Source organism: Perognathus longimembris, chromosome 6, assembly GCF_023159225.1.
Source record: "Perognathus longimembris pacificus isolate PPM17 chromosome 6, ASM2315922v1, whole genome shotgun sequence".
Taxonomy (NCBI): Eukaryota; Metazoa; Chordata; class Mammalia; order Rodentia; family Heteromyidae; genus Perognathus; species Perognathus longimembris.
In genome coordinates, this window is record NC_063166.1 from 65187711 (window position 1) to 65259354 (window position 71644).

Consider the following 71644-nt stretch of genomic DNA (forward strand, 5'->3'; position numbering starts at 1 on the left):
TTTGATCAATGCTGTTTCATAAAATGTCTTGAAATCACACAGTGTTATTTAGTCCTCTAACTCTGGTCTTTTTCAGAGCTGTTTGGCTTTAGGGTTATTTTTAAAAATTTTTATTTTTGTGCAAATACTGGGATTTGAACTCAGGGTCTTGAGCTCTCGCTTATCTTTTATGCTCAAGGCTAGCACTCTACCACTTGAGCCACAACTCCACTTCTGGCTTCTTGTTGGTTAACTGGAGACAAGAGTCTCATGGATTTTCCTGTCTAGGCTGGCTTCAAGCTGTGATCCTCAGATCTTAACCTTCTGAGTACTTAGGATTATAAGCAGGAGCCACCAGAGCCCAGCTTACTACTATTTTTCTACTGTTTAAAATTCCAATCAGTCATTTCTTGCATACACACGTACTGTTGATTATGTATCTAGCAACCTTGCTTAACTCAATTCTGGCAGCCTTATCTTTTTCCAGTCCTAGGCCTCTATGTTGTCCGAGCTCCTTTTGCTCATAGCATTCTACCACTTGAGCCACAGCTCAACCTCCCATTTTTTTCAGTGATTAATTGGAGGTAAGAGTCTCACGGACTTCCATTCCTAGGATGGCTTCAAAGGATGATCCTCAGATCTCAGCCTCCTGAGTAGCTAAGATTATGGGTGTGAGTCACTGGCACCTGGCTAGTAGTTTATTTAGTAGGAAAAAATTCTATGAGATTTCCTACATAGATTATCATATTACGTGCATACAAAAGTCATTTTTCTTATCTCTAATCTCATGCTTTTCATTTCTTTGGTTTTATTTCTTGCCTGATTGCATTGGCTATAGAGACTCCTGCATGGTGTTAAATGGTAAGAATGGACATTCTGTCTTACTCCTAACAGGAAAATATCCATCTTTTCTCATTGAATATGATGTGAACTATAGTCTCCTCCTGCTCTTCTTCCTCTTCTTCCTCCTCCTCCTCTTCCCCCTCTCCCTCTTCTTTCTTCACAAATGCTCAAGGAAGAACAATTTGGAGGGGGTTCAGATCTTATTGGCAAAGGTATCGTTCAGCCACTGGAGAACAGAGAAGGTGGATCTTTAGTCTGGAGTTCGTCTAGAGCTACCGGTAAGCACAAGGCAGTCCTCGTATGAAGCCTTCCTTCAGCAGCAGGGCTCCCGGGCATATCATGCAAGTATAGGCAACAGTGGGGACAGAGGGCCTCAAAGGGCTCAGGCCGCACATGGGCTCGCAGAGAGAAGCTTGGCCAGCAGGACACTCAGTCCACAGACAACTGCAGGCCTTCCAGAGACTGGCTTCAAGCGGGCTGTGGGAAGGATACTCATTGGGCTGGACCTGTAAGACTGTGGGCAGACCACTCTGAGTCCGTGGCTGGGCAGTGTCTTTGCAGCATCTTCGAGTAAGAGCTCCAAAGGAGAATATTTAAAGACATTCTGTTACTTACTACTGAGCATGTATTGAAGAAATACTTGGAACTGAGATGAAAAAAAAATAAACAACAAACTAACTCAGATGGGCAGGCTTCCTTCCAAAATGCTAGCCAAAGCTCGAGGGAGAGTTAGGGTATGAGAACTTCAAAGCAGAGTCCTGGGAAGCAAGTTGGGGGCCCTGAGAGAAGAGAGCTAGGGGGGTTCCAGGAGTGTAGGCAGATAGCTCTCTACTTCTTCCAAGCATCCCTTGTTTTCTCAGATTATGGCCATCTGACGACCCAAGAACACAGAACTCCTTTTCTGTGCTAGAGTTGGGGCTTGGTTGCCTGTTCACAATTCTGATAGTTACCTATAGGCTGCCTCTACCCACAGAGCTAGGGCCAGACCACACATCTGGAGATTCACCTTCCCAGAAACCAGTTTCTACACTTGATTTCCCAGATTGACCCCTGTCTTCTGGTGTGGCAGAGCGTGGTGCATACTAGGTGCTCAGGAGACATCTGCACAAATAGGGGAGGCGGACCTATGTGTATTGTATCTTGAATCCCAGTGTTCAGCAGAGGAAGTGCTTAGTAAATGCTCAAGGTAGGCAGGGAGAAAGAAAAGTACACATCTTGAGGGTCCCTGGGGTCCCCTGAAGGGCTTACCCCAGGATCACTGATCCAGGGATGATGTCTTTACCATCTTCTCCATCTCAGAGAAGACAAAGAAACCCAGAGACATGGGGTAAACTGCCCAGCATCGCACAGGAAGTGGCAGGCCTGAGATGTTAACCTAGGCAATATGAGCCAACCAAAGCCCCACACCAGTGGCTCACAGCTGGAGCTACTTAGGAGGCTGAGATCTAGGGATTGAAGTTTGAAGCCAGCCTAGGCAGACAAGTCCAAAAGACTCTTATGTTCAATTAACCAGAAATAAGCTGGAAGTGGAGGTGTGGTTCAAGTGATAGGGCACCCGCCTTGAGTAAAATAGCCAAGTGAGAGCACAGGGCCCTGCGTTCAAGCCTCAGTACCCCTCCCCCTGTCCCCACACGATACAGTGGATCTTCTCTGGTGGTGAAGATCTAATTTAGTTATTTTTATTTCATACTTCTAAAACCAGATCTGCAGGGCCATCATCTTTTGTAAGAAGAAGCCAGAAGCAAATCTGATGGATCCAGCAAGCTGTCAATCCCAACACCCAGTCTCCCCTCAGCCTTAATGGGAGACACTGCCCCCTTTGCCTCCAGGTCTCCAGATGTGGTCATATGACTAACCTTTTAGCCAGTTTAGCCCATGAGATGTACGTGAAAGTAGAGTGTATGTCCTCAGAGAAAGTTCCTTTAAAAGAGGGGGCAGACTTTCTCCTCCCCCCCCATCCCTGTCTGCCTTTTGGATGAAGATGAAATGCCTGATGCTCCAGCAGCCACCCTGGTCTGCGAGGAGACCTTGAAGATGGAAGCTTCCCACTTGAAGATTTAACCTTGTTTTGCAGGAGAGGAGAGGAGCCAAGTTCTGTCTTGTTTTAGCTGCTGCTCTTTGGGACTTCCTGTTTGCCCAGCAGTACCTAATCTTCAGACTCTGGCAAAGTGATTATCCTCATGTTACATAAGTGGAAACTGAGTCTTCAGGCAGCAGAACAACTTGAAGTGAATGCAGGTAGAGCCTGGATACAAAACCACTAGCTACAGGTGTCTCTTCAGCATTGGGCCGGGAGTCCACACTGGTAGGAGGGCAGCGAGGCCCTGCCACTGTGGGAGCCAGGAATGTGTGGCGTTGGCATTGTTTTTGGCCTGCTGGCTTGGGGTAACTGTTTTCTGTGTTCTGACTACATCTGAGTCTGTGCCTGGGCCCTGCAGCATGTTGGCCAGGGCCCCGGAATGTGGTTATTAAATTCCTTAGACTCTGGTCTGCCCTCAAGGAACCAGTAGTCCAGGCAGAGGCAATTATTGGAGCTTTTGCAATAGGGAAGCAGTTATCATATTGTGCAGAACAGGATGAGGTGGCCGCCTCCCCTGGGAGGGGCTTAGGCCTGCAGAGCAGCAGCAGAGGCCTGAAGTGGGCTAGGAAGGCACTGTGCCCACGGCCCAGCCTCAGGAGACAGCAGCAGGCAGTGTTCCACGGGAAGGCATCTGGGAGCGGAGGTTCGTGTCAGATCCTTGAGCACACACAGGGGCATGGAAGAGAAGTGTGAAATACGTGATATGATTGTCTGAACTCGGAACCCATTGATTCCAGGAGCAGGTCACAGGGTGTCTTTCTGCTAGAACAATATTACAAGTAGATGTTATGGAGGGAAAATGTACTGCCTCCTGGGTGTTGTGATGAGAATTATATATGCACTGTCTCATGAATGTTCAGAAAAGAGTATGAAATCCATCCTGGTGTGTGTGTGTGTGTGTGTGTGTGTGTGTGTGTGTGTGTGTGTGTGTGTGTGTGTGTGTGTGTGTGTGTGTGTGTGCGCGCGCGCCCTTAGGCTTGAACTCAGGGCCTAGGCACTGTCCCTGAGCTTTTGTGCACATGTCCCGTGCTCTACCACCTGAACCATAACTCTACTTGCAGCTTCTTTATGGTTCGCTGGAGATGAGCATGTCATATAGACTTTCCTGCTAGGGAGAGTCCATTGCTTCAATCTGCCATCCTCAGATCTTAGTCTCCTGAGTAGCTAGGATTACAGGCCTGAGCCACTGGCACCTGGCTTTTTGTCATTTTATAGATCATGAAACAGAAGCTCAAAGTTAAAATGTCCCAGGCCCTGGGCTGGGGATATGGCCTAGTGGCAAGAGTGCTTGCCTCGTATACATGAGGCCTTGGGTTCGATTCCCCAGCACCACATATACAGAAAACGGCCAGAAGTGGTGCTGTGGCTCAAGTGGCAGAGTGCTAGCCTTGAGCAAAAAGAAGCCAGGGACAGTGCTCAGGCCCTGAGTCCAAGCCCCAGGACTGGCCAAAAAAAAAAAAAAGTCCCAGGCCCAGCGGCTGTAGGAAGCAAAATCCTTCTGCTCCCTGAACCTACTATAGTGCTAAGCCCCCAGAGAACAACTTGCTCGCAGACGGCCATGGCTCTGGAGTCAGGAATCCATTGCTTTCCTACTCTGCACTGTCCTCTCTCCCCCCTGGAGCTACAGCCAAGGGATCAGCTGGGGAGGAGGGAGAACTAACCTCTAGGCCTGGTTCCCGCCCACAGGCTCCATTCCCACAAGCCAGCCCCAGGCCATGCTGTGTGTGTAGTTGTGTAGTTCCAAGTGGTTGATGAAAAAGAAAAATAGATTTCCAGGCACTTGGCACTCATGCCAGTAATCCTAACTACTCAGGAGGCTGAGATTTGGGGATCCTAGTTCAAAGCCAGCCCAGGCAGACGAATGCAAGTGACTTATTACCTCCAATTAACCAGCAAAAATTCAGAAGTGGAGGTGTGGCTCAAGTGGTACAGGGCCCACCTTGAACAAAAAAGTTAAGTTTGAGGCTGAGTTCAAGTCCCAGTACCAGCGCACGCACGCACACACACACACACACACACACAATTTTGTGATAATTCTGATAAAAATTATATGAAATCCAAATTTTAATGCCCATAAATAAAGCCTTATTGACACATAGCCATGCTATTTGTTTGCATATTCCCTATGGCTGGCTGTGCATTACAGCAGTAGGGCTGATGGCTGTAGCTGGTCCAATGGCCTCAAAAGCCTGGTTTATCTTTTTGCTCTTGACAGAACAAGTTGGCTGATCCTTGGTCTATATGAAAGAAATCAAACCTCAATAATATAATTATTCCCATCTGGCAACTTCCTTCTCAAGTAGCTCAGGAGTTTGCTGGGATGAAGTGGGCTATGACTAAGCCTTCGGAATGGAGCAGCCAGGCAGGGGTGGGCCAGGCCTCAGGGGCTCCCATCCTGCTGCTGCCCTCTGCCCTTCATGACCCCCAAGCAAGTTCCACTGGGATAATATGTCCTCACAGAACAGGTCTTCAGCCAGCTTGAATGTGGGCTGTGGCCATGTCAGGTTCTGCCTAAGGACAAACACATGTATATGCATATACATATTTATATGAACATGATGTATAAAACAGTGCTAGTGATCAAGGAAGTGCCTCAGGAAATATATAGCACATTAGAGACACAGTGATGGTGGGGATGTACTTCTTTAAATAAAAGGGTCAGGAAGTATCTCTCAGGTGATAAGCACAGGTGACCTGAAGAAGCCATTAAGGACCAATGTGTTCCAGGTAGAGAAGGGCATGTGCAAAGGCCCTGGGATGGAAATGTCCCATGTGCTTAGAGGCAGCAAGGCGACCAACAGCGACAGAGGTGTGGTGTGTGTGTGTGTGTGTGTGTGTGTGTGTGTGTGTGTGTGACTGAGGTCTTGAGTGGCAAGCGGGCCTGAGAAATAAGCAGGAAGATGGGGAGACAGCTACAGGCCAAGGGGTCTATGGCACGTCTGTTGCCCTGGGAATCTGTAGTGTCCCAGTCCAAAGCATGAACTGTTCTGATCTTGAAGGACATCTCTGTGTAGAGACTGGATTGAGGTGGTCTCAATGCCACAGGACCTCCTTTGGAGCCTCGGTCACCTGGGAGGTTGAAGCTGCAATGTTTTATGTTAGAAAGCCAGAGTGGCTGAGGGAACCTCAGAATCCCCAGGCATTGAGCAAGCTTTTAAGGGGTTGCAGTTGAACATGCTTAAGGCAGGGCAAGACTCAGATCAGGCTCCTCAGTCCTCACCCCCTCCAGGAAGTCTTCCTGATGTTTCCCTAGTTGTCCTGGGACTGTCACTGGTGGCACATCACAGGAGCTTGCTTCTTCTCATGCCTGGGCCACCATGCTGATGTACCTGTCTGCTTCAAGTCCCTCCTCTGGAACACATCCTGGTTGGTGGCAAGATGTCTGAGTACAGGTACTTATCAAGGCATTAAACCAAGGACTGGACAGCTGGGAAGAGGGTTATTTGGGAGTAATCAGTGAGATCCCAGATGGTTAACTTTTCCCACTGGTCTAGTTCAGTATTTTCTAGATCATTTTCTCCCAAGTCTGAGTGACATCTTTCTCATCTTTAGAGCCTGGTGCTTAACACACCATATTACAGAGATAAACTCCAAAGTCTACATCAGTCACTCCCAAACACACCACATTGAGCCCCTCCCACCCCCCTTCACTTTTGAATCTTGCACAAATTCCATGGTGCAGGTTTCGGGGAGATGCTCACTGAAGTGGTGCCCACCATGTATCTCCCACGAGAAAGCTTAGGTTCTCTTACCTAGCCTACCAAGCAGGTATTTGCTACTTTGTGGATGAGGAAATGAAGTCAGAAGGGTGACCTGCCTCGAAGTCACGGAGTGAACTAGTAGAGCCACTGTAGGTGACACCCCTTCTTGCTGGGCCAATCCGCATCTGAGTAAGAATCTAAATGTTTTAGAGGCTATTCTCATTATTGTTCACTATCAATAGTCCAGTGGGCAGACCCTCTATAACCATGACCACTCAACACCCATTAGAAAAGAGGATGCGGCAAAAAAAAAATGCAACTGTGAGAACGTACAGTGGTGCAGTCTCTGGAAACTGTGACAATAGGCAGGTGTTGCGACACATCCCTATAATTCCACTCAGGAGGCTGAAATCTGAGGATCACACTTTAAAGCCATTCTGGGCAGCAAAGTCCATAAGATTCTAACTCCGATTAACCAGCAAAAGTGATAAGACTGGAGGATTGGCTCATGTGATAGAGCACATGGCTAAAAAATGCCAGGTGAGAGGCATGGGGCCCTCAGTTCATGCCCCAGTACTGGCACAAAACAAAGCAAAAACTTCAATATTACTACAAATCCAAGGAAACAGGACACTGAATTCTACATAAAATCTTATTTGTAGCAACATCATTCATAATAGCCAAAAAGTAAAAACCACCCAAATGCTCAAATGTTGTGGATAAGCTAGAAGGTATATCCAGAGGAAAACTAGGTAACAGAAAAGAATGAAATATTGACACAGGTTACAATGTAGACAAATCTTCCAGCCACAAAAAGGCTGCATGTTACATGATTCTGTCTATATATTTCACTAACTGGCAAATCCTGGGACACAAAGTAGACTGACAGTGGTCAGGTGCTGCAAGAGGGTGGACAGTACTTGGGAAGTGACTGAGAACGGGTAAAATGATGGTGGTCATGGATACAAACTCTGCTATTAGAAATTCACTGTATTGTACACTTGGGAAGGGTGATTTACCTCAATAAAGCTATTAACCCAAACTAAACTTGGTTGCCTTTGACTAGCCAAGCACACAAAAATCCTTTGCAGGAAATTTTGTCCCCAGCAGCCACCGTACCCCCAGCCCTGGGTCGGGAATGTAGCTTGTTCACTCCCAGATTGGGCAAGAAGCCTGTTGCATCTTTTCCTGTCACACACATTCCAATGTCCTGACTGACTTAGGTCTTCCTTTTTCCCGGGCTCCCACGTTTCCTTGGGAAAGGCTTGGAATGATGCACTTCACCAGTTCAGCACAATTCCAGAAGAGTCTCTTTGGAAAACAAGACACTAGGAACCTTTGCTGAAAGCTTGCAGGGTGCAGGGTGCAGGGTGCAGGGTGCTGGGCCCACTAGGTCCAGGCTTCGGCTCTTTGAAGGTAACATTACCTCCTCTACAGTACACCCGGGGATGGAGGGCCAATGAGGCTGTCCTCCACATTCCAGATGGCAAAAGCAGATGTTCCTGTCCACTGTGTACCTCCTCAGCTGTCCTGGTGTCTCCAGGCCTTCGTATTCTCATCAGCAGGGCACACATCACAGCCACCAAGCAGTATGGTGGAACAACCAGAAGTGCCTGGCTTTGAACAAATTCCAGCAGAACCTGGCTTAGGCAGGAGATGGGCTGTGCGCTCTCTCTTATTCCCAATCCAGCCACCATGGTCTGGGCAGAGCATAGGACTTTCTCTTCTGAGCATGGGCACTGTCCTCTTGGACTAGTTGTTCTGCCCTTCTCTCATACTGCCAAGCTTCTCGTATTACCTGATCCTGCTGCTGTGGTGGGCATGTCTCATTTCTAGTGTGGACTATCCCCAGGGGTAACCTAGTGGACCTGCAAGGCTGGAGTTGAGGGAGGCTTTGACATGTTTGGGAGGGGCCACCACTGTTTGTTCAGGTTCCACATCCTGAGAGGAGCACAGCAGGTCCCCAGGCTCCCCCCAAGTGCAGTGCTGTAAATTCTGGCCCCTCAGGAATGGGAAAAGCAGCATGGGAACAGAGGCAGGGAGGGGGCCTTTCTCTCAGGTGACTAAATGGAACTGTGATGCTGTGGCATGGGCTGGCTTCTCCCCCTCCCAAGTAGGCGCCAACAAAACCACAAAACACAGGTTTCCAATCACGTATGGCTTCTTTGACCCCATCAAATAACTTTATTCACACAAACGTCCCTTAATTTACAAAGCCTCAGTCATTCATACATTAGGGGATCCACAGTGTTCAAGGAACTTAAATATAATGTATATCAACCCAAGTAAACCAAGTACAAAAAATATTCATATAAAGTTGTTCACACGTAGGTCCTAGATTACCAGCTTCTGTGCAAAAAAGAAAATAAAGAGAAAAATAGATTAACTAGTATTTGAAACTAACCTGTGCCTAGCTTAAAACCTCCCTCACAACCAAACCTGCCCCACACAAGTCAGGAGGCCACTGGAATGCCCTCCCCGGCTGATGGCAAGAAGCTCCCGGGCACAAGATTTCTTTAAAATGCCCCCAAATCAGCTTCTTTCCTCCTATGGTCTTGCCTGTGTATGTGCAACTTCAGGTACCCTGTGCAGCCCTGGGAAGAGAGGCCTCAGGCAACTGAGGGCAGTGGGTTCATCCCTAAGTGGTGGCTGTGGATCATGCCCCCCACCCCCAGGCTTCTGGCCAAGAGCATTCTCCAGACAGGAGTCCCTGACCTCAAAGCTGGGGTGAGGCAGGTGAGGGTCGGAGGCAGTATCTCTGGGCCTCATCCTCCCAAATGTGCTGGCCTAGGCAGCTGAATAACCAAGCTTCACTGTTCTGAGGTTGCTAGACCTCGGACTCCCAGTGGCTAAAAGTCTGGGGCTAACCAGACAATTTGGGGGTGGCAAGTGGAAGAGCTAGTCAAAGGGAGGAATAACCAAGAGATCCACCTAGAACAAGAGCCAGCAGTACCAGGGAGGGAAGGACAGGCTGGAAGTACTCTTGGGGGAAGAGGGCTGGAACCGTGGTAGGGAACAAGGCAAGGGTAGTTAGGGTTCCCTCCTTAGCAAGGAGAGCCTGATTCTTGTGTTTCCAAGTTCCCAAGATACCCAGAGGCTAAAACCCAGATACCTATCCTTTTACTTTCTCCTCTAAAACAGTAAACAGTAACAACAGATAAGGATCCCACACCACCAGCTTTTTCTTTTCTTAGAAATTCAAGCAAAAATAAGAATCTTATTGCTCCTAACACTGGTTTTCTAGGATAGAGACAAGTGATATGTTGAGTAGCTGAGACTCCTGGAAGGGAATGATGGAGGTGGGGAGAGGTCCTAGCACCACAGGGCCAGGGAGCAGAGGGAATGAAGGGCCCCCACCATCTCTGCCTACATTCACTCTGTGGCTACCACTGGCAGTGCCGTAAAGGAGGCCAGGCCCAGTCCACAGTGAAATCCCCACCCTAGAGTGGGCACACTTCTCCTCCAGCTGTAAACAGGGTTATTTCTTAAGTAAACATTTAACACACTCCCTCTGAAAGGCAGCCATGGGAGCAAACCCCCAGCAGGGTGGGAAGATTCGAGTGTCCATTACCTGTCCCAATGCCTCTGGCTGGTGTGAGATGAGGCTAAGGCCAGAAGGAACCTTAGTCCCCTTACCCAGAATGGGGTGAGATGGAGCCAGTCTGGAAGAAGCAGCTGGAGACGAGTGGGCAGCAGCTCTCCTGTCCTGGGCTAAGCTACCTGGAGTGCTCTGGAGGCAGGTGGGCATTGCTTGGGTATAAGGAGATGAGGGTGAAAACCTTTCCCCTCTGGCAATCCGCAGGTGCGAAAGTGTGAGTGCCAATAACAGGTAGACACAGGAGGAAAAGAGGCCATGTGCTTCTGGTTGAGCCAGGAGTCTAGCCAAGAGGACAAAGGAATAAGGCACTAAGATCTGTCCTGCTGACTCCTTTCCCGGGAGACTGAGGCCAGGGCAGTCCCCCAACAGTCTACCCTTTTCACACATTCAGGAAGAGAACTACAGTTGTAAGGTGTCTAACAAACTTTGGGTGCTGAGATGATGTCCCATGGCTTCTGGCAGGCCAGAGACCCAGGTAGAGGCAGGAAGAGGGAATCAGTAGGTGGTGGCTGATGGCTGAGACTGACAGGAGCGCAGTTCTGAGAAGACTGCAGGAGCCACGGGGGTGGGGGTGGGGGTGGGGGCACCCACTAACCATGACAGAGCAGGACAGGGAGGGGAAGAGGCAGGGACAGGCACTTGGGACTCAGGAGCTGGCCCTCATTTGAGCTAGGGAAGTCCCACTGAGCCAGCGCTGGCTGTAGTCCTGGAAGATAAGGTGCAGGAAAGTGGGCTCCCCATGCCAGGCTGCCCACCTGTGACCGCCAGTGACTACTGACATTTAAAGCCAAGAGCCTGGGCTGAGCAGAACAAAAAGACAAGCAGGTCACCTGCTAGGCCTGTGCCTGCTCCAAGTTTGGGGACTGTTTTTCCCATCTGCTCATAGATGGAGAGATGACAGTCTCCAGGGAAGGTGAAGTCGAGGAGGAGCATGCTCTGTAATCAGAGGAGGCTGCTCTGTCTCACCCCTGCTCCCCCTACCCCCTCCCCCCCCCCAGCTCCCTAGCTGCCACTCAATATACTCAGGAGCCTGCCCGAGAAGTCAGAGGAGAGGAAACAGGGCCAGGCAGTCACAACAGGTTTCAGCCCATGAAGGGAAGGAAAGAGCCTTGTTGCCACCTGTAGCCCCATGGAATCCCAGAAATAGCAGCCAGCCTTCTGCCAAGAGGAAGAAGAAATCTCATGATGCAGCTGAGGGGCTTAGATAAGGCTAGAAGAATTCTAATGATGTGGCCAAGTGGGGCTGGATGTGCTGGTCACAGGATGTGCAGGACCACAGGACTGCTGCTTATAGGGAAGTCTCTCTTGATCACACACCAACTAGAATACCTTCAATCACCTTCCCATCAGTCCTATGCTATTTTTTTTTGGGGGGGGGGACATGGGGGACAAAAATGAACACAAATGAGCCCTTTCCCCTTCCTCAGAAACCCTATCCCATTTGGCCATAAATATAATATAGGTGAAAACCCTGGAAAGGCTTGGGGGCTCCCAGCAGCAGCCTGGAACGGGGTGGGTGGGAGGCTACCATGAGGATGGGCACCCACTGAGTCAGTCCAAGGGGTCAGGGAGATGGCGCTTGACATGTCACTGGATATAACATGGTGGACTCTGGCAACGGGGCACACCTTTACAGAGACGGCCAAGGTGGCAGCCAGTTCAGGACACTGCTATCATGGCAATCAGTGGGCACAAGACCTGAGGGCCCAGGCAGAGTCTGTGGCACACCCGGAAGACGACGATCCTAGAGGCAGCAGGTAAGGGGTGCTGAGCTAACAATGATGATGGTGTCCAAGGAAGACTCGGTGTGCTCCAAAGAGGTTTGGCACGACAGTCCTAACCAGACAGTAGGCTTGCGGAACTAGCTGCTCACTGCAGCAGTGGGCATGAGGTGGCCCTTGGCCTTCTCCCCCTGGGGCTCCCAGTTATAAGGGGTAGAAGAGGAAACCAAGTCCTACCACCGAGTCCTGATGGGGCCTGGAGTCCCAACAGCTTAAAGAGAACCAAACCTGCAGGTGAGGCTCCTTTCTAGAGTCCTCCTGGCCAAGCCCTGGCCTTCCTCAGCCAGGCAGCTCTTCACCTCTGCTCCTGTGTGAGGTCCGAGGGCTGGCCAGTACCAGCCCACCCAGGAGTCCAGCAGTCCTGTGTCTGGGAGGAAGGTGGCCCAGAAGCCTCCTATGTCTTCATGTCCTATTCCAAGAGAATCCCCCAACACTCTCTGGGGAGATGGACCTTCTCCAGGGAGTGAGATGCTACAAGCAGAACTGAGACGCACAGAGAAATCAGAAGGAAAATGACACAACTCAAATCGCTCCCTAACCTTTTACAGAAATGAACAGTAAAATGTACACGTTTTGTCCACATTGACTTTCTTTAAATGACGCTTGTCCACAGCATAACCTCCTGCTGTTCTCAAGTCTTGATGACTTAAATTAAAAGAAAAAGGACAGGAAAAAAAATAACAACAACAAAACCAAAATGCAACTAAAAGGAGGGGAATCCCAAACAAAAGCTTCACACTGCCGGAGGTCCAAGCTGTTAGGAGATCACCAGCAGCCAAGCCGCCACCTGTACCCTCTGCTGTCCTGTCCAAGGCATGATGAGACTGTGGGTCCCGAGGGATCGACCTGGAAGACAGAAGGCAGGCAAAGAGTTGACATTTGATCAGAGCCTGGGACACCAGCACCCTACCTAGAGTGGCTCTGAAGCTGGTGGCTGAGTCCTCTAAATACTTGGAGTAACCTGAGTATCACAATTACTCTGGCAATCACAGACATGTTCTTATTTCTCAAGTCACAACAAAGGCAGACACTAGAAGTAAGTACAGATGCTGGCTGCAGCTACCACTCAGCTTCTTAGAACCAACCATCAGGAAAAGAGATCCCATAGGACCATTGTGGGTGGGCAGACACTGCCAGTCCTCATTTTGTTTAGACTTTCCACCCCACCCTCATGGCTGTGCTGTGTGAGCCTTCCAATAATGCTCTGAAGCATTTGCTGCCCCATTTTATATATGAGAAACTAAACTGAAGGCGCAGAGGTTGATCAGAGCCAGGTTTCTCAGAGAGTCCATTGCTTGGTCTAACTCTGCCATGCTGCTGGGGTTAAGGCTGAGAGCTCTGGAGCCAGATCAGAGTCTTGCAGGCTCTGATACTTGAACAAGAGCTAATTAAAATCCTACATTAAACTGTTCCTGCATTAAACATTTTTATAAAGATTGCTTAACATAGTCCCATGTGGCCTAATGGCAGAGAGGGATCGTGAAAAATGCATCATGGTTTAAACAAGCCAAGATGGCTTTGATGTCAGCACGTGGCCCATCACTGACCGGAGCATCATTATATGGTATTCCATGACTGGGTATCTACAACTTGGGAAGAACACTTAGCCCTATTAATTTTGGCTGTTATTTACAAATTGCCTTTGTGCCAGGCCTCAGGAATAAGACAAGAAGCTGTCCTGCAGGGACTTGGGCAAGTGGAAACCTAAAACATAAAAGCCTGTAGAGATTAGAGGTGAGCCATCCCCATACTCTGAGCCACCTAATCAGAGCTAAGTATAGCCTTGTCCTAGCAGGGCAGGCCATCTAGGAGGTAATTCCTATCGTCCTTGCACTTGGAATTACCTAAATTTTTCCAATGCCTGGCTGCACTCAGATTACTGAGTTAGATGAGTCTTCTGACTGTGGGCATCATGAGAAGGACCCTGCCCACAGTGTTGGAGGAGTTTGACAGCCTCTGGAAGGCAGACTGGCCATGTGCCTTCACAATTTTCAATGTACTTAGACCTGGAGCCTCATAACTCCACTCCCCGGAACCCAGCATCTCTGAAAGCCCTAAAATATGGAAAGGACTTTGCTAATAAGGATGACTATTGTCCTAAATTATGAGGCAATAATTCACAAAGCCAAAATAAAGGATGACTGAGAAAATGATCCATCAACTCAATGATATATTGCAGAGGAAATGAGAGATGTGTGGCATCTGAATACTGACAGAGCCATGTCTGGGTCAAGCAGTAGGAAGTTATAAAGCTATGTCACAAAGCAGGAACATGGTTTGCCTCTTGGCTCTGGCTGTAGTTTAACCCCATTATGAAGAATTTAGGGAGTGAAATCAATCAGACCAGTCTGTGGATGGGTGGGTCGCTTGGGAGGTGATGAGGATTAGACACAGACTTCAGGGTGGAGCCCCACAAATGAATCCTGGTGACTTTATCAGGAGACAACAGTCTTGCCATGTGATACCCTGTGCCATCATAAAACTCCACCAGCAAGAAGAGCCATCACCAGATCTGACTTGGGGCCAGAACCATGAGCCAACATAAATCTCTTTTCTTTTTAATTTACCGAGTCTGTGGCAATACGTTATTAGCCACAGAAAAAGGACAAATAAACTTTGACTGTATAACACCCTCCCATAGGGAAATCTGGCAAGAAACAAGAGCAAAACTTCCTTTTCTTCCACCTGACTTAGTACTGAATACATATCACACTAATAGTGCATTTTAATAAACAACACAGCTCCAACAGAAAAGCCCAGACCGGGCTGTCATCCAGGCGCTTCTACAAAGTAGGCAGTGAATCCTCTAAATCTATCAAACAAGGCCAAAATGGCTCCTGGTCTCCTGCCTGCTAACTCCAAAAAAACAAACAAACAAATAACTTCATTGAGGGTCTTGATTCTACAGTTTTTGACTTGGGAAAAAAATCATTGTAAATATAAACTCCCTGATGATTTGGCAGTCACCTCCAGTCCTTGGCTTGCAGCTTGCTTTCCGGGAGATCGGGATGAATATTTGGGGGCGGGGTACCCTAACCATCCTTACGAAGTACCACAGAAGCCAGGGAGATCACACATTCAGCATGGTCTGCATAGACAATCTCTGGGATGCCTGGCAGGTCCAAGCTGAGGAGAGCCTTCTCAGAAGGATATCTATCAGCAGAAAGGGGCCCATGGCTGGTGACACACAGTGAGGGGAGGAGGCAGGGGGATGCACAACAGACCAGAAGTGATCACCAGGCCCCCTGTAGGAAGCAAAGCTGACATCTCTGGAGCTGGCTGTGCCCTCTTGGTAGGATGGTATTGGCCTAGCTTTTCCTGGGGAGGGAGAGGAAGAGGTATGATGGCTGTGTGCAGGAGTGAACCTTGGCTTCCTGCTCCTCTTTCATCCTAGCAGAGTATACACCATCCCCTGAGAGCCCATCACACAGTAGGCTAATTCCAAGTTTAGGGTCTGGGGAGGGAGAGTTAGGAACCTGGGCAAAGGTTATCAAAATCCTGTCTTAAACATGAAATAGAAACCAAACAATCAAAATTAGCTTTGCCTGTATACCCATGTTTAATTGAGGTACTGTAGACAATAGCCAAACTGTGGAATCAGCCTAGAGGCCTATTAATGGATACGTGTCATATATACATGACAGAATAGAGCTTTACTCAACCATTAAGAATTAAATTTTGTCATTTCCTAGAAAATAGATAGAAACTAAGAGCAGTAAGTTCAATAAAATTATCCAATCCCAGAAAAGACAAAAATTACATGTTTTCTCTAATTTGTGAAGTTACAGGAAAACAAACAAAACCAAGAGGGAGACCACCAGGGAGGTGGAAATGAGAGCAACAAGACAAAGTAAAAACAATAGAGGGATATATATGGTCAAAGCACACAGGTATGGATAGATGTCATCAATAAACCTCCATCTACAAATGAGTGTGATAGCACTTCAATAGCCCCCTGGACTCAGTCCCAAGCGCAGCAAAACAAAACAAGACAAAGGGGCTGGGGATATGGCCTAGTGGCAAGAGAGCTTGCCTCCCATACATGAAGTCCTAGGTTCGATTCCCCAGCACCACATATACAGAAAACGGCCAGAAGGGGCGCTGTGGCTCAAGTGGCAGAGTGCTAGCCTTGAGCAAAAAGAAGCCAGGGACAGTGCTCAGGCCCTGAGTCCAAGGCCCAGGACTGGCAAAAAAAAATAAAAAATAAAATAAATAAATAAAAATAAAAAACAAAACAAGACAAAACAAAAACAAAATCCCATGAAGAGTTCCTTTCTATAGCCAGAACCACATGAGTCTGGTTAAAGTAGCCAATTCTCTGACATTTGTTGGTGCCATAAATGGTGTTGGTCTTAGCCTTGGTGGGACCTCCCAGGCCTCTCCATCCTAGCAAGAAGCCATTATCAGGGCTCCTGGCTGTCTGGGCTGTGGCCTGAGTCCCTGATTTCCAGCCTCAGCCAAGGCTTGCTTGTCCCTCTCAGTAGACTCTCACCCCTACCCCCAACTGACCACAGAGCCTTCCTGGAAGGCAAAGGCACAATTGCCCAACATGCTGGTAGACGCTGCTACTGTGCAGTAAGCCTCAGGACACTGGGAGGATGGGTTTGGCCCTACTCTTACAGATGAGAAAACAAGTTCAGGGTAAGGCTGCCCAGGCAGTAAGTGGTAGAGTACTTTGAGCCCAGGCCAAGTCTCCCTCCAAATCACTGCTCATACTTAACTTCCTAGAGACAAAGAGATAAGAAGAGCATGAGTGGAGCTAAACCTCATTTAATACATTTATAAATAGAATAACTCAGAAAAGGTATCTTCAAACAGGTTTGATGCCCAAGACACAAGGCAGGATGCAGTACCAACTAGACGGTGAGCAGCCTTCCAGCGAGTTCACTGGCCAGCTGAGCAGCTGTCTGGTCTGCCCAGGCAGGGGAACCAAATTATTCCCATTAAGCCATAAACAGCTTGGCACACAAAGCCAGAAAGAGCTGAGAAGCAGGCGACATGAGGATGGTGCCAGGGATAGCACAGGCTCCAGCCCATCTCCTGCCCAAACTCAACCTGCACACATGGAACATCTTAGCAAATAAACGATCGATCATCCTTACTCTCAAAGTGTGACCTACCTCCCTTAATACCAAAGTATCATTTCTTTAGGCAGGGATTATTTCAAAAATTGCCCCATCTCTGACCTCTGGTACTGTTTTACAAAATGTATGAAGTCTCTGGGAGTCACAACTAGTTTTGAAATGCAGTGTCCTCTTTCTGGCCTTCTGCTTATAGGTAGGCAGAGGTTCAAATCCAAGTTCCACTACTTACCAGCTACTTTAATGATTTGAGCCTCCTCTTTCTAGAAAATGCAGATAGTGCCCTTTGATACTGAGTAAATTGCGTATTTCAGAATCTGGCACAGAAGGGCAGTCAATCAGAGCTCACTCACTCTAATGTCAGTGGTCATTCCGGCTCTTAGGGTGTTACAGACTGGACTGTCTTCAATTTATGTAGGGTCAAGGTTTAATTCAAAAATCATCCTACATCTTCCACATGGTGGGGGCATAAAGGCAGGGTTGGTTGGTGGAGGGCAGCCTTCTCTATGTGTGACAAGGATGTAAATGTCTGCAATCCATTGCTTCAATGGCCTCAGGGCAGCCAGCAGAGGCAGAAGTATACTCAGAGCCTTCTGACTGCTCATACCTGAGGACAGATTTTTGAAGCCAACAGGAAGGAGCCCAGGATCTACAAGTCTGAAATGCAAGCTGGCAATCTACTATGTTGTTTGCTGTGGGACTATATAGAAGCGTTCCAGATACCCACAAGGGGGTGACCAGCACACCAGGCAACTGCTGGTACTTGCCTGAAGGTGGCTCACAGCCTAGTCTGCAAGCTTCAGAGTGGCACAGCAGTCCTGCCTGCTCATAAGACACACAGGAACAACAAGCACCTTGACACAGGTGTAGGCCCTAGCATATGTCCCTGTTCTACATGCACATGTATCTGTGAAAGAAAATTCTCTTCACTGATGAGGAATGCCAGTCATGAAGAGTGGTTAGCAGCTTGCAAAAGGCTGGCAAGTACATGAAGAGCCGAGTACATAGCTAGTAAATGGTTGCCTGGGGTTTGAACCTGAAGTCTGATTTCCTCCATTCTACTCTGCCTCTCATTGATTTTAATCAGAAAAGTCATTCGGTTGGCACATTCACGGACTAGGCACCCCACGAACACACTGTGTGGTATTACTAGGTGGGCAGCCAAAAATACATCCTTATCTAAACACTCCCCAATCCTCAGCAGTATGTAAAGCTTCCTCTGTCCATTTAGGAATTACCTGTTCACAGATGAGCAAACTGAGGCTGGGTTATTAAGTCAAAGCCTATCATGCTACAGAGTAAGCAGGCAGAGGAGGTATATGGAAGCAAGGTCATCTGTCAAGACAGATGACACTATCTCCTCCTAATAGGCTATATAGTTGTTTGTCACTAGTGTAATACACAAATACACCTAGCTGCTTGTACTCAGACACCACACACTGGCACACGGGGCTTCGGCTAGGGGCTGAGGCCAGGGAGCCCAGTTCTCTGAAGCTCCACTCTTCAGGCCAAGCTAGCTGCCATGGATCTTCCAGCAGGGCAAAGCCATGGATTACCATGCAAGAAGCAGCCCACAGCACAACCCATGGGTCTCCTGTGGTCAGAGTGAAAGAACAGAGACAATGCCTGGGAGATGCTGTCTTCAGGACAAGAGAAATAGTGTTAGGAAAAGAAGGGAAGGAGAAATCAGCAATTATAAACACTCACAGTAGAAAGTCCATAGCAGTTTACAACAATCTGAAAGACCTGACCAGGATGCCAGATCAAGGTAGCTAGATCACAGCTGACTGGGCCTTACAGGCAAGTCCTGGATGTAACGGGACGGTTATTAAGAATTGCAAAAAAGGGTTATCTGTCAAGGGCATTGGCAAAATTTATATCACAGCTCTCCCACTTACTAGCTCTGACCTTTCCAAGAATCCCTTGAGCGTCCATCTTCTCAACTTGTACAAAGAAATGCCTATTCTTCCAGGTATGAAGGCCACTGGCAGCATATATAACAGGTGCCATGTAGCAAGAAGGACTAAAGAGTGATGGCAGCTTTAAATCAAATTCATAAAGCATACTAGACCCAAAGACACCTCCCAGTAAGTCATTTACTTGGCTAAGGCATGAATTCCAACCCTCTCCAGATAACAGCCTTCCTTCTGCTTTGGGCCTCACTGCCTGCTGGTCTGGTTACTACCAGGGCTCTGGTCCCCAGAGCTGTCTCTCAGCCTTCCTGGCCCCTACCCATCTCTCTGGCCATGAAACAAGTACAGAGAAGTCACGTGATGGCAGAGGCTGTTCTCCAGTGAGCAGCCTCAGTAGTCATGTCCTATAACCCAATCACACCACCTCTTAAGACTAGAGCTCTCCTTAAGGACAGTGACCAAACAGCGATGGGTATTTAGGAGCTCAAATACCGAGGGATTGGTAGAAACTTGTGAGTACCTGTCAAAAATTAATTTGTGAAATTCTCAGAATCACTTACTCAACATGACAGCATTTTAATGTAAATATGCTATAAAGCTGTCTTGGGTTGAGTTCCCCCTTCATTGCTAAGTGCTCTGCTCGCATTCCATCCCCCCACCCCCCCACCCCCCGGAAGATCTCAGCAGCCACAGTTGTGGAGGGACACCCGGCCCCCTCAGAGGGCTGGGCTACTTCTCCAGGCTCTCAGCTGGAAGGGACGGCTGGGCCAGGGTCCAATCCTGAGGCTATGCTACACTCCGCCATGCCTCCCTCACACCTTCAGGGCTGGGTGGGAGCAATGAGGCATGGAGGACCACAGATTTTCTCTGACAGTAGACAGCCAATCTGTTACAGAACCACAAGGCACCTTGGCTTGATATCGGCTCTTTCCACTGTTTTTTCCCCTGCTTTTCAGGAGGCCTTCTCTCTCAAAAGAGAAGGTCCTACTGTGTGAAAATACATTCTGTTTATGTGGACAGGGCCCCTGGAATCCAGTTGTGGCTAATTGCAACTGGTTTAGCTTCAGACCATAGCTCTTGAGTCTAAGTCAGCCACAGCAGGAGGGTTAGGGTTCACATGAAGAGCAGTTAGGATGGGAAACTTGGCTTTGGCCTAAAATTTTGTGGACTCCTGAAATCTCTGTGGTCAGGGGTTTTCCTCTTACACCTGGCACTTCCAGATCCTGTTCACTTACTTGTGTGTCTAGTGGGAACTGGCCCTAGGAGTCTCTGAAAGGCAGACTGCCACCTGGGCTGCAGAGGCATGAACACAACCTCGGGCAAAGGCTCCCGGGGGGGGGGGGGGGGGGGGAGTAGAGCTGGAGACACAGTTAGCTCCAGGTCCCAGGGCTCCTTCCCTGCTCCTCTGTGGATATTTCATTTCCTCATGTGCCAGAGAAGAACTTCGGATAGCAGAGGGGTTCTTAAGTGGAGGCCCTACCTAACTCCAGGAACGTGGCTCCTGGGGTCACAGCTTCAGCAACCGCCCAAAAGGCTGTGAAATGTCACAACAGTAAGTCCCATGCATTTTCTGGACAAATATCCTAACATTCAGTCTGAAAAGGGTCTATAACACAAAGAAGACAAAGATCAAGAGAGCCTCTGCATGCTCTCAACCACAGAAGTGGCAAGAAGGGCTTCCCATGGCTCTTAAGTCCAGAACAACAGTGCAACCTACGTGACCACGGCAGGAGGAATCAGGTCAGTGAGTATTTAGGGCCAACTTAAGCTCAACATCCTAGAGTCTACTCTAACAAGGACAGTGAGGCCCCTCTCCCTGAAGGCTTCAAGCAGAGCCTCCCTAAGTAAAGGAGACCAACACTATCAAGAGGGATGGGCTCTGTGCTTCGCACTCAATCTGCACATCACTTACTACACCCAGGACACAGCCGACAGGCCCTAAGGACAGCAGGGTATGCCACAATAAAAGGGCTCAAGTGGAATGAAAGCAAAGACAGGATGCCACCCAAACAGATGTCAGCTTTCTCTCAAGGCAGAGCCCGAAGGTTTGGTCTGGGCAGTAAGTCCAAGCTCTCACACATGCAAGACCCGTTTCTGTTACAGCAGTGCTCCTGTTGTCTACACTGCTGACTTATTTTAAACCTCCCGATTCCTCACTGCATGCTGCCCCAAATCCTAGTACTAAAAAGCTTGCCACTGAAAATGAAAAGCCACTGGGCGGGACCCAAGATACTAGATTTGGAGGGCTCCGTGGTGGCCAGCAGTAAGCTGGGCTGTTGGCAGAGTCATCTTGTCTGAGTCTGCAATCTAGGATGCATCAAAACCTTTCTGGCCTTGAAAAGTCAGGAGTCTTTGGGGCCCTGGGGCTGGTGGCTTCCCTTAAGCACCTTAGCTAGTAAACAGGTCCTGGGTGGAATTCAAGACCAACTGAAGTGAACTTTTTGTCTCTAGAAACAGCTTTGGTAATTGGCAGTTAGCTATGTGGATACCCTAACGAATTCTCTTCCTCAACTTATTAAATGTTGGGTTGAAATAAAAGCTGTCAACTGCCTCAATTGGTCCCCACAGAGCCAGGTTCAGCTGAGCTCTCTGTGATTAGCAGAGAAAAGGCTCAGGGGAAAGGCTGGGATGGCCAAGTTCCCCGAAGGACCCTTTGCCAGGAGGAAGACGTCTAAATCCCAATTTCTAAAGAAGAGGTCACTCTTCCATATGGTGAAGGACAATTAGTGGTTACAGAGGGAAAGATTCAAGTGAGGTGGTGCCCAAGAGTGGCCTGGGCAAAAGGAAGACCATATGGCTTTCTTGTTACAGCAACCGGTCCAAAGCCCAGCAGGCCCAGGGAAATCACCCCGGCACTTGCTAAGGGGCTTGGAGCTCTCACAGGGGAAAAGAAGCTTCCACAAATTGTTAGGGAGACACAGAGAAGTGAAACACATGATTATACCCTATGAAGACTTGGAAAAAACAAAACAGTGGGATGAGGGTAATGCACTGTGCTACCCCATGAATTCCCATGAGTACATGGGACAGTGGTCCTCACAGGACAGTTAGCGCCTCACTGTACATCACACAGGAGATGGGATCCAGAGAAGGTAACTGACTTGGCCAAAGCCACATGGCCAGCAAAAAGCAGACTACAGTTTAAACCTAGGTTCAACAGTAAGTCCCAAAATGTCCTGAGACATCACTATGGAAGCACAGAACTTCTACTTGTCCTTTTCGTGTTGCCCTTGTCACACATTCTCATACCTTTTGGAAATGAGTACTGCCAGGTGTGATGCCTCAACCCCCTCTCCTGGGGGCTAACAGTTCTCCCCCTAACTATACTAACTCCCCATCCAAAAATACAGCCTGCACAGTAAGGCCCAGCCACCAGTGCCACCATGCCTGCAGGTTCCTTCTTCTTAGACCAAATGCAAGGCTCCTGACAAATCAGGCTTTCACTTTTCCAACCAGAGCCTGTGTGTGAGCCACCCTGGGCTGTGCTCTTCCTAGGAGTTCCCAGTGCTCCTTGCTTATGCCAGGGGACCTGCTCAGGAGGCCCTCCCCTGCTCTCCTTTCTTCAAGACCCACCTAGCTCCACACAGTGCTATTACTTACTCTGTTGGCCCAAAGATGGTACAGGCAGCCTCCCTCTAAACTTAACCAGGGGCCTTGGGGAGTTCTGTGCAGAAGAGCCTGGACTGGAGCTCTGGCCCCTGAGCTAGCACACACCAGTCACACAGCTAAGGGCAAATCACTTCCTTTCTCTGGAGCTGGGAGCAGTACCCAAGACACAAGTGAGGATTTAACAAGGTAAGAGTGGGGAGAAATATTAACAGATTGCTTGCAAGTTCATGTGAAGATAAAAAGTATGTTAAACCCCCACTCCCCCGACACACACACACAAAGATTCCAAGCCACCCCATGAGAAAGACTCTGGTTTGCTCCAGGCTTATTCCTATGCAAAAACAAATACACAGGGCAAAAACCTAGGGAGTGACCTTGAAGTCCTCTCTCCACAAGCTGGAGGGCTGGGGATTTAGCTCAGCAGAAGAGTGCCTGCCTGGCCAGTACAAGGCCCCAAGCTCGGTCCTCAGCACAAGGCCCCGAGTTTGGTCCTCAGCTCTGGAAAAAAAAGACTATGGTCACACCTCTGCTCTTGGTAGTACCCTCAGAAGTCTGAAAGGAGCTGAGTCCAGAGGTTTTTTCTATCTTTCTCCCTTCACTTCTTTCCTTAACCTCAAATAGAAAATATTTCCCAATTTGCAAATTTAAGTGACTTTCAAAATCAATTTTATAGCTGGCAAATGTCACAAGAGTGGGATTCAGGTGTTAGGAATCCATAAGGCTGTCCATATGTACGTGACAGGACCTCTTTCCCACAGGTTTTCAGCTTAAAAAACAACAACAAAAGAAAACACTATGTTCTCAAGTCACAATTATAGCAAAGAACATATGCAAATGAAGACTAGAGAGACCTAGACACATCAGTCACCTAATGAGAAGCTGATTACAGAGGGAAGCACAAAACCCAGAAAGATGCAGCCACCAAGAAAGTCAGGGGTGTAGCCCTGGGTCCCGTCCCATCCCTACATGAGTGAAACAAACCTGAGACCCATGAGGAGGAGTAAGAGAACAGCTTTAAGTTACGCCCAGGCCCTTACAGTCACCTCTTCCTCACCTCCAAGTGCTCACTTTGGTGGAACATATTAAAAATTAGAATGAGATAGGAGAAGACTAGCAAGCCCCTACACAAGGATGATACCAATCATGCCATCTCCAGGGCCATTTCCCTCAACTTGTGTAGCTATGGCTTCCATCCAGGGCTCCCAGCTTCCACCATGCTTGTCTCCATACACAATTCTACTGGCCACACAGCATATCCCCAATATGCACCCAATGGCTAAAGTCTTAAACTACTACCCCAGCATTCTGGGGCTCAGGAAGGATAATCACCAAGGTCAAGCCCAGCCTGGGTTAGAGAGAAACTGTCTGAAAATAACAACAACAACAAAATGCCAAAACCAACCATACAAACAAAAACAACAGAGGAGCTTAATGGTTTTTTTTGCCCAGCCCAGGGTCCTCCTTGCCTCTCACCTCTGAGCCCACCTCTCTTCTGCCAGCTCCTTCCCCACTGATGGAGAGAGGTTTTATTCAGCCTGTTTCAGTATTATCCCGGTAGAGAAACTGATATTCTTGGGAAGATCCCTTTTCTGCCATTTTCTCCATCCATATCCAACTAGAATTGCATCTGCAGTGGAGGCCATGTCTGTTTTTCCCCACAAGATCTACCATAGTGCTTAGGACACAATAAAATGTCATGGGCCCCCTCTGGGGTCTTTCTTCATGGGAAAGCCCAGGAACCTGCACATGTTCCCAGATGCAAATTCTAGATCCACTAATTTTTTTTTTTTTTTGGCCAGTCCTGGGCCTTGGACTCAGGGCCTGAGCACTGTCCCTGGCTTCTTCCCGCTCAAGGCTAGCACTCTGCCACTTGAGCCACAGCGCCGCTTCTGGCCGTTTTCTGCATATGTGGTGCTGGGGAATCGAACCCAGGGCCTCGTGTATCCGAGGCAGGCACTCTTGCCACTAGGCTATATCCCCAGCCCCCTAGATCCACTAATTTGGCCAAAAACTGGCACAAAAGGGCTACAGGCCTCAATACTTGTAATGTGCCCATGTCCAGCCTGGCAACCCCGTTTCATCCTCGTGGCAACCTCACAGTAAGTGCTCCTACCACCCAGAGATGCCAGGCAGAAGAGGACTGAGGTCAGAACTATGGTCGCCTGGCACAGCAGGTGCTCAGCATGTACCTATGGGATGAACAGATGTAACTTCCTAGTCAAAACTCACTCAGAGCCATGTTGAGGAGACAACAGTGTTTCACATTCCACATGTCCCTCTGTACCTCCTTTCCCCTTTCTCTTGAGGTGATCTCCCCCTCAACCCACAGGTCTGCAGGGATCCTATTACCACCCTGCAGGCACTCACCTGGGTCACCCCAAGACATTCATCATTAGCACGGCTTGCTAGTCTACTTCCCTAGGGCCAGGGAAGCCCAAGAAGTAAATCATTTCCTTCTCCTCTTCCTAGAAGCAGGAGGCCAAAAGGCTTCACCTCATTCTAAAGAGGAATGTGAAGGGATGAAGTTGCAGTACTAGATATGCACAGAAACACGGTAAGAATTACAGAAGTCATGACTGGAACTTAGCAGTCCCCTCCCCCAATCTGTGGGCAGGGATTCCAGCATTCTCAGTATAGAGGGGGTAGAAGGTGAGAAAACAATGGGGGCATGCTTAAGATGGCAGAGTGTGCCTTCATCTAGGAGGGCACTTCTGTACAGTGGACCTCAGCACCATTGGAAGGCTGCACAGTGGCCCTCCCCAGCTTCCCACAATGGGCTTGTGGGGCAGTCACACAGGCCTTTTAGTTAAGTCCCCAATGGTGCTGAAGAACCACTGGTACAAAGCCTTCTGATGTCCACATACGCTGAGGAGTGGGACCCTTGTTAGGAGGTCCCAGGGCAGTTTACATGGTCACAATGTTTTGATGGTACCTTTTTTTTTTTTATGGTGCCATACTGGGGCTTGAAGTCAGCCTTGGTGCTATCCCTTAGCTTTTTTGCTCAAGGCTGGCACTCTACCACTTGAGCCACAGCTCAACTTCCACTTTTTTTTGCTAGTTATTGGTGATCAGTATCTCACAGACTTTTCTGCCTAAGCTGGCTTTGAACCACCACCCTAAGATCTGTGTCCTGGGGGCTGGGGATATGGCCTAGTGGCAAGAGTGCTTGCCTCATATACATGAGGCCCTGGGTTCAATTCCCCAGCACCACGTATACAGAAAACGGCCAGAGGTGGCGCTGTGGCTCAAGTGGCAGAGTGCTAGCCTTGAGCAAAAAGAAGCCAGGGACAGTGTTCAGGCCCTGAGTCCAAGCCCCAGGACTGGCAAAAAAAAAAAAAAAAAAGATCTGTCCTGAGTAGCTAGGATTATAGGCATTGCCCACTGGCACCAGCTTTCTTGGTCTGATACTATCTTAAGATAATGGGTTAGACCTGTGGCCCATTACTTAGTAGGGAACTCTTCACTCGTGTTGTGTTGATGGTAGCTTTCAGCAACCACCCTAACAGAAGCACTCCTTCCATCATAGCTACTCTGAATCAGGGTCAAGGCAAGGTCCCCAGAGCCTCTCATCTAGTCTGCCCTCAGCATCAACCCAAGCTTCCAGGGACAGGTGGGCAACCAGAGTTCCAGCAACAGGCTGATGGCACCAATGAAAATGAGCTCGGCTACCAAGATCATACCAGGGTGCCCAGGCCCTCAGATGCCCCACGCTGGGGAGGCAAGAGGACTTCTGAACTGTGTCAGCAGTGACATCTGGATTTCAGTAAAGCCACTTGGCCTGAACCCCAGAACAAGTTTATTAAAGGTAAAGGTCACCCTGCTATCTGTGTGGGGTGTGGTACATTCACACTCATTTCTGCTGCACCACGCAAACCCAGGGCTCCTTTCAAACATCTGCCAGATCCAAGCATGCAATCTGGTTACTAACAACAACCAAGCCTTACGTGTGATTTCCAGTTCTCTGTCTGTCTGGTACAAGGGGCTGGGCCATGTTGGTAATACCTGTGTACTGCCAAGATCCACAAGTACCACAACCATCCCAGGCCTTCCACTTGCCCTGTGGACCTCAGCTTTCTAAAAGGGCATGTCTTAGGCATGTCTCAAAAGAGCAGAAAGGGAAAAACAAAGGGTGTCACCAGGTTGTTACCTTTCCCCTCAGATGGGAGATATACAATAAGTATGCTAGCTTACACGGTCTTAGTAAATTTCCCACTGGAAGCATGATCAATACTGAAACCCAACATATTACACCAAAGCCAGCCTGCTTGCCAGTGCTGCTGCAGTGCTGTGTCTCGCCATCAGAAAAACAGCCACTGTTCTAAAGACTCCTTCCCCAGCCCCACACTGCCACACTGAGGACCTTTCCGCAGCATTTCCATCTTCCTCTGTATGCCTTATGGGTGCTTGGGTGGCTTTGCCCACTCCTCTCAAGGCCCAAGACAGCACTTTCTTTAACGAAGAAACAAAATTCAGATTTTTTTTTCTGGCCTATGTATGATGCAGGCTGAGTTATAGCTTTCCCTTGGTGCCTCTTACTGAAAGTGAAATTCCTTTAGAGTTGGAAAATTCATTGCAGTGTTTTTAGGTATTGATTTATTTTCAACTTGGTCGGCAGTTTTAAGACCTTCCATGTCAGAGTTCTAGAAGTGCTGGAGGAGATCTGCATTTCTTCTGATTCTCTAATACTACGGAGGACCCACTGGTGGAAACGGGGAAGGGCTGGGAGTTGTCTGCTCTGCCCTAGTTTATCAAGACAAACCTTAGGTTCTTTCCAGAGGCCTGGACCCACTTAAGACACTTGGGAATTTTACTACCAGAACAGCCCCTTCCCTAACAAAGCCTGAGTACACACCCAGAGATGTGAACACCTCCTACCTCATTTGGTGGTTACAAAGGATCCCAAACTTCAACAAGCAACCCTAAGTGGCCCTGCCTGCAATCCTAGTTATTCGAGAGGATGAGACGGGGAGGATCACGGTTCAGAGCCAGCCTAGGTAGGAAAGTATGCGAGAGTCTACCTCAACCAGCAAAAAGGCCAAACTGGAGCCATGGCTCAAGCAGTAGAGTGCCATATATGAGCAAGAAAGCCAATGAAGAGTGCTAGGCCCTGAGTTCAAGTCCCAATACATGCTTAAGAAAAAAAAAGACAGCCTTAAATACCATCTCCACTTAGCCTTCCTTTGGCTCTCCATCTCCCTACAACTAGACTAAAAAAAAAACAAACCAAAGTTCCGATGGGACAACATGGAGTCCAAATGACCCCTTGGCAAGTGCCTGCCAGATGCAAGGAAGACTATTATTCACTAAACCTTATTGGCCCCAGAATTTTCCAACACAGAGCTATAGGCAACCACACCAATCAGAGCAAGTAAGGGCAGAAGTAGGTGGAAGAATATTGGTAAGAAACCCAGCAAAGCCTGCATTTTGCTTTGGGTCTTCATCAAACAGAATATCCAGACCAAATCGCTGGGAATGAGCTTCTGCCCAGGGTACCAGGGCCCAGAAATAGGATGCTGTCTGTTCCTATCAGAACTCTCTCCCTATCACTGCCAGCGAATTTTCCTGGGCGTGCTCTGTCTCTCCCACTTTCCAACCTTTCGGCCTACTATGTGACATCAGCGTCCTTTGCTGCCAGACCCTTGGTTATGTAAACACCCTACCAACTTACCAACCGCAGCCTTGCTGGCCTGCCTGCCTGTGTTTGGGGCTGTGTCAGTGACCTCACCTGAGGAGCAGCTGGTGGCTGTTACAACGTGCCCAGCCAAGATCAGATGCCACACTGCTGAGGGCCCCATGGCAGCCCTGTATACTGAGACCCCCGAGGAACATCAGTGTAGTCCTTTTTGGAGAGGAGCTTGCCCTTCAGCTCCAAGTATAAACCTACCAAAAGTTGTAGGAGGCAGAAGCGAACAGTGGTCTCTTCTCCCATATATACCTGTCAAGTCATGACTCCCACAATCTTAGGAAAGTGAAAAGCTTCCTCCTCTGCTATGAGGGCCAGCAAGAGAAAGGTTAGGTCATGCGTGTAATTACAGTATGGATGGAACTTACTCAGGACAAAGGTGAAAAACAGCAGGGCCTTTGTGTGTAGCAAGCCAGGAGCCTCTCTAGGGCTCTAGGAGCTCCCTAGAGACTCTCTAGGGAGCTTCTCTATGTATCTCTAGGGTCAGAGGCAAGCAATGGAGTAGGAAGGCACCTATCGCCTTCAGGCAGCTTTGATCACAGGATGATCAGCAGAGCCCCTCAGATTTGCCCCAAAGGATGAAAAGATGCTGCCTTGGTTGGGGCAGCCAAGGATGCCAGGTGCAAATAGCACCTGGGCTTTGCAGCCCTCCACAGCCCCAGGGCAGACTTGTCCTTTCCCAGATGCTCAAATCTCCTGCAACATTTCAGGGACAGATGATCCCTGGAGGCCAGAAGCCCATTACATAACCGACAGCTTCCTCTGGCTGAAGTAGCAGGGACAATTGAGAGATGGCAACAGCGGGGCACCAGGGAACAGCCAGAGCCTCCTGGCTGGGGAAGAACTCCAAAACAGCAGTAGACACGAGACCTTAAGGGACATGGGTCACTGTATAGTGGTATTTGCTTAGGAGCTACTGGGTCTTTCCAGTTGAAGGCTACCTTCATTTTCCTGGAGCCAAGAGAAAACTAAACACTGAATCTTCCCCCACAGTCCCTCTTTTCTGGCACAGCCTGTGAAATACTACTAGTTAGACAGGGTAAGGCAAGGCCACAGAGACAGAAACTGTCCAGACAAGACACACAAAAGAGAAGTAAAGGCTCAGTTGTTTCAGATATGCCTGCATGCCAGTGTCTCACATTTGTCAGTTCTAGCTACTTAGGAGGCTGAGATCTGAGGATCAAAGTTAGAAGATAGCTAGGACAGAAATGTCCAAAAGACTACTTCTAATTAACCAGCATAATGCCAGACTGGATGTGTGGCTCAAGTAGCAGGGCACCAGTCATGACTTAAAAAAACAAAAAGCCAAGCAAGCATGTGCGGTTGAAAGTTCAAGTCCCCATAGCAGCAAAAACATAAAACAAACAAAAATCAGTGTTTACATAAGCCGCCCCCCACCCCCAGCATGACCTACTTTAAATTATTCCCTCCTCCTACTCTCCAGCCCAGTAATTCAAGGCTCTACCAGAGATTAAGCTGAGATCAGTTTTGGGGGCACAGAATCCTCCCTACCCTTGGCTCCTTGGCCGCTTGTCTACCTGTAAAGCTTGTTTATGTTTTCTTTGGGGCAACCTGTTTACTCTGTATATTCCACCAGTATACTCTGATTTTGCCAGAGTAGAAGAAACCACCTCCTATGAGAAGCCTACTATGTTTCTCAAGTCCCTGTCACTCATCAGATGGCCCAGAGCTAGGTGGACAGGAAATTTAACCTAGTTGAGGCTCAGTTGTTTGTTGAGTTCCATTATATAGATTATCTGAAATTCACAAATGACTTATAGATGACTCAAAGCCATGAGAGTTCAAACCTACAGTGTACTCCTTATGAACGCTAACCTATCAAGAGAAATCAGGCCTAGTTTCTTTTTGTGATATTAGGCCACTACCAAGATCTCAGACAGAACCATGACTTTCTATGACCCCTTAGGTCACATCAACATCTGATTTCCTTTGGAGGCCTTGGCTGTCCACTCCAAATGCATGTCATTCAAGGGCTTGGCTCCAAAAGGCCCTAGCAACCAAGGTTTGTGTACTGGGTGGCAGACTTGGCCATGAATATGCAGTTCTTCATCTCCCAACACCCTGCCTCCCTGGTAACGTGAGGGCGGTGGCACCTGGCACATCAGTTTGACTGGCTTCCTGTGTGGGGTAAGGCTGTGACTGGCTAGTAGGACCCATTAGAAAGGATTAAATGTCTCCCCAAAGTGACAAACGAGGGAGAGATGGGGATTGATGGTTAAAAGGAGAAACTTTTTCTGGAAGAAGCAATTTAGACAAATGGCCTTGAAAACAGCTTTGTTTTAAAAGAAAAGCTTTTTGGAAATCCTCTGAAGCCAGGCTAGAGAAGGTCACCATCTTCAGAGGGGAATAAGGCCTCCCACTCAGGCCACACCGTGCCACATAGCACTTCACTGCAGTCTCTACCACCTGTGATTCCCCCCCCCCCCTTCACAAGACAAATATGACTGAGGCCAGCCACACTACAGGTAATAAGCCTAGGGCTGGAAGTAAATAACCTGTTGGTGGTCACTCAGCCAGTAAGCCACAGAAATGCGACTCAGTCTCTGTACTGTCACCAGTCGGCAATCTTCCCAGAGGACTCAACTTCCAACCCCAAGTGTGTTTCCTTTCATTCTGGGGGATGGAAAGCTTGGCCTAAATGATACTCTGAAATTTACTATCTTAAATGACAAAGGGAATTCTTGTCAGTACTGTGGTTGGGTGTGCTCATTTACTATGTGCTGCTAGCTTGGGCCAGGACAAGGCTACCTGGAAGGCTGCTGGGTGGGGATCTAGGTTGTATAAGTTCTATCCCTTCCTGGGGCCCTCACGTAACCTCCTTCTCTAGGTTTGAGCCCCCACCTACATTTTGGTTTCTCTTTTTTTTTTTTGGCCAGTCCTGGGCCTTGGACTCAGGGCCTGAGCACGGTCCCTGGCTTCTTCCCGCTCAAGGCTAGCACTCTGCCACTTGAGCCACAGCGCCGCTTCTGGCCGTTTTCTGTATATGTGGTGCTGGGGAATCGAACCTAGGGCCTCGTGTATCCGAGGCAGGCACTCTTGCCACTAGGCTATATCCCCAGCCCCATTTTGGTTTCTCTTTAATGGCAAAATTCCTCAGGAAGAGCCCTATGTGTAAATGGCTCTCAATGTACAGTCTGGGAAGATAAATGTTCATAATGATAATAGTACATGATTGGCCTTTTTCACTTGTCTCCCTTCGTGTACAATGGTGTTTTCCAGGTTACCTTGTGAATGATGTGGCACTAGATAGTAATGCACAGCTGATAAGAAGCCAGCTGACTACTAGGATAGACATTAAACCAAAAAAAAAAAAGTGCATAAGGAAAACAAAGCTTGCTAAATGAGACATGTTATGTATGTGTATCTATAGCTATGGGTATTTACATAGTAGTGGTGCTAGGGTTTCAAGTCAGGGCCCTTGTGCTTGCTAAGAGGATCCTTCTGAGTAGATGAGATTACAGGCATCAGCCACTGCATCCAAACTAAATATAGTAGCTATAATAACATGTAATTAGTACATTCTTCAGTTGTTGGAAACATTAAACCACTTAATTTTTAATATTTGCAAATATTTCCATTTACTACAAAACAAAAGATCTCTGAAGTCTTCCACTTCAACAGCGCAAGAGGGCTTTCATACTCAAATCTTTTGAAAAACCAATAGGTCTATTCTCTGGTAGTCTTTAACCCTCTCCTCCTCATTCCTTCTCAAATCCACTAGAGTTAGTGATTCTCCATTACTCCATTGCTTGAGTATTAAGGACTCCCCCATTTGATAAATCCAGTGAATATCTGCAGCCCAGGGCTGTCCTTTCATCTTGTCTTTTGGCAATCTCTAGGTCTGTATGTCTAGACTATACAGAAACTCCAGACTCTGCCAGCTACTCATGCTTCTCTACACACTTGTACTCAGAAGATTCTCTACAGGGGTGCTAATGTTTCTCAAAGCGCGCCCACTCCTCCCAATGTCCTCCCCCAATTCTCTTGATTACTGCTCTATCCTTCCAACTAACTTTGGAGTCATCTTTAATTCCTTCTCTTACATCTCATATCCAACCCACCAGAAATCCTGGGGCTCCCACCCGAGAATGCACCCATAGTCTGGAAGTTACTTCCTTGCTCCACTATTTCAAGCCAATATCATCATCTTACCCCTTCACTTGCTCCCTTTTGGCTTACTCTGAGCACTGTGGACACATTGATCCTTTCAAAGGGTCAGATATCACACAATTCAAAACACACCAGTTGCTTTCCATTTCACCCAAAATTAAAAGCCAAAATCTTTGCAATGGCTTATAAGACTTACTCTACCAAAGAACCTTCCCACTGACCTCCCAATATTCACATCTCTTCTGCTGCTCTATCCATCCCACCCTCACTCAGCATTTAGTCCTTTCCAGAACATGCCCTGTGAACTGTGTTCTGAATACAATGTAAGCTCCACCTTGCAAAAAAGTTTTTTGTTCACTAATGTGTGAATAATCTGTGCTTATAATGGTGCCTGGTAAGTAGTCTCCCAATAAACATGCTGAATGAATATGTGAATGAATATTAACTTCTTGCCATCTTATAAACTTTGGCAGGGGAAAGAGGGCCTAGACTCAATGTTCTTACCAACTCAACACTGATCCTCTAATGGACTAGCTCTAGCTATTCTGAAAATAAAATTGAAGTTTCTAGTATAAGGTTGAGTTTCAGTCACATAGACCTAGGCCCAGGTATACAAGTAGGTGTCCACCTAGGACAACAACAACAAACTAGTACCATCAGCACAGTACTAGCTGGCAGAACCACAAAACAAAAAGACATCCTGGGACACTTACTATGAACAAAAGGCTAACCTTACTTCCCCTTTTCGGTGGCACCTATTTCTCCTAGATGAGGAATCACTCCAAGTTACCTAAAACTATGTCCAGTAAAGCAGCACAAATCTTAAGTGTGGATGTATAAATTGGAGCCCTGATCCTAATTAGTTGTGACAACTCCATAATCATAACCCAAATTCAGGTCCCTCTTCCAACGACAACTTTCCTCCTACACTGGGACAAACTTGAATTCTGGAAATCTTGTAAAAGCAGAAAGACTGAGATGGAAATAGAAAGTGACAGCATGAAATACAATTAGAACACTAGCTAGCCAACCCTTCACCCTCAAGTCGGCTTTGGGGAATGCCATTCTCTTTCTCAATGGGCAGTGGACAAATCGGTCTGGTACCTGGAGGGAGGTTCTCATGAACGGTTAAGGAATGGCAGAATTAATGCTAGTGACACACCCAGAAATACAGATGCTGAAAACAATGAAGATGTAACTTGTTCAACTTGATATGAACCAACTCCGCCCAGAAATCTGAGGGTGACAGGGGAAAGGGTGAAGGGGAAAGAAGTAACTCAGGTGTCAGAGGCTCTGTGCCTGATGGTTTCTTCCTACAACTGTTGAGACCAGCACTTCGACCTTACCTCAAGGCTTCAGCTGAATCTAAGAGTTTACTTTACCTTGCCATACTGGCATTAAAAAAAAAAAAAAAGCAAGTAGGAGGTTAAGATGTAGCTGCCCTTAATTTAATTGGATAAGTCACTTTTAGTACATGTAAAAATATGGGTATCAACGTCTGATCTATTGTGTGGTCCACACTTTAGATTCCTGTCTAGTCACCTTGTTAAAGGCATACACCTCTGGATTTTCTACCAAACCTCTGTCCACACTGCTCTCTCTGTCCTGGTACTCAATCTCATCACTAACCCAAATGTCCAGCCTAACCAATGTGTCAAGCTCCCCCAGCACCAGCTCCTTTGTAGATACTGGTATCCGCCCCACTTCCCTTAACTCCCTACTCAGGCCTGGGGTACCATCCTGAGAGGAAAACTTCCTTCAGTGTTTGTGCTTTTTCATGACTGGTGAACATTGAGAATGCTTTTCTCACTAATTAGGCTACAGAATTCACAATGACAAGGAAAAGGTTGATCTGGCTTCTCAGGTTACCCCAAAGCCGAGCAGCACACTTGACAAAAAGCCACAATAACTTTTAAACAGCAAGGTTCCTATATAAGATTATCATTAATATATTTTTTGTAGTCTCTACAATGTAGAGACGGCTTATAGTTCAGAGTGGGATGCCATTCCATCACCGAAAGCCATCCTTTCCAAGCATGATGGGTGCTCAAATCTGTGTGGAGTAAAAAGAGAAAACACTCTCCCTAGTTATAAAAAGATCTAAACCATGTAACATGTTGATGATTAGCGATACTGTTTCCTCTCTGAAAAGCTGTACCTCTTCCGCACATTTCCTACAGCAAGGACTTCTTACCTGATAGAGAGAAAAGGCATTTTCTAGGAATGTAGGAGGTTGAGCCAAAACAAACTCCTCTCAAAAACTAGACTTCCCAACTTGTACTCAAATAATCTTACCTAACCTATCTCTTCAGCAAGATTTGGGTAGAGGCTGTGGTGGTGTATGGGTATGGGGGAGGAAGGATCTTTAATTAAAAAAAAAAAAAATCCACCTTCTCATTATCACTGCCCTTTTCCCTGATTCCACAGCATACGCCGGAGGGAGGAGGACAGAGCACCCAGCACCCAGTTTAACGAGTGTGCATGCAGAACAAAAAGAGAGCACTCACCTACTTTAAAAAACACCTAAGATGGTCAGGCCTGAATTTAAGCAGCACATGTGACCTGGTCCATTCTGGTTTCAAGTTCAAAGGCATCAGGCCGGTCCTGTGGGTTAGCAGCCAACATATCTTTCAAGAGCTGCTTGATCCCCTCAGACATGGAAGTCCTACGTTTCTGGGGAATATGCAACTCCATCTTTGGGTTTTCTAGCAGCGCTTCACCAACAGGGACGATCTCAGTCCCCTGTTTAATGTAGGTCCCCAGGAGCTCCTTCTTGGTCTCAGAGTCAATGAAAGTGATTCTTTCTATCATTGCCCAGATGATAATGCCCAGAGCAAAGATGTCCGCCTTGGCTGTGTAGTGTCCTTCCCAGACTTCAGGAGCCATGTAGAAGTCTGAGCCGCAGGCTGAGGACAGCCAGTATTTGTTCACATTCACATTTTTGTTGTCTTGATTGCCCTCTTTGCCTCGAGGTGCCAACCCAGCACAGACCTTACTCAGTCCAAAGTCTGCCACCTTGAGGATGGGGGTGCCAGACCGCTCAGTGATGAGGATGTTGTCTGGCTTTAGGTCCCTGTGCACGATGTGGTTTTTGTGCAGGAAGGCAATGGCACTCGTGAGCTGTAGCATGAAACTTTTGTTGGTGGCTGGGTCTGGCCTCCGGGACAGGACATACTGATTGAGGTCTCCACCTTCACAGAACTCCATGACAAACCAGAGATAGCAGGGCTCCTCAGCATAGCCCAGGATCCTTTCTCCTAAGTCAAAGGAGGACAGGAAAGAGCTTCAGTGACATGGATATATTCAAATTACTTTCTAACCAAAGGGATAAGCTACATTAAAGAATGACAGTGGTGACAAACAACTGCTTCAAGAGGACCTGCCCAAATAGCACTATGCCAACTCTACACATGCAAGCCTATTTCGACCCACATAGGACAGGCCAAGGACATGCCATGGGGTGACAGCACCACGGATGAGTGGAACATCTGGTACTTAAAACGAATGGGCCTGAGTAGAAACTCATTATTTCACAGGCCCATTTTTGTTTCTTTAATATCTTGGATGCAGGACATTATTCCACCCAAACTCCTAGAATGGTATGCTGGGAAAAGAAGAGAGGTCCAAGTGTGTGCTTCTACTATCACTGTTGCTCCATGCCAGGCAAATGACCTTCCCTCTCTTCTTTCCTACTTATAGAAGGATTTTTATTAACACATGCAGAATGGCATTGTAAGTTTGTTGTATCCTAATACACCACCAGCTCTATATAAAGTTTAGTTCTGCAGGCAAAATTAGTTTTTGCAGGTAGCAATCACCACGAGCAGCAAGGTCAACTCCTACCACAAAGAAGGGCAAGGCTCACCAAATGCAAACAAGTCAGAAGGGGCAAGACCCAAGATATCCTTAATGGATACAGGTTAGCAGAGGAATGCAAAACAGCAACTCTGGGATAAGATGGAGCAAAAAATAACAGACCACATGGACAAATAAGCAAGCAAGGTGTAGAGTGAAGGGAACAGTGGAATCTGAAGTAGAGGCATACCTATGCAGATTTTCTTTAATTGGGCTTGAAAGTAGAAAGATAGTGACTGTTTTCTCTATGCCGATCCTGATTTGAGAGCTCTTATTTCAAAGTTTTATCTCGCTAATGAAAAGACTGAGCCCACAGAGAATGGTCTCACCCAGGGTAGACACAAAGGACAATTTTAACTGAGCCACACCCTGAAATATATCCTCTGGCTCCCAATATGGTGTAACCATACAACCAAAGACAAGGGCTGCACTTCCACAAAGAACTCCAGCTGTGATCCAGACAATTTCCACACCTCCATGTTTCAAGGCTCTGTCTTACAAAGACAAAGGTCTGGGAGGTCCAGGTTGAGTCAAGATTAACTTGACACAGACTGAAGGTTTTGACCACAATCAAACAGACTTCCCATCTACTGCAATTATATAATTTATTTGTTTATATTACCCACACTTAATACAGGTAGAACCAGTTCAGAGCAGATGGCTTTTTTTTCCCCCAGATAAGTTGTTTCCCCCTCTCATAATCCTCTTTCTAGGTCACCCAAAGCTGACTGAAGCTTTCTACCTAAAAACACTACAAAATGAAGCTGTGACCTAAAGTCTAAACCTATCTAGACTCTAGAGAGACAAAAGAAGGAGAACAAAAAATGATCCACGGTGGGTAAGCCAGAAAGAAAAAGATTAAAAAGCCATCAAATTCCTTCCTAAAAGGCCACATCAGATAACACTGAGAGTTCTGGTAGAGGAATAAAGGGTGGAGAATGATGACCATTTTATATACAAAGCTGGTAACTATAGCGACTGAGTGGAAATAAGAAAACAAAGCTGCCAAACAGGCTGTAGTGCAGGGCTAGATTATGAGTATCCAGACAAAGAAAATAAGGATTACAAGTGCCCCAAGTCAGCACCTGGGTAGATCAAATGGCTCCTGGACCAGAAAGCCTGTGCAGGGAGAGAGGCCTGCCTGGGCCTCTCTGTTACTTCTGACCAGACTGGAGAAAGAGACAGTATTTAGCACTTGGTATTTCTGTGGAGAAGCAAACCAGGCTGGAGAAACAAGACCATGTGGGGACACAGACCAGAAACAAGAGGCCTGGATGCATACTCTGATTCTAGGTACTGGCTTACTGGGCTGATTCTTAGGGTCAGAGGAAAACATGCACAAAGTAAAGTATGAAAAAAGGCAAGGAAAAATTTATAGACAAAACCCTGAACCTCTGAGCCTCAGTCTTATCAAATTTGAGAATTACCTCTTAATTACAGGAATACTGTGAAGTCACTCATATGAAATACATTTTGTAGGTTATAAGATACTTTGGAGGAAAAGCCCACCAACCATCCTCATTATCCCTGATCCCAACTAGGTCCTTGAAAGTCCTACTTCAATAGGGCTGGGAATGTGGCTTAGTGGTAGAGTGCTTGCCTAGCACACATGAAACCCTGGGTTTGAATCCTCAATACCACAAACATAAGAAGCTGCAGGTAGCACTGTGGCTCAAGTGCTAGAGTGCTAGCCTTGAGCAGAGGTAGCTCAGGGACAGTGCCCAGGCCTTGAGTTCAAGCTCCTGAAGTGGCAAAAACAAAAACAAAGTAATCCCAATACTGTAAGGCCACAATAAAAGTTGCTACACATTGGATAAAATAAAATGTTTGGATCAGAAAAATCAGAGTAGATTATATGCCATCGAGGACATCGAGTTTCTTAAATTAAAACTAGAAGCCACATTCTAGCTACATCAGGACACTCTATTACTAGGACAGTCTCTACCTTAAAAGCATCCTCCACATTTCTGCCAAAGTTGGTCACTTGGTCCTCAAGTGAACCTTCACAGACATGTCCATAATATGCAACTGAATGTGCACTGTAAGGTCAGCTTGAAGGGCAATCCACTTTATGTTAGGTTGGTTGCCCAAGTAGCTTGCCCTCTTCTGAACAGCCACGGCTCTGGTCTTAAATTTTTATCCAAGTTTTATAAGTAGTACCAGACATTCTGGTTGGCAACTCATGGCCTAGCTCCTTAGCCCTGAGTAATGCTAGCACATCTTGCAATTGTTGAGGTAGGGGTTAGATTTCTTATTTTTGATTTCCCGCCTCCCCAGAGGGTTACCAAGTATACACAGGGGAAGAAAAAACGATCAAACTATCTGGGCTAGTTTGTCACTGGAATACTGGTTCCCTAACTCCTAAGACCCTAAAAGTCACTGTGGTCCACCAGAGTAGGAGGGGCTGATGGGGTCAGGTGATTGATAATTTTAGCTCAGCCCACCACAGAGGATTCCCTACCACATCCTTGGGTATGTCCCCACTTTCAAGATATGCAATCAGAATAGATTTATGTGTGACTTTGACAATGCCTATGTGAAACTTGGTTTCTGGTGCTGATAGAAACAAGTACAATTCACTTACTTTTTCATAATTTCCTTGTTCAATATAATCCAACAGCTCTACAAGATTTACAGCAAGATAGCCAGTACCTATAACCCTCACTACTCAGGAGGATGAGATCTGGAAGATCATAGTTTAAATAGCCCGGTGAAAAAAAAGTCTGTGAGACTCCAATTAACCAACAACAAAAAAATTGGACCTGGGCTGTGGCTCAAGTTGAAGAGTGCAGGATGTGAGGCTCCAACTTCAAGCCCAGATGCATGCGCGCGTGTGCGCGCGCACACGCGCGCACACACACACACACACACACACACACACACGATTTGTAGCCAGAGTAAAAAACCTAGCTTCCAAGTTGGGCGCCAGTGGCTCACCGCTGTAATCCTAGCTACTCAGGAGGCCGAGATCTGGCCAGCCTGGGCAGGAAAGGCCGTGAGACTCTTCAAATAACCATCAGAAAACTGAAAGTGGCTCTGTGGCTCAAGTGGTAGAGTGCTAGACTTGAGCTGAAGAGAGCTCAGGGATAGTGCCCAGGCCCAGAGTTTAAGCCCCACGAACTATTTAAAAAAACAAAAACAAAAACAAACCCTAGCTTCCTTTCTAGAGAGGCACAGAGGGAGGGTATTATTTAGAAGAGGTGATAAGGATGCAAGAGCTCACTGGTTTTCAGGCACCATTGTAAAAGCTCACACATCCCATTTTATAGGTGGGAAAAGCAAGGGTGAAAGAGGCTAAGGAGGTTAAGTAACCTGCTCAGAAGGGACAGCCATAGGCCAGGAGTAGATAGCTGGGACCTGAGCTTCCACAGCCAAGTTTATCAAGCAGATCTGACTGCGTAAAGAGGCAGATTTTCCTGTGGACAGTTCTACCACCTTCCCCTCAAGTCTGACAGGTAGGTGACCATGAAATAAATTCTGCATTTCCAAGCATTTCCTATGTCGCAGTCTGTAGAGGCAGAAGATACTGAACAATACCCCAAAACTAGATGCCATAGCATTATCACTACTCATGGAAATATATAGTGACATCTTCCATTAAAATGTAGGCTACTTAAGGGTGTGGTGGTGCACGCCTCTAAGTCTATACTGGGGAGGCTGAAACTGGAGGATTACAAGCTCAATTCCACCCTAGGAAACATAGAGATTGGTCTCAAAATAAAAACGACTGGAGACATAGCTCAGTGGTAAAAGCACTTGCCCAACATGCACAAGACTTGGGGCTTAATCCCTATTACTTTAAGAACAAACAAAAAACAGCCTGCTTTATGGAAAAAGACCAGCAAGCTCCACCTGACAACAGTAAACAGTATGAGCAGCATGAGCTCTGGAAAAGTATCTTTTGACAAGACACACAAAATACCCTGGATTTTATAATAAATCTATTCCCACACCTCTTTCAGATGTTAGCTATCCAGCTTCCAGTTAATTCCAATTCCAATCAAGCCTCATGGGCTCAGAAACTAAGCAACTTGGGACCAGGTAGCCCAGTGGAATCACAGAGGAGGTATTGCCTGCAAGCAGGCAGAGTGAGCAACGGAAACAACTCAAAAGTCCTCCATCCACTTACTATACATATCTATGGAGGTATCAGATCTTAAAAACCTACCTTTACATAGCTTGACAGACTGTTGATGCCACTATGATATACCACTAATCTCAGACATGTTAACATGTGAAGTCATGAGTATGTCTTGATACTGGGTAGATCAACTTCCCTCTAGAGGCTGATGGAGATGAGCAGCTGAGAAGTTAACAGGAGTTTTGCTACCAGGAGTGATCAAAAGAGGAAGCAAACAGTGACTAAGAGAAAGGTCTGGTGGCTTGGGATCAACAGAACTTAGTAACTTTTACAAAGGAGAGTATGCTGTAAAGGAAACATTCAGAGTCAGAGTACCTGACTCAATCTTCTCCACCCAAACTCCTATCCTGATAATTACAGGTAGAGGCTCCAAAGAATGACCACAGCTGGCTGGGAGCAGGACCCAGGCTCCATGGCCTGGGTGCTGACCAGGATCAGCTTGGTGCCAGCAGCCATTTCTCCCCGGATGTTCCATTTCCCTCTCTGGCAAAAGCTTCTTATAAGTAGACTGTTATTTATGTATGCCCCAAGGAGTTTAATGTTCAAAGTCCCTTGTGTCCTGTCCAGCCACACAACAGACTTTTCTCAGTATTTTGCTTTTGACTTCAATTGCTAAGAAGACAGTAATTCAACAGTATCACAAGTCTTAAAAATGCTTAGTTCAAGCTGGGTACTGGTGGCTCATGCCTGTAATCCTAGCTACCCAGGAGATGGAGATCTGAGGTTCTAAGCCAGCTGGGGCAGGAAAAGCCTGAAAGACTCAGATTTCCAATTAACCACCAAAAGCCCAGAAATGGAGTGGCAATAGAGCACCAACTTTGAGCACAAAAGCTCAGGGACAAGTGCCCAGGCCCTGAATTCAAGCTGTAAGATCTGTTCCAAACGAAAAAGAAAGTTTAGTCCAACTGACACATCTGTTTCACTCCTGAACTTACTCTAAATGTTCCCCCCCCAAAAAAAAACCTCTACTAATGAAAGACACACTAAATACTCAAACCACCCCAAAATAGTTCTTCATACAGCACAGATAAAAGGAAAAGCCTGGGAAGAATGCACTATCTATGGATGTTAACATTTTGTTGTGGTATTACCACTTGTTTAAATGTTTTGAACAACCATGGTATATTTTAACAAAAACCTACTTAAAAAGTCAACAGAGGGCTGGGAATGTAGCTCAGTGGGAATGCTGGGAATGCTTGCCTAGCATTCATAAAGTCCTGGGTTTGATTCCTCAGTACCACATAAAGAGAAAAAGCCAGAAGTGGCACTGTGGCTCAAGTGGTAGAGTGCTAGCCTTGAGCAAAAGAAGCTCAGGAACAGTGCCCAAGTCCTGAGTTCAAGCTCCAGGACTGGCAAAAAAAAAAAAAAAAAAATCCCAAAAACCCAACAGGGAAGTTCATGCAATCTATCATAAAGTTTAATGTGAAAAAGGGAAAACTGGAGAAATCTCAATAAAATTATGCTTAAAAGGATTAGAGACAATTAAAATAAAGTGTGAATAAGACTACTCCTGCTTTTGTTTAGCACTTAAAGAACTGTCTAGAAGATCAGTCCTGACAGATTGAAGACAAGGACCCACACACAGCAGTATGCCTTCCTAAGAAAAAGGAGTATACACACTAACCCATCATCCCAGTCTCAAAGATTTAGGGTTGTGTCTTTACATTAAAGAATCTAGCTAACATGTCCACACCACAAGGTGTGTCCAAAGTGCTTCTTAAAGTTAGTCAAACAGACCTGTTATGATGACTGCCTGTAAGATACAGTGTCCTCCAGAGGCCAAGAATAAGCAGAGGCCCAGAAGAAAGGACACGAGCTTGGTATCAACATTCTCCTTCTATACCCACCACTTACACAGCTATGACCTAAGACCCTAAGAACCTGTTTCACTCTGCATAAGCAGAGAAGAAACATCTACATCACTGGATTTGACTATGTCAGCCAGGATATTTATATGTGCAGTGCCTGGACACCAGAGCAAACAACACTGAGCATTAGTCCTGCTCACGTCTCAGCACACACAAGCAGCCATCCATTATGACCAATGGTCTCAAGACTGAGTGCCAAGAATACAGAAGCTGGAGAGAGCATCTCAAGTCTAGAGCGCCATCCTTCACTAGTGTTAACTAGACAAAATGGTTGACCTGGATTTTTCTCTTTTGTAACATCAAGTTACAAAACCACTGGCTTCTCAGCGGAAAGGATTGAATGAGAAAATGAACATGAAAACACTGAGATCCTAACTGCTATTACTTCTTCTTGGAACATTCCCCACAGTTGTCCAGTTATAACATGGGTTTTACTAGCCAGGTAGGAAGCAAAGGAACCCATGGCACACTGGGTCAAGTATCTGCCCATGTGCAATGGGCCTGGTCCAACACCTCAGCTTTGGCCACAGTCATTCCTGACTCATCAAGCCATCCTTCCTTTACCACAAGTCCACATTCCTGGTAGCTGGTTCCCTACAGCATCTCTCAGAGGCTGAACTCAATCTCCTTACCATAACCATCCTCTCCATTAGCCTAGGCACTTGTGGTAAAACAGAATTAAGTCTCAGGGTTCAGGGTTCCCCACAGTATACAACATGAGCACAGGTGTTCAATAATGGACAAAATAAGCTACAAATCATGAGCAAGACTTGGGGGAGTGGGGAAGAAAATGGTAAAGTTTGATCAATGCGATCAGATCTCTGCCTGACGCCCTCGTTAACCTCACCTGACCCTGGTGTTCCACAATAATTAAGTACGAAGATTTCTTTCATTACCTAGAGTCTAGAGATCTGCAAGAGAGGCTGGGGCAGCTACCCCTTTAGTCTGTCCATTATGCAATATGACCTACACTTGGGCAAACTAATTAGTGACAGGAATAGTCAGAGGAAATAATGATCTTAATTCCAGGGCTTTGCAGAACTGAAAAATGCCTAAGAATGAGATCAAGCCCAGATAAGCATCATCTGGCCACAAACCACCACCTGAGAGAAAGTACCCACCAGCCTGTGACCATTACGTCTCCTCTACACAGGGCATCTAAGTCAGCTTCCTGGGGAGATGGTTACAATGCTGGTCTTCCACCTTCTGATCACTAATACAGTTTCTGTAAGAAAAGCTTTCTCTGCTGCTGCCTTGCCTCAAATAATTGGCTTTAGTTTTATCGTACAGAAGAAGCCTATATGTACTAACAAAAGGGCATGCATAATATGTAAGTTAAAGACAACTAGATCAGGATCTAGAAGGGTGGCGGGGAGCTTTTAGCCCTAAAGATACTACAAGATACTACCAAAGGCCAAATTCAAGGTGAACTGAAATTCTACTAGAAAGCTAAGCACTCCCTTGGAGCTCACACTATTAAAAAGCCTTACCCAATGCAACCCCAATTAACCAACACTCTGAATTAAGTCAGTGTTGTTTGTATCTCCTGGGGTTGGTACCTTAAAAACCCTAATGCACAAAGAAGGAAATCAGTCAGCAAGAAAGAATCAGAACAGTTGCCCCAAGACATTCAAGAGCAGACTAAAAAGCAGGTACAGAGACCCTACAGCTGGGATTCAAGGATAACACCAAAAGAAATTAATCTCTGCCACAATAGAGATTAATACATAATTAAACACTAACAGTAGTCATTAGTTTCTGAGTAAAGCACTAAGAAAAAAACAACCCAGAGCCAAAGCGACCTCTCTCAAATATGCCCATAGTGGTTAAGCTGTGAGATTTGAGTTAGGATGACTATGCTTGAATCCTGGTTACTTGCTCACATATTTTACCCTAAGCAATTTCATTAACCTCTGCAGCCTTATTTATAAAGGTAATTGTAGGACTGACTTCAAAAGATAGTTGCAAGGGCTCAGTTACAGGTACAAAATCTTTCAAGTAGCATCCTGAACATAATACTCAGCAAGTTTTAGTTCTTGACTGGGTAAAACTGATACTATCACCTTCCAATTCCAAATCCTGTCTTGTACTGTATAGCCCATTAGCTTACAGCTCCCCATTCCCCAACCCAGCCCCTCTTCTATCACTGATGCCAAAAGATCACCATCCAACTATCTACCTGAGGGTGTCTCTAAACTCTGCCTCCCCTCATTGCAGTAGAGAATTCAGGGTTGTGTTCTAGGAGCTTGGGTAAGGGGTGGCAGGCCTGCAATGAGCCCTGAGCAGCCTAGGAAAGGTTGCAGGCTGGCAACCAGCCAGGACTCTGATCTACCCCATGCTACTTTAGACCTCTGCTACTTTTCTCCTTTCCACTAACTAAATTCTAAGTAAAACCTATTTCCAAGGATATCCCAATTCCTGATCCTGTATTATGTTCACGACTTCCCAAACCAAGTCCCTTCTACTACTACAGCAGTGTGGCTCACTACAGTCACTCAGCAATGGTGCACAGGCAAGGACCTAAGTTCTAAGTCATAGAGGCACTCTGAGCACAGACAAACTGGTAAAGCAGAAGCAGTCTTACTAAGTAGAGGACAAGGTTTTCCAAATCTAGTTTTATGAACCTTGAGTAGTCAGATTTTTTTTTTTGGGGGGGGGTGTGTGAGGGGAGGGTCTTTCTATGTCTGAAGGATTTTGATTTTTTTTTTTTTTTGCTTGTTTTTTTTGCCAGTCCTGGGGCTTGAACTCAGGGCATGAGCACTGCCCCTGGCTTCTTTTTCACTCAAGGCTAGCACTCTGCCACTTGAGCCACAGCGCCACTTCCGGCTTTTTCTACATATGTGTTGCTGAGGAATCGAACCCAGGGCTTCATGTACGAGGCATATACGAGGCAAGCACTCTACCACTAGGCCATATTCCCAGCCCCTGTCTGAAGGATTTTGAGTAACAGAATTTCTGAAATCTGAACATGAGTCAGGCTTACCTGGTGTCTTCTACATGACCTTGCACTTTGTTTCAGGTGTATATTCAGGACAGGGTCCTTTTAGCAATGGAAAACAAGCAGACAAAAGCAAAGGATAATGGCCTTTTTTACCCCCAAATGTGTTAAGCATATGTGAAGGTACTTCAAAGTTAGACACAAGCACTAACCAATCAACCAGTCACTCATCTGTTCTGGCATAGCCCTGGAGCTTGTTTGGGTTGTGCTTCTAACTTTTTGGGATAAGACCTATCTGTTTTCTTTCTGGATTCCTGTTTCCTCCTTGGAAAAGCAGCCAGAAGACCTCTTTGGTCTGTATCATACTTCTGGGAAGAACTCTTTTGAGCTATGCTTACACAAGATGTGATGATGCATAAAAATTTATCAAAGTATAGTAGGAAAAAAAGAATAAGAACACTGTCTTAAGATTTTTTTTTGATACATCAAGCCATTTCTTGAGATTACAGAAATGCATTCTGTGCATTCACTAGGGAGTTAAAATGTAACAGGGAGAAAACTACCTGCTGGTACAACAGTGAAATAGAAGTCACTTTGTCTCTTCTTTGCCAATCTGCACTCATACACTTTTCTTCCCATCCACCTTATCTGTCACAGCCTGAGTCTCTTTGCTCTCAATTCTGTGCAAAGGCTATAGAGAGATCTTGTTAGTGAGTTAACCTGCTATTTCTTCCAGTGACTTTGATGTCCATTTAAATATGCTACAGAGGCAAAAAGTGAGGGTTTTTTTGTTTTGTTTTGTCTTGTTTTATCCCTTCATCTCCAAGTGCCACAACAGAGACCGTTCAAAGTATATGCCTGACACTTCAGGGCAGATTCTAAATCCAGGAGATGAGAAAAGGTGGCTACAATGACTTTTCTGTTGTTGTTTTAGACCAGAGCCAGGTAAGTTATCCCTAAAATTTCTTCCAGCTTAGACCTAACCAGATGCAATATGCATGCTACAAAGTTTGTAGCAAACCAGGGCCCTGGATGGATGGGATCAAATGTTAAATCTTGGAAGCAGTAGGCAGAAAAATTTAATTTGGGTCTGTTCTTCACTTTAATATTAGCAAGCAAAAGACAATTACCTATTTGCTACTCATTAAGTTAACATCAGACAGGTAAGCCTGACTGTTGACTATCACTTTCATAAAGCACAGAACACACAGGTTTTTGTTGCATTATCTCAGGTAATCTAGACTTAAGTATTTTGGAGACTTCAGTATTTTGAAAGAACACTATTTAGAAGGTGGTCTAAAGGAAAAATTTTCATTTCTCTGGTTTTACTTCCCAAAGGGAGGCTGAGAATAAAGTGTTGTCATCAACATGTTACTGCTGACAACGCAGGAAACAGGACATGTTTTGCCACCTTCCAACGAAGTTTGAAACTGAAATTCAACCCGAACTGGAATTTCTAATGGTAAAAGAGGATTCTGAATTGAGAGGCAGAGATTACCTCCTTATCTAGAACATTATGGACATTCCTCAAGTGTGCAGCAACCCTGTGACTCAGGTACTCCTATCTTCCAATAAAGGCATGCTCCTCACAGGTTTCTAGCCGCCCCCCCTTCCCCATCCATCATTCAGTTTAGGACAAGCTAAGACTGACAGTAAATTGCCTAGTCAATGGTCTTAACCACCTTAACCACCATACTATGCTGCCACTGTTTACTGGCAAATTTCCTTGAGGGAAATGTCTATGTAAATTTATTTCTAAACTGGGGGAGTAAGCAAGGACTATAAACTGCACTGAAATTTCAAGACTGACATGAACTGAAGTTACAAGTGTCTGACTAAGCAAATTCATACTAAGGCAATCAGAAATATGAAGTCCAGACCATTAACAGGAGATGTGCAAGAACAAATGGACTAGGAAATAAATGATAAACACCTTAAAAAGGCAAGGCATAGGATCTCTTTGGGTTGTCTTCAAAACAAAAAGCATTCACCCAGGAAGAGTGCTGGGTATTTAAGGTATGGGTATAAAGACATCTACTCTGAAAAAGGGCCCAAGTTGATAAAGATTGGACTATCCAGTCTACTGTCAAACAAATGAAACTTGTGGTGGGTTTTTGGGAATCTTACAATAAAGTAATGATCCCAGACTTACAAAACCCTATTCAATCCTAAATCTTATCCATTCTCAAAAACTCACAGTCAGATAGGGAGAAAAACATTACTGTGAGAGGATCCAGGCTTGAAGAAAGACTGATCTGGGTTCTCATCACTTAAGCCAGGAGATGTACCTCAGGAATTAGGAGTCTGACTTCCCTTTAAGCTGATTAACCTTCAAGATATATTTGTTCACCTCTGAGCCTTAAGTTTCTCTAGTTATAAAAAGAAAAAAAAAACTTACTTTTACCAAAAAAGCAATTCAGCACTCAGACCAGGGCTGGGACACAGAATCATTTTCCTTCTGGACTCTCTGACCTATGACTTACTTTAGCCCACTCTCCTCTCTGAACAGATTCCTGGCTACTGTCATCCCAGGATTTCAAACTCCTTGGCCTCGAGGACCCCCAATTGCTTCATAAGTAAAACCACTTCTCTGCCAGCCCCAGAGATTTAAAAAATATATAAATTAGAATATGAAAAGGCGGGAAAAGAAGTTAGATGTTTTTTTCCGGGACAACTTCAGACCCACCTGTAGAGGATTCACCCCAGAGGCCTAAGCCAGAAAACCAACCCAGGGGGTTATCAGACTAGAATGCAAGAATTTGGGGGGTGGGGGTGGTGGAGATGGAGGATGTGCCAAGGAAAACTTGGGAAGCCGAGCAGGGGAAGGTGTGGGTGGGTAAAGTTTCTTTTTGTTTTAGTTGAGGGAGAGAAAAGGGACCCGGTTTCAGCCAACTCCAGAGTTCACACTGGGGCAGCTTCCTCACCACCTTAGGCTAAGTTTATTTCATGAAGGCTCACCGGGTCAGGGCACTCACTAAAATAACGGCGGGCATGGAAGTTAAGCTCTTGTTACGGAAAAATGCCAGCTAAACACTTGGGGTCTGAGCTGAACGGGAGTTCTTTTGAATAAACCGGGGGGCGCCAAAAGTCTGACTGAGGAGGGTGTGACGCGTCGCGGCCAGGGGTGACCGTGACAGGCCTCGGATCCAGACCCCGGGGGAGTCCCCCGGGAGGAGAGGGGGGACGGGGGACCCGGGACCGGCTCGGGCCGGGCCCCCTACCTTTGAGGGAGGTCTCCACCAGTCGCAGGTACAGCTGCGAGCTCTTGTTGCCGTGACTCATGCGCTGGGCGAGCCCGTTGCGCTGCAGGACGCACTCCTCAAACTGCACCACGTTCTGGTGGCGTCTCTTGAGGCTGGTCAGGGCCCAGAACTCGGCCAGGGCCAGCTCCACGTTCTCGGGGGCGTCGCAGCGGATCTTCTTGACCGCCACCCGGGCCCCGCTGCGTCCGGCCACAGCCTCGTAAACCACGCCGTAGCTGCCGCGCCCGACTTCGGCCAACAGGCTGTAGCGCGGCCGCGTAGATCCTCCTCCTCCTCCTCCTCCGCCGCCGCCGCCGCCCTCCGGCCGCCGTTGTTCCAGGAAGGCCTCGCCCGCCACCGGATCCATGGCCTGGGCCGCGGCCGCCGGCCTCAGCTTCGAGCTGGGCGCCCGCGGCACTGGGCTTCGCCTTTTCCGCTCGGGGCTTTGTGTACCTCGGCGGGCGCCGTCCTCCTTCCCCGTTTCCATGGCTTCGGACGGCAAGGGGAGCCGCAACGGCGCTGCCGGGGCCTCCCCTGCCTCATCCCTCCGTACGGCCGCGGGACGTGAAGGAAAGGGACCTTGGATTGTGACCTGAGGGTGGGAGAGTCGATTAAACCACCAGGCCGAGACGAGGAGGCCGGGAGTGCAGGCCGCGGAGCGTCCCACCCCCACCCCCCCCTCCTCCTCCTCTCGCCGCCGCCGCCGCGGCCCCTTTAAGACGGAAGCCACCGCCGCGGGTTGAACGCAAACGGGGTGGGGCAAGCGGGGCGGCCGGAACCATTGAGCGACGGCTCCGAGGGGGAACCGGAAAGAAACGCCAGAGCCGGGAACCCAGTTTCCCTTAGCTATCCGGGCAGGTACCGCAAAAACAAAACAACGAACCAGAGCCGGACGCCTTCGTAAATTATAAAGCACGGCCCTCGGGAGAGAGGAGAGCTGTTGGGATGCCGTCGGCCGCGGGAGCGCCCCTAGAGCTCCCCCCACCGCGCGTCCTACCTTGTGTCCTCCCGGGTGTAAACAGTCCATTGAATCGAGCCCCAGCGGAGCCCAACGGACCGGCCCAAGGCCCAAGTCCCCGCGGGCAGCGGGTGAGGAGAGGGGCCGCCGGTTCCCGCTCTCAGCGGCGCGGGCCCCGAGGCCTCTCCCCGAACGCCGGGGGGGGGGGGAGGGAGGAGGGTGGAGGGGGAGGGGAAACTCTGCACTTCCAGCGCCGGCCTTGAACTTACCTGGCGGGTGCGGTTCCACTTTCCGACAGCCCGCCGTCTGCCCCTCGGAGGCCGCGCCGGGGACTGATCCGCCCCGGCTCGGGGTCTTCTCAGCGACCGGGTAACGGGGCAGGAGGCGGCGGCGGCGCGGGTGCGGCGGGCGACCGCGGCGGCCGTGGCGCCGTTGGTGGCGGCGGCGCCGGCGGGGGAGGCCCAGGCGTCCGGGTTCCCGTGGCCCTCCACGTGTTGGCGCCAGCTGAGCCCTTTACATAACGTCTTTATATAAGCGGCCCCTCGGGCCGCCGCTCGGGTCAGCGGTGATTCCTGGTGGCCCATCCCCCGTGAAGAGGGCCCCCACCGAGCGCGACGGGCGCAGCCCCCGCGGCCGGCCGGGGTGGACGGAACCGCTGCGCCGCGCCGCGCCGCACCTCGGCGCACGGCGCCGCGCCCGGGGATCCAATCACGGGCGAGGGTTCTCCGCTCACACGAATTACGCGCCAAAATCCCGCGGTTCTCCGGTTCCGCCCACGTCGGCACCGGGCCCCTCTCCTCCTGACCCGCCAGTGAACTACCCGCCCCCAGCCGGTGCCTAATAAAACACCGGCAGGGGGACCGGATTGGTCCGTTCGGTTGATTCCTCGAGGCTGCCTGGGAGCCTCACTCCCTCACCACCCACCGAGCGATCCGCTCTTAAATCTGCAGTTTCCTCCCCTGGCGGGTCATTGGACCAAATAAATGAGCTAAATCAGGTGTGAGATGACTGCTCAGTGCCCTTTTAGGTGTGGATTCTTAAGTTTTTTTATTTTATATTTTTTGCTGTTCCTCACCGTGTGCAGCAGGCGCTCAATATTTGTTACTTGAATCTGCAGGTATTGATTGGATGATTGAGGTTCTTGGCCACCGAGAGAGACAACACCTTCTGAGTAACCTTTGGCAAGTTAAATCAACCCCCCAAGCCTTTCTTTCTCCCTTGGAGGTTACACAGTTAATGCACTTGGAACTTAACACACAAGAGACATTGAGATTATTGTCAGGTAAATGCTCAGAATGGTTTTAGCCAGTGTACAGTCGAGAAAAAAGAATGAATTAATGAGTTTGAGGCTAGGCTGTAGTGGCTCATACCTGTCATCCTACCTACTCCGGAGGCTGAGTTCTGAGGATCAAGGTTCAAACGCAGCCCAGGCAGAAAAGCCCATGAGTCTCCTACCTCCAATAAAACACACACACAATTGTGAGGATTAGTTATGCATCACTTCTGATAGTATTGTCAGGAAGCCTTTTTATGTTTCCCATGTCTTGTTTGTTTTTGAGCTCAAGTCCTCAGCTTGATTCTGTCAGTTGACCAGGCCTTTTGCACTTTTTCAGATGACTGTCTCTTCGATTATCCAGGTGGCATCTGACCACAAATCTCCATCGTGATCCTCCCTACCTTTGTCTCTTTTGTTTCCAGAGTTACTGGATGACAGATGTACACTACCTTGCCAGCACACATTTTATATATAAAATTTGAAAATGTATACACAAATTTAAGAAGAATGCATTCTCATATACTTTTCTCCTCTTGAGACAGGGTGCCATTCTGTAGTCCTAGGTGGTCTTTACTGATACCCTCTTGCCTTAGCCCTTAGCCTCTTAGGGCTGGGATTACAGATGTGTAGCATCATACCTAGCCTGTCATATACTTGTTAGTGTGTGTGTGTGTGTGTGTGTGTGTGTGTGTGCTAGTACTGGGGCTTGAATTCAGAGCCTGGGTATTGTCCTTTAGCTTTTTTCACCTAAGGCTATCACTCTACCACTTGACCCACAGCTCTACTTCTGGCTTTTAGGTTGTTAATTAAAGGTAGAAATCAGCATCTCAGACTTTTTGGCCTGGACTGGCTTTTCAAATGGTGATCCTCAGATCTCATCCTTCTGAGTAGCTAGGATTACAGACACGAGCCCACTGGCACATGCTCTATACTTTTCAGCCAGAATAAAAAATGAATACATTGTGCTAAATTTGTATATTCTCTACCTTATCTGTGCATAACATACCATGCATACATATGTTGTATTTCTATGTCTGTGTCCTTTTTTATAAATCATTTTAGAATTTCAGACATACCCACTTATCCCTCTATATTTTTTCTGTATTTATTTTCTAAGAATAAGGACATTTTCTTGTACAATCTCAGTACAGTGATCAATATCAGAAATTTTTAATAATGGTATCATTTTATTTAATATGACATTCACATTTAAGTTTTGCTAATTGTTCCAGTAATGTCCTTCATAACTATTTTGGGATTTCATTTGGGGTCATTTGTATTTAGTCCTGGCTCTTTAGTTTCCTTCCATCTGGGAAGGCAGTCCTTCAGCCTTCCTTTGTCTTTCGTGACCTTGACATTTTTGGAGAGTACTTGCAAGTTGTTTTGTAGAATGTCACTAACATTAGATTTGTCTTATATTTTCTCTTGACCAGATTCAGAGCATGCCTTTCTGATCAAATTGCTACTGGGAGAAGTTATGTCCCTGGTGCCTCACATCAGGTAGCACATGACTCGACTTGCCCCAATATTGGTAGTGTTTACCTTGGTCATTGTTGAGGTGATGTCTCCCAGGGCACTGTGCTGTAAAGGCATGGTCCCCCCACCCCCTTTCTTTTTTACTATTGTCTTGCAGGAAGATATTTTGGAGTTAATACCCAGTTCTTCACTAGATTCACACACACACACACACTCTCTCTCTCTCTCTCTCTCTCTCTCTCTCATTTCAGCATTCAATGATGAGTTCTGCTTGAAACAAGTTTTATGGTAATGGTTGTGAAATGGTGTTTGGAAGGTCACATTAGTGCTCCAACCACCAAAACAAAGTACTTTTCCTATGACTGCAGCTGAGAAACCCAAGTCCCAGGTGTAGAGATTTGTTTCTTCCTATGGATTGCAACCAGCTGCTTGCTCTCTCTCTTTCCCTCCCTTCCTCCCTCCCTTCTTTCCTATCTCCTTTCCTCATCCTCCCTCTTTTCTTTTCCTTCCTTCCCTTTTCTTTTTTCTTTCTTTTGTGCCAGTACTGGGTGCTGGGACAGTTTCTTAATTTTTCTAGCTCAAGGCTGGCACTCTACTACTTGAGCCATAGCTCCATTTCCAGCTTTTTGTTTTGGAGGGAAGGGACTAATAGTTAATTGGAGATAAGAGGCTCCTGGACTTTCCTGCTCTGTCTGGCTTTGAACCATAATACTCAGATCTCAACCTCTGTATTAGCTAGGATTACAGGTGTGAGCCACCAGCTCCCAGCCACAGTGGCTTTTTTTTTTTTTTTTTTAATTAAGAGTTCCAGACTATAGTACCCTGCCCATGTTCATCAAAAGTGAGTGGACAAACTGGTATTCCCATGCAATGGAAAATAAAAGGACAGACTATTGATACTTAACAGCATGGGTGAATCAAAAGAATTATGATGAGTGAATGAAGCCAAACACAATGGAACACATTCCAGAAGATTCTAGAAACAATTCTTGGACATGCAGGCTCATTTGTAGTGACAGAAAGCAGATTAGTTGAGGGGTGGGGAGACAGCCACAGAAAATGGACAGTTTCAAGGGGGGCTGTTAAAACACCTCAAATTGTATTCTTTAGTTTATGCACAACTTTACTTCAAAAAGCTATAAAAATGAGGGAAAGCCCTCACTATGTTCCCATGAATATAACATCTAGAGAAAATAGCATTTGGTGGCAGAAACCATCCCAGTGTCTTCTTCAGGTACGGAATTGACTGTTAATAGCCACAAGGTAATTTTCTGGGTGAAGGAACTTCCTTGCAAGTTATACCATAATACAGTTCAATTATAAGTGAAAAAGCCTTGCTACCACAAATTTGTGTCTTTTGGTTCAGAAGCGGAGCAGCCTAGCCCCACTTGCCAGCCCTGGCTCCTAGCTACTTTTCTTACTTAATTCTTTTTTCTTTCTTCCAGTATTAGAGTTTGAACTCAGGGCCTCATACTTGCTAGGCTGGCACTCTACCACCTGAGCCATGCCACCAGTGCTTCTTTTTGTTGGTTATTTTAGAGATAGTACACAGAACTTTTTGGCCCAGGTTGACTTCAAAATGCAATCCTCAGGATCTCGGCCTCCTGAGTAGCTGGAATTACAAGTATGAGCTACCAGTGCCTGACTCTGCTAGGCAATTTTAAAGCAGATAAAATGATTGTCTTTGAGTCTGAACTAACAAATGGAATTCTATGGTCCCACATGACATTTGACCATGAATGTCAGTAAGGCTTAAGCAGAGGCTGAATTCAGTAAAAGAATAGCCAAATTTTGCCAGGAGCCGGTGGCTCACACCGGTAATCCTAGCTACTCTGGAGGCTGAGATCTAAGGATCATGGTCCAAAGCCAGCCCCAGCAGAAGAGTCCATGAGACTCCAATTAATCACAGAAAAAGCCAGAAGTGGTGCTGTAGCTCGTCATGGAGTGCTGTCCTTGAGTAAAAGGAGCTTAGGGACAGCACCCAAGCCCAGAGTTCAAGGCCGGAGACTGGCAAAAAAATAAAAATACCTAAATGCTCACCTACTGGAAGAGCATATGCAAAGGCCCTGAGGTGGGTGGGAGCAAGCAAAGAAGCCAATGGGGCTGGAACTCAGTGGGTGGGGGAAGGAAAGAGCAAGGAATGGAGGGGGGGAGCACACAAAGATGGGGACCATGGTAATTTGCACATACCAAGTGCCCAGGTAAGTGACAGAGCAGGACGCTAGTGCTGTTCCCTTCACAGATGAGAGAGCTGAGCCTCTGATTAGCTGTTATGAATTTCCCAGAGAGAGAGAGAGAGTCAAAGGGTGAGATTTGGACTGGTAAACTAGCCTCCTCCCCTCACTTCAGGACTGAGAACACCCAGGGTGGGCCAGCCCTGGGGAGGAGGGGAGGGAGGGCTCTGGCCTGAGAGAGAGGGGCTGGGGAACGGGAGCAAGAGGAAGCTCGGAGACTCAAGTGCTTGCTTCAGAAACTGGAAAGGCAGTGGAGGCCTGAGAGGAAGGGGGAGTTCTGGGTCCAGCACCCGGCCTGGACCATGCACTTGGCTGCTGCTGGGTTGAAGCAGGAGGGGATTAAGGCGGAGCCCAGAGCCTCTGGCCTGGCTGCCCACTACAAGGGGAGGAGAGAGCTGTGTCTCTCCTGTATCTTCCTGTATCTTCCTGAGGAACAGGAAGGCCAAGGCTTGTGATTGCTACTTGATGCTGGAATGGAACACCTGGACTCTGAACTCAGGCAGCCCTAGGTTTGGTATCCAAGCTCTTTTAGCCTTGGTACCAGAGGGTCTTGAGCTTGAATGTATGTATCATTAGCTTTACCTGGAGGGCTGGTTTAACCCAGATTTTGCGTGCCCCCCCTGCAGCAGCTAATTTCCTAACCCGGGGTTGAAGCTGACAATTTGTATTCCTAGCAAGACAGGAAATACTGATGTAATTTTCCATCCACCCTCCCTCTAGACCACCCCTCCCCACTTTATGCCAGCCCATTCCTAGACTGAGCATAGAGCGGAATAGATTATGTTGGGTTGGAGTTCAGGCAAAGAACTGTGGGAGGAATCAGAGCTGTTACATAGGAAACTAAACAAATAAGACATGAGGTGCTCATTATGGCCAAGAAACGAAAACAATTTATAAGAAAAACACTGTAATCATCATCAACTACAATTCCATTGCAAATAAATAATGTGACAGTACATCGATTTAATAGAAAATTATAATTATTTGGAGGAAAATTGGAGAGGGGAAAATGGAACTGAGTAGAGAGATTACATCTCTATTTTAACACAGGAGAGAGTTTATTTTTTAAGTATAAAAATTAAAGATTAAGAAGGGATGCTGGCTGGGTGCCTATGGCTCACACCTGTAATTCTGAGGATCTCAACTCAAAGCCAGCTCCTGCAGAAAAACCCATGAGTCTCTTATCTCCAATGAACATGGGGGGGGGCGGGGAAGCTGAAAGTAGAGGTGTGGCTGAAGTGGTAGAGTGCCAGCCTTGAGCAGAAAAAGCCAAGTGAGAGCTCAAGGCCCTGAGTTCAAGCCTTAGTACTGGCACAAAAAGAAAAAATAAGTGACTCTAGCCAGTCAGGTGCTCATGTAATCTCAGTAGGCGGATTGTGTATTCAAGACCAGCCTGGCCTTGTCACACACACACACACACACACACACACACACACACACACACACGCTATGTCATAATCAGGTATGCATTGATCACAGAATTAAAGTTAGTGACTCTGAGATATGAGTGAGGTGGCACAGGAGGGTTTTGTTAGTCGCTAACTCTTAAAACATTGTATTTGTTTACTACTTGGAAATTGGCATCAGAAACCAAAGAACAAGCCAGACACTGGTGATTTATGCTTGTAATCCTAGCTACTTGGGAGGCTGGGATCTGAGGATCCCACTTCAAAGTCAGTCTGGGCAGAAAAGTCTGTGAGCCTCTTATCTCCAATTAACCACCAAAAAGCTTGAAGTGGAGCTGTAGGTCAAGTGGTGGAGCACCAGCCTTGTGTGAAAAAACTGAGGTAGAGTGCCCTCCCCCTTGAGTTTAAGGCCCAGTACTGGCCCACAAGTACAAGCATACACACACACACACACACACACACACACACACACACACGGAGTACACAGACTTTAGCTGGCAATGAAGCTTCCTGGCAGATTGGTGGCGCTGTTCAGCTTCTGGGGAGCATACCCTTGGCCCCATGTCCCAACCTGGATCTGGAGAGTGACTAGTCCTACTGCCTCACCAAAGGTGGGGACCCTCCATGAGAGGCTTTGTACCCAATACGACTCAACAGAGAGGGGTTCTTGTTCATTAAATGAGGGTCTGGGTCTCAGAAGACAGAGATGAATGCAGATACACCCACCCTGTCACCGAGATTTAGTGGATGATTCTAATTTCAAATGTTCTCCATTGGCCAAGGTTGGGGGGAGAAGAGGGGCGGGGAGGAGAAATTCCGACATTTCTTCCTCTCCCATCTGGGAATGGCATAAGAATTCCTTGTCAAGCCATGTATCTGGATATTCGCTGCACAAAATTGGTTGCTAAGTTCTTGGGAATTGTTTACAATCTTGGGGAAAGATTAAGAACTGCAATGCAGAACCAGCAGGGTAAAGTACTTAATTCTGTAACTACTGGGACATTTGAAATAAATTATTGGGGAGTCTAGTTGAACAAATGTTCACAACCATAAAGCAAGAAAAGATGCTCGTTGATCAAAGTATAAAGCAATGCAATCTTTTTAGGGAGGCATTTCAACAAGTTATTATTTATTCAAATATTTAAAATTTTTATATACTTGGCTCTAACAATTCCATTTCTAGGAATTTATTCGATAGGGATACTTACCCAAGTGTGGAAAAATATATGTGTGACAAGAGTTTTTTTTTTATTGTGGCTCTTTACAGTAATAAAATATTAGGAACACCAGCATCAACAGTAGAGGGCTGGTTACATACAGTTATACATTTATGCACCATAGCAATCAAACTGAAGGGATTGCCTTTGTGTGTACTACCACAGAACTGATATTCACAATTTCTTTTTACAGAGAAAAGCAGAAACAAAGATGTATAGTAGGAACTCATTTTATTTAAATGTGTATATGGAATTGTTAACCTTTTGAGTTATGTCTCTGTATCTCAGACTATCCTCAGGTCTCCTGTGTAGCAACTAATTTATTACCACAATAAGTCTTAGGGTAGGTTTTATTTTTAATCTCTGTTGTCCACAGAAATGAAGGTAAAAGAGTGGTTTTTCTCAAGGCCATACTCCTAAAAAATTTGATATGACTAAATTCAATTCAAATTTAGGGGGGCTGGGAATATGGCCTAGTGGCAAGAGTGCTTGCCTCCTACACATGAGGCCCTGGGTTTGATTCCTCAGCACCACATATATAGAAAATGGCCAGAAGTGGCGCTGTGGCTCAAGTGGCAGAGTGCTAGCCTTGAGCAAAAAGAAGCCAGGGACTGTGCTCAGGCCCTGAGTCCAAGGCCTAGGACTGGCCAAAAACAACAACAACAATTCAAATTTAGGTATGTCTAATTTCAAAGCTCATGATCTTGAATAATTATATAATATATGGATTTTGAACCATTACATAATCTATAGCCTTTACTTATAGTTTTCGTATTTGGATAAATAATGTTCTAGAAGCCATGGAGAATTCTTTCTAGGTGCTGTGGCTAGAATTTGAACTCAGGGCCTGGATGCGGTTCCTGAGCTGGTTGGCTGGTGCTCTACCGCTGGAGCCACACTTCCATTTCTGGCTCTTTGGTGGTACATTGAAGATAAGAGACTCATGGACTTTTCCTGCCTTCTGGCTGGCTTCTCAGATCTCAGCCTCCAGAGTAGCTAGGATTATAGCCACCAGCATCCAGCTTTTTCGGTGATTCTTTTCATTCACTATAATGTTGTATGATTGGATCTTTTTAGTGTGTTTTAATTTTTAGGTGCTTTTGTAGGTATGAGAAGCAATAAAATTAGGTTACAGACAAATAATATACAGTTATATAGAGTGTTCCATCCCTCCTATGCTCTTCAAGTACTTATTTAGCTCCTACTGTTTGCCATCTTGGAGACTGAGGTGATGGAAACTGGTTCCTATCATGGAGGAACTCATGCTTACTCTGGTTTTGCATCAGATTTTGGTTCACCAGTGAGAAATCAGGTTGGGCCTCAAGGCTTCAACAGTCAGTGCGTTGTTGCTTCCAACTAGTGGAACTAGGGGGCGCTGTTGAGTCCTGAACATCCTACATGAGCTTTTTTTTCTCTAGAGAGGGGTATTATAGCCAGGAACTGGCTCACCCCTGTAATCCTAGCTACTCTGGAGGCTGCGAACTGAAGATCCTGATTCAGAGCCAGCCTGGGCAGAAAAGTTCATGAGATTCTTACCTCCAATTAACCAGCAAAAAGCTGGAAGTGGAGGTGTGGTGCACGTGGTAGAGTGCCATCCTTGAGCAAAACAGCTAAAAAAAACCCCTGTGAGGTCTCAAATTCAAGCCCTAGTACTGGCACACACACACACACACACACACACACACACACACACACACACGAGAATGAAAAACATTGATCCAACACTCTTAGGATTGGGCCCTCGGTCCTAGGTGTGATTTAGGGATCCTGGAAGGACTAAGACAGGGTTTCTGCTCATGATGGGAAAACAGATGTGCTTACAAATTGTTCAAACTTCCCATTGGTGTTGCTTCTAATGTTCCATAGAACAGAAGGATAACTGTGGCTAATGCCAATTAATTGACTATTTCAGAATCACTAGTAAAGAGGATTTTGAATTTTGTCAACACAGATAAATGCTAACAAGCACTTATTATCATACATTGTATGCATATGCTGCAATGTCCTGTTGCAACCCATAAGTATATACAATTTTTATGTGTCAGTTTAAGAATTTTTACATATGTACACTAGGGATTGAATCTAGGTCCTCATACATGCTAAGCATGCATTTCTGCCAGTGTGCTATGCCCCTACTCAATATGTTATTAAAACAAACTGGTTGCTGGTGTCTTACATTTATAGTTACTCAGAAGGCTGGGATCAAAGGGTTGTAGTTTGAAGCCAGCCTGGGCAAAAACAAAACAAAACAACAACAACAAAGAAAGAAAGAAAGAAAGGAAAAGAAAATAACAGCAAAACCCCAAAAAACCTTTGAACCTCTTATCTCCATTTAACCACCAAAAAACTGGAAATGGGAATGTGGCTCAAGTGGTAGAGCACCAGCCCTGGGGGCAGGGGAGGGGAACCTAATGGGCAGCACCCAGACCCCAAGTTCAAGCCCCAGTACTGGCACCCACCCACACCCACCCCCCCACACACACACTCACACTGGTTGCTTTTAACTTTTAACCATTTTTTCCTTGTGACTTCCATGCGTTGGTCGTCTCAAAAAAATAAAACACTTTGTTGTTGAGAATGAGATCATTGAGACTAAGAAAGCTGTCTGGGGAGAGACAGGTAAGAGTCACCTGTTAACTTCATGTACTAACCATAGCAACCTGCCTGGACAGTTGTATGCTATGAGCACTCTACCCACTTAACACATGAACCAGTTGAGACACAAAAGGTGAGTGAGCTACTCAGGGTGCCTAGCAAGTGGTAGCGCTGAGGGACATTGGGATCCTGGGCTGTTAACTTCTCTACCTCCCCCTCCCCTGACCTCCCATTCATGCACTGAAAAAGTTCTAAGCCATTCTCCCTAATTGAGATGACTGAATCTCAGTAAGTATGCAGGGCTGTGTTGACAGAACTCTTAACATTGATTAATTTATTATTCTTTTATTGCCTTATGGTTATGTAGCTGGGTGCAGTATTTCATAAAGAAAATGGCCAAGCAATTTGCAAATATAACACACAGATGCTTAATTTTAATTTCTGGGTTTTTGTTTCAAATCCACGGGAGAACTTACAAGTAAACAAACACCCCAGTATTTATCTATTTTAAAAAATCCTGGAAACTGGGTGCCAATGGCTCACGCCTATAATCCTAGCATATTTACACCATGGAGATTCATGTAATTTCAAATTATTTTAAATGGGTGCACATAGACTTAAGTTTTTTTTTTAAAGTGTGTTTTTATTATCTTTAAGTAGTTGTACAAAGAAGTTGCCACTCAACAAAGCAGTTTGTGAGTGTAGTGCATCTTGATCAATTTTACCCCTTTCAACGTTCTCACCCATCCCTCCAAACCCACCCATCCCCTCACTTTTCTTAAATTTGTAGGATATGCCTTGCGCTGTTTATTGTATTCTCCCCTATTCTACTCTCTTCATTTGTCTACCCTCTCTCCTTGACCCCAACCCTTTCAAGTATCCATTTCCTGGTGCTTATTTTGTTGACCTTTGATTTGGCCTATCTAAGGAATTATACTTTTTGAGTTCTCTTCTGAATCTACACTACTTCAGTTAACACACTTGTAAACACATTTCACTCAAACATATTTACTGATATATTTATAAACAAATTCTAGCTTCGACATATGAGAGAAAACATATATTTTGTGTATCTCTGGGCCTGACTTAACAACTTGTTTCCAGGTCCTTTCATTTCTTTACAAATGATACAGTAGCATTATTTCTAATGAATGAATAACATTGCATTGTCTGTATATGCACACATCTTGATTCATTCATCCATTGGGAAACCTTGACTATGGTGAATAGCAATGCAGAAACATGGTTGTGCTTGTAGCTTTACTGAATACCCTGGAGTGAGATTGCTGGATCATAGGGCAGTTCTAGATTTAGTTTTTTGAGGAGCCTCCATACTGTGCTCCTCTCTCTCTCTCTCTCTCTCTCTCTCTCTCTCTCTCTCTCTCTCTCCTTCTCTCCCTCTCTTCTTTTTTTCCAGCCCCAGGGCTGGAACTCAGAGCCTGGGCACTGTCCCTGAGCTGCTTTTGCTCAAGACTAGCACTCTACCACTTGAACCACAGGGCTACTTCTGGCTTTTTCTGTGTAAGTGGTACCGAGGAATGGAATCCAGGGCTTCATGCATGCTAGACAAGCACTCTGCCACTAAGCCACATTCCCAGCCACATACTGCTTTCTAGAGAGGTTCTAAGCTATTCCATTTTTGGATGTACCATGATTTATATAACCAGCCTTCTGCAGATGACATTCCTGTTGTTTTCTGCCTCTCTGGATAGCACAAACAATAGACGTTATGATGATCTCAGTCCTGAATGTGTCCCTCAGGCTCAGTCTTGGTTTCCAGGGTAGGGCTATTGGGAAGTCGTGGAACTTTAGGGAGGTGAGCGATCTGCTCTTCTACACCCTTCAGCCATGATATGCTGCCTGGATGGGGGTTTCAAACAATGGGCCCTTCAATTTTAGATTGGAATCTCAGGAACAGTGAACCCAAACAACCCCTTCCTCTTCATAAACTTATCTTCTGACAGACATAGACTACTAACCTTGTATTCTGTACATACATAAGCATAAAGTTTCCAAGGACTCCCTGCCTGAATCTGGAACTATTAAATCAGACAATGTGGACATTTTAAATTCTGGTTTGATCCCTTTCAGGGGTTATGGCAAGTTATTCTCCAACTGAAAGCATAGGTGAGTGTTTAAGATCCCTAGCCTTGGAGTATCACCCAGCCTTTTGATTGGTATCCTCCACCATAATCCCTAACACCTTGGACAAGCCTCTGTGATGCCCATCGCTGCCATTGATGGAGAAACCCAGATCTAGACTTTCACTCAAAAAGAGATGATACATCCAGGTAGAGGCTGGCACTGCCAGTCCATGCCAGGAAATGAGGAGAGACCCACAGACAGTGAGATCCTATGACCTCCATTTTTCAGGCTTAAAAAAAAATCAACTTTGCTTTTACTGAGTACAGATTCTCAGGAACATGAGGATGGAGAGGGTGCAGAGCTGGAGGGCTCTAAGAACTTCAGCATGGCACATTCTCTACTGCTGTCAAGAACTGTCTGCCGCATCACTTTCTCCAGGTTCCTGGACCTGAAGCTAGCAGCACCTGGGAACTAGTTAGATTTAGGCATTCTGGGGTGGGCCTAGCACCCCGTGTGTGTGTGTGTGTGTGTGTGTGTGTGTGTGTGTGTGTGTGTGTGTGTGCAAACACGCGCACGCATGTACACACTAAGGCTTGAAATCAGAGCCAGGGCCAGGGTGCTGCCCCTTAGCTTTTTTTGCTCAAGGCTGGTGATCCACCACTTGAGCAACTGCTCCACTTCTGCTTGGTTGATTTACTGGAGATAAGACTCTTGGGGGGTTTCTGCCCAGGGTGGCTTGGAATGATGATTCTCATATCTCAGCCTTCTGAGTAGCTAGGATTACAGGTGTGAGCCCATGGTGCCCAATGTCATCTAGTTGTTGACAGGCTCTCTAGGACAGGCTGAAGAGGTGTCCGCTTTGAGAAGCATCTAACTTCCAGATTAAAGTCCAAAATGTTGGCATGAGGGGGAGAGGAGCAATGTTTTCCACAATGTTACCTTACTAGTCCCACAACTTCTGAACTCATACCTAGAGCCTGGCTTCTAAAGCTGGCCTCACCTATGGGCTTAGGGCAGCAATCAGTTTCTCCTAGAGCAATAGAGGCCTGCATTTTAAAATTGTACTTCTCAGGCTTCCTTGCAACTGTATCTGGTCTGTGGAGCATGAGAACTGAAGTGTGCAGCCTCTGAATTTCATCCAGAAGAAAAGAGCCTGAGCGCTTGCCTTCCCCTACTTCCCCTTGCTGGAATATGCATGGACACAGTGGTTTTGGAAGATGCCAATGGCCTCCGCTGTAACAGCACAGGACAGGAAGGGATCTGGACTCCTGATGCCTTCAGGTCATCGTGAGAGCTGTGGAATGGGCATTCCTGGACCATAATAAAAGAAAAACACTTTTTTTTTTTTACTTTACATCTGTTTTTGTTTTTGTTTTTTAACAACAATGGACTATACACCTTCACACGTGCTGCCCTCCATTTATGTGGTAGTGCCCCTTTCTTCCTTTCAGGGACTGAGTCAGATGTCCCCCTGTTCCTGGGTCCTGACAGTTGATTTCTCTGGGGGCCCTCCCCCACCCTTTAGCATCCCTGCACTGGGCAGCACAGAGTGGAGTTGTTTTCTGGGAGAATGGGGTCGTGCTGAGGCAGGGGCTGTCCTTGGTCATTTTGGAATCTTCCCCCAGGACTGGCTCTCTCCATATGACACATATTAGGTGCCAGCAAACATTTTTTCCGTGGAAGTTTTAAGCCAACACCTTCATTTTTCTCTACTCCCAGCCAAATTCGGCTTTGATAGATAATAGTGGATGAGAACTGAGAACCAATTCATTATCAGAAATGGTGTCTTGAAATTCATTTCATCTTCCCAGAGCAGCTGTGGATCAAGTGGACTGAGCCTGGCCACTAATGGGTACTTTGGGGACAGCCTAGGGAGCTAGGAGTATAAGGAAGATAATAAATCAGGAGAAAACAATTTATTATGACTGTACAACCTGCTAGGCCCCTTTTCTCTCCATGCTTAGTCCTAATGGAGTGCCGAGGCCTCAAGGGCAAGACTTTAAAAAACTGTGACACAAGGAGACCTTTCTCAAAAGGACACTCAGTCACTGCATGCCCAGGAGTCATGCCCCAGGAGCCCATTGGTTTCTCAGAACAATGTTTGTTCCTTGGACCAAGCTAGATCAGAACACTCTGACCTTTATCCTGACTCACACTAGACGTCTACCACAATCTACTGTCATCCAGACTGGCATCCTGTCTCACTGTGGCCCTGTCTCTCACTTTCTCCCTCTCTCCTCCCCGAGTCCTTTGTCTTGGCAAACAACTCATTAATGTCTCCTTGGTTCGTCAAGTATTTATTGGGGCTCAGCTTTGTGGCAGGCACTGTACAAGACACTGGAAATGCAAAGCTAAAAAAAAAATTCTTCCTGCTCTCACAGGCAAAGAACGCATAATAGAAATAATACAGGAGTTTTCAAAGTGGCATCTGGGGACATCTGGTGGCCCTGACATTCTTTGAGAAGAGCCATTAAGTGGAAACTGCTTTCATAATAATATTGAGATATTATTTGCCCTTCTCCCTACCCTAGGACGGTGTATTCCACATGTATACCTCCAGAGAACCCCCTCCCCACCCACTCCCTCTCCCCCTCCCCACTTCTTCCTCCTCCTCCTCCCTCTCTTCTTCCTCCTCTCCCTGCCCCCCATCCCTTTTCCTTCTCTCTCTTCCTCCTCTCCCTCCCTTCCCTCTCTTCCCCTCTCCTCCCTTCCCTGTATCCCCCTCCCTCTCCTCCTTCCTTTCATCTCTCTTCTTCCTTGCCTTCATGAGGTGAGGTCTTCCTCCTCTCTCCTGAATCCTCCTCACCATGAAAGGCTGAGAATTCTGAAAGTGTGAGCAAACATAAATCTCCTCTCAAGTTGGCTGGCTGAGGTATTTTGTCACAGCAGTGAACACTGACTGATACAACTACACCGAGAGACTCCATTTTAAGTTCTTTTTGTAATAGTCTCAAAAAGTTGCAAAGAGGTCATTAGAGTGTTCGATTTCTTTGTATAAACATGAAAAAGGAGATAGTTTATGGTGTTTGTTTTTTCATGATTCGCAGAGAGTTAGAGGAAAAGATTTCTGGTTTTAGAGTGTTGAGGTTTGTTTATTTACCTTGTGTTTAATTATGTCTAAAAAAACCCCACACATAGCATGAAATTTACTCTCCTAGTCATTTTTAAGTAGAGTTCAGTAGTGTTGAGTGTGTTCAAGGAAAATTCTCATTAAATCCATTTCAAATAGTAAAAGCACAGTCAGCAGAAATGCCCTATCTTTGGTGAAACAGTAGGCATTGCTAAGTCTGAAACACTGTAAGTGGAGACAGGAACTAGGCAGGGGAATGGCAAATGGTATTTCAGAGTAGGAGAAGGCTGTCACTGCTACCTCAGAAAGGAAGTAGAATGAGGGACAGTCACTTCACCCCAGAATGCCAGAAGGGCTCAGAAATTGGCAGAACCAAATATGGAGAAGGGGGGCTGGGGATATGGCCTAGTGGTAGAGTACTTGCCTTGTATACATGAAGCCCTGGGTTCAATTCCCCAGCACCACATATATAGAAAATGACCAGAGATGGTGCTGTGGCTCAAGTGGCAGAGTGCTAGCCTTGAGCAAAAAGAAGCCATGGACAGTGCTCAGGCCCTGAGTTCAAGCATATATATATGAGAGAGAGAGGGAGAGAGAGAGAAAGAGAGAGAGAGAGAGACAGAGAGAGAGAGAGAGAGAGAGAGGAGGGGGATGGAAAGCAGGCAACCTAGATCGTGGCTTCTAGGACTAACTGAAAATCTTTTGTCATCAGACCCTAGAAGCCATTGTGGGTTTGATTTCTAGGCACTTTAAACCAGAATTTCTAGACTTAGTGGCCACAGACAGTGAGAGGACTGACCTACACACAGGAGTTTATTTAAAAATCCTATTTCTAGTCCAGCTCCCAAACATTCACATCTGTCTTCTCAGACATTTTTTTAATCACTCTAACAAAAGTCTGAAGAGAGGAAGAGAGATAATTATCTTGTCCCATGGTTTGAGAGATTTCAGTGCAGGGTTGATTCTCTCCATTGCTGTGGGCCTGTGGTGAGGCAGTATATCATGGCAGCAATAGCATGTGATGAAGCCCATGCCCACTTCATGGAAGCCTGGAAACTGCTTCAGCTCCCTCTGGGCTTGTCTGTACACCTGCAAATGGAGAACTGACTTACACAATGGGTTCTTCACCTGGGACTCCTTTTCCCACATCTCTCTGTACAGAGGTTCAGGGTCTGTGATGTGTGACATGGGTTCAGTTCTGTGGTAGAACATAGAAGATGCTCCAGGAGGATCTGAGATCCACTAAGAACTGAGTGACCATTATCGACAGGTTCTTTAAACTTTCTGGGAGTTTCTTGAACTTCTTTCACCTCTGGGTCTTTGCACACACCAGTACTTTGAGGGAAGGACTTTTTTTTCTTTTTGTGTGGAGTTGATTTCTGCTTTTCCTTCCAGATTCATCTGAAATACTGGATTTTCCAAGAAGTTTATCCTGACCCCCCAATCTCTCACCTGGGCTAAGTGATCCTTTAGTGTTTCCCCAGCTATCTGTATACTTTATATATCTCCTTTAGTGGGAAATACCTTCAGCCTATAGATGGAAAAGCTGATCTTTTCCCAATAGCTTAGCTGCAGAGCTACCTCTAATAATAACCTCCTAAACATCACCCACTCTCCTGTCTCAGATTGAAGCTCTTGTTAATTGGCCTGAGAGCTGGACTAGACAGGAGCAGATCTGCTCAGACCTTTGAATTACACTTCAGAGCTCAGCAGAAGGCAGAGCAAGCTGGCTGAAAAGGAAAGCTAGGAAGACAGGGAAATTATGACAACTCTTTGTGATTCTGGCCTTAGGTTATCTAGTGGGGTTGGACTTGGTGAGGCTCTTCTGAATACTATGAGAGTGAACTTTAACTTGGTAAAGGGAAGTCAAGGTCAGGGAAATACTTGGACCTTCTGATTTGGTACTGGATGCTTCATCTAGTGTAAAGTATCAAGGCCATATGATATATGGAGTGGACATTTTTCATTTGGGGGCTACCCTTGCTTCTGAACTCCTTTGCTACATGTATAGTATGAATCTTGATGAAGGTAGAAACATCACTTCAGATTCTGGAAGTCTCAAAGATGTGTTCAGTTTCCCTGCCTCCCTTGCAGCTACAAGATGGACAGATGACCTAGGCTTAACCAATTAGGTACACTCACCCACTGTTGGGGTCCATCTTCCCCCCTAGATGGAAGGGGCCTGATGCACCTCCCCCAGCTGGGGAATGCAACCCTTCCATCCTCTCTACATTGGAATCCGGAGAAACCGGTCGGGCAAAGAGACCCCCGACTTAGCTGGCAGCCAGCCTGGCGCCTACCAGCCCCGCCCTGGTTTGGCGCGCTCAGAGTGACGTAGCCCCTTGGAGGTCAAGTGACCAGCCCCTTGGAGGTCAAGTGACAGCCTTTTGGCCTATGGGAATCCTGGCCAACCCCCTTCCCCCGATCATCTACCCTTGCCCCTCTCTCAATAAAGTTAGTTCGCTCTCAGAAGCTGACTCCGTGGTCTATGTACGTAGGTAGGAAAACGGTCACATTGCCACGCGGGTCGCGCGCACGCCAGGACGGAGACGCCCCTACGTCTCACCCCGACAGACCTGCAGGCCGAGGGTTGGGGGAGAGGACGATACGAGGGTAATAAGAGAGAAAGGAATAAGCATTTGAGCCGGAGCAGAGAAAGCAGTCCCTACAACCCACACTCTGGAGATAGAGAAAGCAAGTAACATAAGGAAAAGAAGAAGGCTTGCATGAAGGGGCAGCAGTCACAGGAAATTCATGTGCCTGCATTAAGGTGGCTGAGATAGTATCCAGACTCTATAATGAGAAGACTCAGTGGGACTGCCCACCATGTTTAGTGCTTCCCTAGATCAGAGAAGCCCTCTTAGGCCAGTCTTTTATTTTGATTTTTATCTTTTTTTTTTTTGCTGCAGAATCTCTTCTTTATTTTTGGGATGTTCTAAAAGAAGAGCCTGTGGAGAATCTCAGTTCGACGTGATTTGTTCAGCAGGAGACCCCAGGAAGTATATATGTGAAAAAAGTGAACAATAGAGGGATAGGGGAAAGACTACAAAGAACACACTGTCCAGTTTCCTCTTAATGCAAATGGAGGCTTGACTTTTTCCTGAGACCCCTGAGAGGCAATAAGAACATTAAGCACTTATTTACTAGGTCTTTCCTTATTCCATACCCTCTGGGGACAGTAATTTCTATGTACTTCTGCACACAGGCCAAATAGTCTTCCTATGGATTCTAGAAAACCTCAAGGCAGGCAGATAAGCCCCAGTAGAGCAATAGGGCCCCAATAGAGGCCCGTGGACCAAGCAGTATTACAACTGCTCATTACAGTGGGGACATATGAAACTTCAGTTTGCCCATAACCTGGTCCTTGTATTCTCCTAACAGTATCATTTAAGTTTACTTCTGTTCTGCTTAGGTCAGTCAGAGTAACTATTGGTGGCTTGCTGTCAGAATGCCTAATGGACATGGAAGAGGCATGGCAGTTGGGTGAATCACCCTGGATACCCTTCTTGCTGCCCTGGTTATACTTTTAGGCCTGGGCTGGTGGGTTCTTCCCCCTAAATCTTCCATTTCTCCAAGCTACTGCCTAGGTTCTGATCAGTACGGGAGCTCTGACCTGCTCTGTTTCCGACCTGGGCCGGTTCACCCCTCCTTAGGCAACCTGGTGTTCTGTTCCAGGGAGGTCACCATATTGATGCCAAACTGAGCCCAGACACCTGATCGGCGTAGCGCACTGCAGCCCAGAACTCCCCGACGCAAGCGATCCTCTGGGCTCAGCCTTCTGAGTAGCTGGGATTACATGTGCCACCGCACCTAGGTTCTGGTCATCATCTCTTACCTAGATAACCTGCTCAGCTTGTTTCTGTAACACTATTCTCCTCCTACATTGCAGTCCAAGCTATAACAACAACAACAAAAAGATCCAAACAGGATTTTGGTGGGAGGCATGAAAATTCTTTAAGTAACCTCTGCCTCATAACTTTGCCCTTTAGGCATGGTGGATCGTGGTCAAATCTCAGATTTCTGAAATCCTATTCAGGTCAATTTCTATAGAGAGAGTTTCACTCAAAGAAATGCAGCCAACCTAGTAATAAAGTCACCTCATAAGGTTGTTGTAAAGATTAAATTATATGGATTTAGTGCCTGGCATGCAGTAAATGCTAGCTTCTTTGTCCTTAGATTTCTGTTTAGTAGACTATTTTTTTTTAGAACACTTTTGGCTTCAAAGCAAAATTGAATGGAAAGTACAGAAGTTTCTGATCTACATTCTGTTCTTATGTACATCTAGCAATATCTCATAGCAAAGCAGTGCATTTATTAGAATCAATAAATCTATATGGCTATAACATTATCACTCTGAGTCCATAGTTTACATTAAGTTCACTCACTCTTGGTGTTGGACTTTCTATGGGCTTGGACAAATGTATAATATATATTTGTAAGTGTAGAGTAACATGCATTTACTACTCTATCTTCCCATGCATTCTTTATGCCTTCAATCTTAAGCCCTAGCAACCACCAGTCCTTTTACTATCTCTATATTTGTGCTTTACAGAATGTTATATAGAATGTAGCCTTCTCCTATGAGCTTCTTTCACTTAATAATTTGCATGTAAGACTTCTATATAACATGAATGAAAATGAAGCCAATTGTTGAATGTGGTTTAGGAATAAGAGGAGGAGGAATGAAGGAGAGTGACAGGGTGAATCAGATCAAGGTACATTGTGTGTGCATGTACACATGACAAAATCAACCTCCCCTTGTAACTAATTGATGCTATAAAAATGTGGATAAAAAAATCTTCTATATGGCTGGGTGCTGGTGGCTCACTCTTGTCATCTTAGCTACTTAGAAGGCTAAGATATGAGGACTGCAGTTTGAAGCCAGCCAGGGCAGAAAAGTCCCCGTGAGACTCTTATCTTCAATAAATTACTCAAAGAACTGGAAGTGGCACTGTGGCTCAAGTGGTAGAGTGCTAGCCTTGAGCACAAAGAGGCTCAGGGACAATGCCCCAGACCCTGAGTTTAAGCCCAAGGACAAGCAAAGGAAGGAAGGAAAGAAGGAAGGAAGGGAGGGAGGGAGGGAGGGAGACTTCTGTATGTATTTTAATGTCTTAAAAGCTCATTTTTTTTCTTAGCATTGAGTTAGTGTTTAGATGTGCCAGAGTTTATTTGTCAAATCATTTACTGATGGACACCTTGGTTACTTCCAACACTTCTATAATATGATAAGAGAATGTTGAGTTTTATAAGAAAATGCCAAACTTTCTTCCAATGGGGATATATCATTTTCTGTTCTTAACACTATGAATGGAAGCTCCTGTTGCTCATCACAGCGTTTGTGTTGTCAGTGTCTTTTATTTTGACCATCTGTGAAGATGTGCATTGGTAGCTTGTTTTGACTTGCATCTCCACAGTGGCAAATTATGTAGAGCATCCATCCATGTGTTTCTCTAGTGAAGTGTGTATATTCAGGTCTTTTAACCAGTTTTAAATCAGGTTCTTTTCTTATTGTTGAATTTTAATAGATCTTTGCATGTTCTATATACTAGTTTTTTTTAATCACATCTGTCTTTTGAAAATGTTCTAGTCATTTTCATTTTCCAGCTCTTGACACCATTTTTTATATAGCAGTCCTTTTACTTGTTAATAAAGTCCAGCTTACCAATTATTTTTTCTTTGCATATTTATTGTTTTATAAAATATAATTTTATTGTTCTTAATAAGGTGTTGTATAGAGTGGTTACCATTTTATAAATCAGGTAATTAGGACATTTCCTTTGTGTGTATGTGTGTGCCATTTCTGGGGCTTAAACTCTGGGCCTGGGCACTGTCCCTGGGCTTTTGTGCTCACAGTTAACACTCTATCACTTGAGCCACAGCTCCTTTTCTGGATTTTTTTGGTAGCTAATTGGAGATACGCATTTTACTGGGTTTACTGCTCAGGCTGGCATTTGAACTGTGATCCTCAGACCTCAGCCTCCAGAGTCGATTAGACAGACAGGCGTGAGCCAATGACACCCCTTTCCTCATTTTCCCTGAGTTTCCCTCTCCCATCCCTGCCCACTAGTTTCATAAATCATTTTCCATATAGTGTGTACTGAATAGAATGATTACATTTGTTCACCCTCCCTCCCTTTCTTCACTCCCCACCCCAAGTCTTTTTTGTTTGTTTGTTTGTTTGTTTTGCCAGTCCTAGGCCTTGGACTCAGGGCCTGAGCACTGTCCCTGGCTTCTTTTTGCTCAAGGCTAGCACTCTGCCACTTGAGCCACAGCGCCACCTCTGGTCATTTTCTATATATGTAGTGCTGGGGAATTGAACCCAGGGCTTCATGTATATGAGGCAAGCACTCTTGCCACTAGGCCATATTCCCAGCCCCCCCCTTTTTTTTCTGTAGTATGTCGCTTATATTAGTTATATGGGGAGGGAGACTTTGTTGTTACCTTTCCACACATATTTACAATGTCTTCCGTCCTTCCTTTTATTTATTTATTTATTTTTGGTTTGGGGCTTGAACTCAGAGCCTGGGTGCTGTCCCTGAGTTTTTCTCCCAAAGCTACTGATCTACCACTTCTGGTTTTCTGGTGGTTAAATGGAGATGAGTCTCACATACTTTCCTGCCTGAGCTTTCTTTGAATCATGATCCTCAGATCTCAGCCTCCTAAGTATCTAGGATTACAGGTGTGAGCCACTAGTGCCCAGCTTGCAATGTATTTTAATCACTCTGACCCCCTTTATCATTCTGTCCTTTATCACTTCCCAACAGCTCATGAATGCTTACTTTCATGGTTCACTAGAACCTTTGGTGTTGAGGCCTATAGAGTCATCACTATACTCATCTAGATTTTTTCCTATGTTAATTTATTTATTTGTTGGTCCTGTGCCT

General features: G+C 46.3%; 1 protein-coding gene and 1 long non-coding RNA gene across 7 annotated transcripts in view; one reads left to right on the plus strand and one right to left on the minus strand.

Annotated features, from left to right (window-relative positions):
* Positions 1-8746: 8746 nt before the first annotated feature.
* Stk35 (serine/threonine kinase 35) lies at positions 8747-50001 on the minus strand. Of its 6 annotated transcripts, none has more exons than XR_007211309.1 (5): positions 49671-49985; positions 48423-49035; positions 34907-35656; positions 12211-12828; positions 8747-8952 (listed from the first exon to the last, which is right to left on the minus strand). XR_007211309.1 is itself a non-coding variant. In XM_048348926.1 (4 exons), the coding sequence occupies exons 1-3, from the start codon at positions 49983-49985 to the stop codon at positions 34944-34946; spliced, it is 1641 nt and encodes a 546-aa protein (XP_048204883.1). In that variant the 5' UTR covers positions 49986-50001; the 3' UTR covers positions 8747-12828; positions 34907-34943. The 6 variants fall into 6 exon arrangements, 4 of the variants coding, with proteins under 4 accessions (XP_048204883.1, XP_048204881.1, XP_048204882.1 ...); XR_007211308.1 differs by having other exon boundaries at positions 11930-12828; XM_048348926.1 differs by having other exon boundaries at positions 8747-12828; positions 49671-50001.
* A 17606-nt stretch (positions 50002-67607) lies between these two features.
* The window catches only part of LOC125352341, a 7255-nt gene continuing 3218 nt past the window's right edge, over positions 67608-71644 (plus strand). The window contains exon 1 of the long non-coding RNA XR_007211162.1: positions 67608-67759. This is a non-coding gene — a long non-coding RNA (uncharacterized LOC125352341). The remainder of the gene's footprint in view (positions 67760-71644) is intronic.

Coding starts and splice junctions, on each gene's coding strand:
- Stk35 (XM_048348926.1), bottom strand. CDS start 49,985: ATGGGCCACCAGGAATCACCGCTGACCCGAGCGGCGGCCCGAGGGGCC. Junction 49,036..49,670: donor AGTGGAACCGCACCCGCCAG/GTAAGTTCAAGG, acceptor TCCCACCCTCAG/GTCACAATCCAAGGTCCCTT. Junction 35,657..48,422: donor GGTGGAGACCTCCCTCAAAG/GTAGGGGGCCCG, acceptor CCTTTGACTTAG/GAGAAAGGATCCTGGGCTAT.